Here is a 72,089-nt window from a genome sequence, read left to right on the forward strand (position 1 = left end):
TACCCATTAACAAACAACAAGTTTATTACACAAGTCGATATAACATTAACATGAATAAAACATCGTTACATTTACATATACAGGTGCCAAAAGCACATGTCGATATAACATTTAGGTACGTGAAGAAAACATAGTTACATATACAAACACATGAGCCAATACCTGGGTAAACGTAATGTTATTGAATACTGTAATAATCTATATTATATGTAGGTACGTCAAAAGTCCATCTCCAGTAAAAGTCCTGATTGACTAAAATCAAAGCTAGGCCCAAACCGTTTGATCTAGAAAAGTGAATTATTAGAAATCGGCTGTTTATATAACGTAAGCAACCACTAAGAAATGGATTTTTTAGATCAGATCCTAAGGGGTTAGTAAATTGTGTATGAAGATATTACGCTACACAATCTGTCAGCCAGTTCGCAAACTTAATTACACCATTACGCATTTTTTTATTTTGCGGGTACCTATGCACAAGTTTTGAATCTAAAGAGGGATGATAACAGAGTGTTGCCAACGGGTGCGGGCATGCCACATAAAAAAGCAGTTTTGTATTCAATCATAAAGATGTCGTTATTTTTTTTGAATAAAGGGCGTTCTAAGGGACTGTCCCCTCCCCCTGAGTCGGACCACGCTAAACTCTGCATGGCATTGGCAATGCAATCTATGGCAATGTCATATTTCTATTGAAAATATGAAGTTTATAATGACACTTCTCACTTTGTTATATTTAAGTCAGTTTATAATAACACTACTCACATTGTTTTATTCTAGTTATATTACTGTCAAATTTATATTTAAATAAAATGGATGTTTATAATGACTTGGGAAATGTGATAATGATTTGAGAAAAAGATGATGTTGTTCATCTCAAGACTTATGAACGACTCATACGAGATACACTCAATAGATGTGCGATACTCTGAGGGCCGACCCGTCTTCTTCCCTCATCAACAATTTACGTACTATTGTTACACTAAATACCTAATATATCGTGCACATTAAACTTCTGCTAGAAAATAGAAGTATTACCTACCTATTTGGATGCGGTAAATGCGCTTCAGCTTCACGCTCATAATAATTACTTCATTACCTAACTAAAGCTCACGATATCCATCCACGTCGTTAATAACCGTAAATACGCGCCTGATTGCGAAGCTAAGCTAATTTAGTAACGTAATGAAATTCGAGTTCACCATACGCCGATCGATCCTATCACTTTCACGTTACCTACATATTAGAAATAGATACCTATGGTAAACACTAACTCGAGGGCCACGGAACGCACAGACTAAGCACCCTAGACACTGATGCCAACCGCCATCAATTGCATTAACCAGAGTCTAGTAAATTGTCATACATAGTTTCTGAAAGTAAATAGTAACCCGTCGTGATCGTGATATTTGCCGTAAATTTTTGAGAAAAATCTTATTTATCAGACTGTGGGGAAGTGAGCTGGATATTTTATGTCTTAATATCAGCCTACGGTGGTTAAAAGGTTACGCATGAAAACTTTAGGATCCAATTTATCTAATACCCAGCACCTTGCGTGTCGAGAAAAGTACGGATTAGACGCACTACTACTCTGTATACCTACTTAATTCAGTTAGCGAGACCTAGCATTTAGAAAGTGGTTTTTGGTAATTAAGCCTCGACCATCAACTTTATTAGGTTTTTTGTAGGTAAGTGGACCATTTGTATTTTTATTTTATTTCTAGTTTTAACTTTAGTTTTAATTTTATATTACTCTAGAATTATACATTTATTCAATAAAATCTTATGTATCTTTATAAAATGTTTTATCAAAGATTTATTAGTACGATTTGAGCAATAATAATCATGTCTCTAGGAAGTTTGCATTTTTACCGTTGAGAGATATGAGCACGATATCTACGCTGAATAGATCTGCTGAAGATATTTTGTGCACAGACAATAAAACAATAATATAGTGCAATGTAGGCGCAATAAGTCCTGTAACCTTTGGGAATCAGAACATTTTCATATAATCTGAAAAAGACTGTTTTCTTCGAAATCAAACTGACTTTATAAATTTGGAGGACGTGCCCCTGGCTCTTAGGTTAAACGGATGGATCTATTATACCATAGGTGTCGTCGATTTTATACCAGGCACTGATCATAACAGTGATGAACACTACAGAGCTCAATGCTATAAAATTAAAAAATGGCAGTGTTACAACGATCTTAACAGCCGTATTAAAAAAATCCCGAAAAAAATAATAGCACAATGTATCCCGGAATAGAAAAAAAAATGAGGACATTTACAACTAATTCGAAAGCTAAATATGGGAGCAAACGAAAAAGCTGGCATTCACCAAGATTATAAAATACAGAAGATTATAAAACACCTAGGTAAATACTATATAAAACCTTATTCGTCGTCGACAATTGCATACGGATAAAATAATAATTGTTGTTCATCATTCGAGTCGACACAGACGTTGAGGTCGTTTCCAAGCTCGACAACTCATTGATCTCGTTTGTAGCAGATAAATGTTTTGATGTTTTTGAAGAGGCAGGGAAAAAATTCTCAGAAGATTAGAGAAGCACTCAAAAAAGAATTATTAAGAGGAAGAAAAGAGACGACGAGTCGAGCGAGGGAGAAGTGTTGTTACAAGCACTTGACCATTTCAGGATTAATACTTTCGTTCCTGTATGTCTTATGAATTTGGAAAATGTCAGGTTCAGGAAAACTGAAATTGTATATAAATGTAAATAACGCCTGTCTATAACTGTAAATATAGTGATGGAATATTAAGGTCGCTTCCACCTTTTACTTATATAAATGTGTTAATTCTGTAAATATAGTTTTTAGTTTTCGTATCAGGCTTGCTAGAACAAAATTGTTTAATTCAGGGCAATGAGTAATAGGGTCTTATTTTTCCGGCCGACTAAACTTTCGATGTAAAAAATATGCGACCAATTGTTGGACGAGCTAAAGCGGCAGAAGACTTCATAATAGGTAATATGACGCTGTATGACGCAGTAATCGAACATTTCGCATATTGTCTAAAACGAATACATTGTCTGAAGCGCATGTTCGACTTCACGCCAAAAGTCTTCAGCAAACGTACCCGAAAGATCTTGCGGAATATTTACAAGACGAATGTGTTCTCTTAAAATATTTTTTGAAATCGAATGAACAAAATATGAGCTTTATATGAGAGCTAAATCTCTATATAAAATAAAAGACTTAATAGAAGCATTTCCATACACAAATTGCACTACGCAACTTTTTATGCACTGCATTGACAAACTGCAGTACTGAAAGATCATTTTCAGCGCTAAAAAGAATAAAAATTACCTGCGCTCAAAGATTAGCGAAGAACGCTTAAACAGTTTAGCCATTTTGAACATTGCCGAAGTTACACCAAAATTAAGTACCTAACGATATTATTATTGATGAATTTGTGAACAATTATGTACCTACACCGGAAAAAAATGCAGACATCAAAAAATAATTACAATATTCGTATTTTTTTGAAGTGAAACTTCTTTAGCGGCGCTGGGCACTTTTTGAGGTGGGGAAGAAATGATAAACTCGAGACAGCGATCACGTGATCGTAACGTTTAGATGGCCACTCATTTAGATGGCATTTAAATCAATAAAGAAAAACTCAATGACATTACATGAAAAAGGTTCTAATCTTGTACGGGTTGAAATACGAGGACCTCACAGTTACATTCTAACTTTATATCACTCAAATATAATTCAATAAAGCTACATTTTGATGAAATAGCTAATAAAAGTGAACTCTAGTAATGGTGAATAAAACTCAAAATATCATGACCAAATATATTTAGATGCGAGGTCTGCAAGGTAACTTTACAATTTCTATTCGAATTTTAAACAATTAACGCTACAAATTTTAAACAAGCTCACTGACCAGCAATTTAGAAACTAAAGTTTTTCAATAGAAAGGAGGATGGGTCAATTATGTATACATAGTGCTGCAGTCATTTTGGACAAGTCATTGAGTTTTCACTTCTATCGGCACTCCCGGAGTGCAACCCGTTGTTTTTTTTATTTTCCTTGCTTCCTCGCTTTTTCCTTGACTTATTTATTTTATTTTGTTTTTAGTACCTATTTGTTGTTATAGCGGCAACAGAAATACATCATCTAGTAAAATTCAACTGACTAGCCATCACGGTTCATGCGTTTAAAGTGTTCCATTCCAAACCCAAATGTGTGTGTAACATTCCAAGCGCCTAAAGCAAAAATGTAGAATAATGTTACCTAAATGTAGAATAACCTACTTAGTGCTAGTGTTTGTACAGATACACCAGAAATTTGGTCCTAACTAATTCAAGGGCTCGGTAAGATGAATAAAAATCACTGGTAACCTGCCCGAACCCGGCTAAGTTGTACCCAGACCCTCATCAACATTTCCTTTCTTTATGGAAGTGACGGACAAACGAACAAAGGTCTTTTTTACTAACTGTCAGTGCAATGTACGGATGTTAAGCGTATGTAGTGGTATTTTATACAAATTCGCTTAAGATATTTTCTTTATCAAAAACAAAATTTCTGCACGAAAGTAGAAAGGCTAGAGTAGGCAAATCAGGTAAATGTATTTCTAGTTTACACCAAGGCACTTTGCGTATTTGTGGGACTAAGAAAAGAATCGTGAATCAGTAGGTCAACAACTTTAATATACTGAGGCATACAGAAATGATTAGTTCATTAAAAACACTATCCCCCTAATGAGAGCTCCACTGGACGGTCGGCGCCCTCTTAAGTTTTTCTAACAATAAGGTTTAATTATCGCAATAAACAAAAAGTCTGCAATTATTGTGAGCTATGAAATAACGAACATCAATTGACAGTAGGTATCGTTAAAAGAGGAAATATTTATTTTTAATAAGATAAGATTTTTTATTCCATAACAATTTTACAAGAATTTCAGTTTGCCTGCGAATTGGGGCCAAAATATGCTCCGCCCATACCAGTGCTTGCGGCAAGGACGTGGACCAGCTGGGTCGACATGGCCTCTCTTGCATCAAAAGCGCCAGCCGTTTATATCGCCACGGCACCATTAATGATTTGGTTCGGCGGTCGCTTGTTTCTGTGCCTGCTACTTTAGAACCCTCAGGCATGGCGAGAGACGATGATAGGCGACCGCACGGAGCGACACTGGTGCCGTGGAGACTGGGTAGGCCTTTGGTGTGGGACGCTACATGCGTAGACACCTTTGAGCAGTCCCACATCCAGGCTACCCGGGCACAGGCTGGCGCTGCTGCCGACCAGGCCCAACTACTCAAGCGCCGCAAATACTCATCTTTACTGCAAGATTATGAGTTTGCGGCGCTTGCAGTGGAAACAATGGGTCCTTGGCCGGCGGACATGAAAACTTTCATGGGGGACCTGACGACACGGCTGGTCGACGCCTCGGGAGACCGTAGGGCTGGCGCTTACCTCTCCCAGCGCCTACCGCTGGCAATACAGAGAGGTAACGCAGCCAGCGTTATGGGCTCAATGCCGCAGGCGGAGATTTTAGTAGGGGTAGGTATTCTTTTTATAACTTCTTTTTATTTTCATCTATTTTATTAGTATATTTTAGTCTTTAGTCTGACAATTCTGATGAGAGAGAAAATGTTCCTCAGCAAATAAACGTGAATATTGTCGGAATTCCTCAAGAACCCGTTCCTGAAGCGGTGAATGTTAACCCCGAAGCTTCCAATAAAAACTCGGCCAATGATGATGCAATATTTCTTATTTATCTATTCTTAATTAGTTTTTAATATTTATAATCCTAGTTCTTTATGTCTTTTGATTTGGTTTGGTTTTTTGTAGGTTTTTAGGTTTTTTGTTTAAGTAGGTTTATTTTAATTTTAGTTTAGATATTAAATTTTTAATTCATAGTTAGTTTTAATGTTTTTTTATTATTACCAATTATTGTGAATTAATTATTTAATATTATTATGATTTAATAAATGTATATTTTACAATCATGTCGGACATATCACTACTACGAGTATATGAGAAAATGTAACACAGTTGCAATAAATCCTTATCTCAGGATAAATAAATATACTACCTATATAATATTAGCATAGACAGTATAATGCGTAGTGAAACGACCTTAACCCCCTCTACTTACCTAGACGCTCATGGCCCAATATTCTAATGATTACCCCATCTAAATTCAAAATACAATAATTAAATTTTATAGATATATTAGGAGCGAAGAACACGCCGACAAAGAATTGTACTACATGTCCCGCTTGGTGAGTCTGGCAATTCAGATGAGGAACAAAATGTTCCCCAGCAAATAAACGTGAATATTGTCGGAATTCCTCAAGAACCCGTTCCTGAAGCGGTGAATGTTAACTCCGAAGCTCCCAGTGAAAACCCGGCCGATGATGATGCAATATTTCTTATTTATCTATTCTTAATATAGTAGTAGTGTAGTTTTTAATGTTTATAATTCTAGTTCTTCATGTCTTTTGAATTGATTTTTTTTAGATTGAAGCTCTGTTAAGAGATTTGGAAGGTGACTTCATAGTCCCTGATCCTCTCCAGGATCACAACTATGCATTTAATCCTAATGAGGTAATATTTTATTAATTATTTTTCCCTTTGACCTCTCTCTTTGTCCTCTTTAATATATTTTAATCTTACTTTACTAATTACTTACTACTTAATACTTTAATACTAATAATAATTGTTCTAGTGACAACTTTTCATTTTTTGTACTTTATAAATTTGGAAAGAAAGTTAAAGAATTTTCCCTTTTCAATTTGTTTTTTATTTGTTGATCAAGCTAAAAAATAATAATCTTCTATCTATTGTTTTTACTGTAACTACTTTCGAGTTATATGTATATTATATTATTTTCTAATAAAACCCTTTTTTATTAACTTTTTACTTTTATAACTTTTCTAAATAAGCCACAATTTTCCAAAAACTATGTTAATATGATCTAAATGTTCTTCTTGCCTGTGAGATTTTTAAATGCTAACTAAAACTACTTTCTAGTTATATGTATATTATATTATTTTCTAATAAAACCCTTTTTTTTATTAACTTTTTACTTTTATAACTTATTTAAATAAGCCATAATTTTCCCAAAACTAATATATTAATATGGTCTAAATGTTGTTCTTGCCTGTGAGATTTTTAAATGCAATTTCGTCCGAGAAAACGACGACGAAGACGACACAATCGACTTGCAAGACGAAGAGAACTACGACGCTGATAATGTGTTCGAATGCGTACAAGATGATGCGGGGCGGAACAGACTTGAAAGGATCAATTGTTTTAGGATTTAAGATTTTTAATATCAATGGGTTATATCAATGAGTTATAGCATGGCTAGCATCTGCATAACCGACTAGGCCTTTCATCTTGTCCGTCTTTTTGTACTTGAGTCCTTGACTCTTTATACCGTTTAGGTATCTAAGCACTCGCTTCACTGCGAACTAGTGCTCGTCAGTATAGCACATGTTAAATTGGCTTAGATAAGACACAATATTATTATGTGCTATGTCCGGCCTCGTGCAGACCGCCAGATACATAAGTGACCCTATGAGATTCTGATATGGTACGCCCTCATCAGTTTTGTGTTTCTCCTGGCTTTTCAAGCTTTTGTCCAGCAGGCATTGTTGCGAACATCGGTTGAAACTCTGGGGTAAGGCCTTGAAGAAGTAAAAAACTGATCTATATAGGCTTCTGTGACAACTCCAACAAAAAAACCGGGCAAGTGCGAGTCGGACTCGCGCACGAAGTGTTCCGTACCATAATGCAAAAAAAAAAACAAAAAAAAGCAAAAAGATAACGGTCACCCATCCAAGTACTGACCCCTCCCGACATTGCTTAACTTTGGTCAAAAATCACGTTTGTTGTATGGGAGCCCCATTGAAATCTTTATTTTATTCTGTTTTTAGTATTTGTTGTTATAGCGGCAACAGAAATACATCATCTGTGAAAATTTCAACTGTCTAGCTATCACGGTTCGTGAGATACAGCTTGGTGACGGACGGACGGACGGACAGACGGACGGACGGACGGACGGACAGCGAAATCTTAGTAATAGGGTCCCGTTTTACCCTTTGGGTACGGAACCCTAAAAAGAACAGACAGTTAAGGCAAGAGATGTGGTATTCTTCGAAAATGAAAAACATTATCAGCGTTTGGAAACAGATAAGCATCCGGAGGAGATACTTAATATGTCTGAAGTAGGTGTCAAGGCACCCCATCAGAACATCGTTGAACCTGAGAAAAGGCTATCAACGTCACATGAGTGTGATGAAATAGAAATTCCTCTTGGAGTGGAAAATGAGGTTCCTAGAGTTCAAGGCGGGATACCTAGAGAGGATGTCGAGGTTCCTAGAGTTCAAGACGGAATACCTAGAGAGGATGTCGAAATTCAATCAATCGCAGCTGTGTGCTCAATAGTAATAATTTGGGGCACGGCCGTGCCAAGACGAGACAACGGGCAAAAGGCAGTGCATATCTTTTCTCGGCACTTTTTGAACCCTCGTAGTGTCGGCCTGGATAATGCTAAAGAGCTGAAATTTTTAGTATATCATGTCGTTAGTAAACTTATCAAAAACACCAGTTTGCGTTGACACTACATTTCTACTCCCCAGCAGCGTACATCCATAAAACTTATGGACAAACAAACCCCTTTGTTACCGTTTAGTAACTAAAACTTGGTAACCAACTTCGAAACGGGAAAAAAATGCCCGCCTATCCTTGTTTCTATTCTATACGTGTAGGATAAACATAATCTTCACACCTCTTTAGAACCAGATACCGCACCAAATGAGCCGCAAATCATCGACAATAAAATACAATACCTATGTAATAATGTCATGTCTTATCTGACTGACATTGTCAGAGTTATTAAATATCTCATCGTATTTCGGTTTTAAGAGCTATAAATTTTATACATTATTTATCTTGAAATGGGTACATAGTGTTAATAATGGTAGAACCTGGTCCCTCAAGTCTAGGGGTACTAAAGATTTTTATTTTATTAAGAGTAGCCGTGGCGGCGAATTCCTGATAAGAGCTGGTCGCAGAAACTACTTTATGCGTGAAAATCAATGTGGGACTTTAGTCTGGCAGTGTACCAAAAAACGCTGCAAAGGACAGGTAATAACCAATGCTGAAAAAAAGGAAATTGTACGAGTGACTGCCCACGCATGTATTAATAGATGAAAAACTGATTTCTTTAAAAAACAAGGCAAAAGATGACTACAGAGCAATACCTGAAAAGGATTATACTCGTACTACTCATTTGCGTATCATTGTAAACCAAAAAACAAGTAACATACCAAATGTTATTTCATATTTTAAAAGAAGAAGAAGATTTTGATACCAAAACAGTAAAAGTAGATTTTGAGTAAGCGGCAATAAACGCCGTCAAAAAAGTTAATCCGAGAGCAACATTAACTGGCTGCTTTTTTCACCTAAGTAAAGCTATTTGGACCGAAGATTATGGAATAACAAACAGTCGTGAAGGGACAAACTACGTTGAACAATGCATCGCCTTGGCTCATTTTCCAGAAACGAAAATCCACGAAGGATGGTTGAGTGTCCAGAGCCAGGCACCGATGGTGAATAGGTAATATTGATTAAATGGGCCAATAAAATGGGTTAGTATAGTACGGGGTCTAATTATAAATTCGTCTATGAAGCTGCCCGTCTAATTCGTAAATAGGTCTATTTCGCATTTCGTCTAAAAAGCAACTGATTTGCTTATTTTTTAGTAGCAACTCGTCTATGTAAGTAGCAGGTTGGCTAAGTAAAAATAAGGACATGAATAAAACAAAATGTTTATTTAATACCACAACAAAACAAAACAAAACAAAATGTATCTATTCTTGCATATATGCCAATCTGTAGCATCACTCAAGGAGAGGCTTAGAAAATTGTGGCTTTCCGATACTTAGATAATTCTGTTTTTCCCGATTAAGTACCTATTTCTTTCATTTCCTTTACTTTTCTGGTTCGAATTAATATCTATATATCTATTTATATTATACGTTGAGTATTTATTTATTTTTATTTATACCTATATATATTATATGTATATGTACTCTTGTATTGTTATATTTCTATTTATGTATATTTGGAGTAATGTGTATTCAAAACGTGCATTTTATTTATTTTAGGGATTGTACACTTTTGCTTTTGTTTGTCATTCATCGTTACTTCTGTTCTACTCATTTCCTCAAAGGTTAACTGGAAGAGATCCCTTTCAGGGATAAGTTCGCCTTTGTTGTATTTAATTGACTCTGTAACTGTGTTTCTCGTGTTTATATTTCTATGTACAATAAAGTAAATACATACATACATACATACATATGCAGTCACTGTACTGCATTACATTCCCTAGGTGCGGGAACTAAAATGGTCTGCTGGTACTGCAGCCACTATACGAGTAGGTACTCAAATAATTTTAAAAACGCAAGGCTCTTATTATAAACAATACTTTAACAGTGTGTTACATAACTATGATAAGAAACTTAAAGTACAATTGATTTAAGTAATGATAAAGTTATTCGAGTTTGGGCACCCAGCAGTACCTAACTTATATTTTTCACATTTCAGGGTTCAAAAAGGAACCATCCAATCTAGACGAGTTCCGCGATTTATCGTCCAAACACTCTCGAGTAATGAGATAACAGAGATTTATTTGTTTGTAATTTCGCTCAGCTGCTGCGTTAATGTAGATTAGAATTAGGAGAAATGGGTCAGTTTATTTGTAAGTGCCTGTGTTTTCCTCTTTACTTCTTTTTAGCCGTGTTAATTGCACTAAGAAATAAGAGAGGTTACCTGATAAGAGGACCTGTTAACCCCCGGAATTCGGTTCCTTTTGTAATATAAATTGTGGTTTAAAATAAGGGAAGCAGCGCTGGTACAACTGTTCACAATAGTACATTGTGTACCAAGGGCGGTAAGTTAAGGATTACGAACTAGAGGCTGTTACAAGCCCGACGCGGAAGGCGGAGGGCTTTAATGACTCGAGTTTGTAATCCTTTTGCCGGCCGATGCCGACAATGTTTCGAGGAAATAAATAAACTCATAAGGCAGACAAAAATATATTTTATAAATTTAAAAGTTATGGTACAGTTACTGTTGTTACTTAGATTGATCACCATTTTTTTTTCAGGTAATTTGATTGATTGATATGAATCTTGTTCAATTCCATCTTGATAAGCACTGGACATTTGTTATTTATTTTCAATAACATTAGGAGTAAGAGGATTCCTAGACTAAAACTACATTATAACTAGACTTTGTTATTTGATTTGGCATCAACATCAACGGCGAATACATCACTCACCTTCGGTTTGCCGACGATATCGTAGTCATGCTCATGGCAAAGTCGATGGAGGAACTCAGCATGATGCTCGATGACCTCAACCGAGTTTCACAATGGGTGGGCTTGAAAATTAACATGGACAAGACGAAACTTATGTCAAATGCCAATGTTGTGCCCATCCCAGTCTCTGTTAGGAACTCGGTACTCGAAGTTGTTGACTCTTACATCTACCTAGGACAAGTAGTCCAATTAGGTAGGTCCAACTTCGAGAAGGAGGTCAACCGCCGAATCCAACTCAGTTGGGCAGCGTTCGGGAAACTACGTAATGTCTTTTCGTCCGACATACATCAGTGCCTCAAGACGAAAGTCTTTAATCAATGTGTGTTACCAGTGATGACTTACGGCTCCGAAACGTGGTCTTTCACTATTGGCCTCATCTCAAAATTCAAAGTCGCTCAACGAGCTATGGAGAGGGCTATGCTCGGAGTTTTTCTGCGTGATCGAATCAGAAATGAGGAGATCCGTAGACGAACTAAAGTCACCGACATAGCCCACCGGATTAGCAAGCTGAAGTGGCAATGGGCAGGCCACATTGCGCGCAGAGAAGATGGCCGATGGGGTCGAAAAGTGCTCGAGTGGAGACCACGGACTAGCAAACGCAGCGTAGGACGTCCACCCACAAGATGGACGGACGACCTTGTTAAGGCCGCCGGAAGACGGTCCAAGGGGGAGGCCTATGTTCAGCAGTGGACGTCTTATGGCTGAGATGATGATAATGATGATGATTATTTGATTTTAGGCTTCTTGGAAACAGGTTTTTTCATATTCAACAGTGGATGATGTTGATGCTATATTAGCGACTCTCGACTTCAAAGATCTAGTTATTGTGGGGGATAGACTTTGCAGAGATTTAAAACGCAGTTAAACCAATACTATAAATTTATTCAGACCTTTTATGAGTACTGTTATTGATCGACTGACAAATCTAAAGGTAAACAAACATTTCATGGAACCGTTGCTATCCAAAATCAAATTTGACTGAGTTCACCTACAGCCAGTACTGTGGAACCTTAAAGTAGGCGCAACTGCAAATATCACATTATCATAATATTTCAATACGCCCCTTTAATGTGCATATTCTAAATAAATGGTAACACAATAAAACATACAAACAAATTAAAGTGATATCAAAGAACAACTATTACAAAAGTAAACAATTAACAAGCAATGCCCAAACCACGCATACACTTGTAGTGCTTTTCTCTAGGCAAAGCCTTCGTTAATATGTCGGCAAGCATTGAGTCGGTCGGTAAGTACTTTAACTCAATACTCTTATTGTCCTTTAATACACTTCGTACAAAGTGGTACCTTATGTCAATGTGTTTACTCCGAGAATGGAACATTGGATCGTTCGCAAGACAAATCGCCCCCTGATTATCTACATGTAAAGATAATGGTGCAAACTTACGTAACCCAATTTCAGTAAGCAAGCTGTTTAAGTAAACTGCTTCCTTCATTGACGAGGCCAAGCTTACGTATTCCGATTCACAGGATGAGGTGCTGACACATTTCTGCTTCTGTGACTTCCACGACACGCATCCACCTCCTAACATGAAAACATAACCGGAATAAGAACGCCTGTCTATCAAACACCCTCCCCAATCAGCATCCGAGTAACCATGCAATGATTTACCTGTCTTTTTGTAAACAAGTCCATATTGTTTAGTATGCTTTAGGTATCGCAGCACGCGCTTTGCAGCGTTCCAGCATTCCTCATTAGGGCAATCCAAGAATTGACTCAATACAGCCACCGTATTCGTAATGTCGGGTCTCGTTCCCGTAGAGAGGTACATCAAAGAACCTATAATTTCACGATATGGATACTGTTCACTTTCACTGCACTTACTCACAGGTTTTTCTAACTTTTGTTTAAATTCCATAGGCGTAGATATCGTTTTACCTGTATGCATATTAAATTTAATTAATAAATCGTCAATATATTTTTCTTGTGACAATTTCATTCCTTTGTCACATCTGTCAAACTCTATGCCTAACATATATTTCGCAATGCCATAATCTTTCAATTCGAACTTAGTGGCCAGTTCCTTTTTGAAATCTTGTATGCATTCACCTCTTTGCGAAGCGACGAGAATGTCATCTACGTAAACTAATACAAAGAGTTTAGTTTGCGAATCTATATTTTTAAAATAAAGGCACGGCTCATTCAAAGATGCTTGCATTCCCATGCACTTCAGCTGCTCGTCCAGTCTGATGTTCCACTGACGACCAGCTTGTTTAAGCCCGTACAGCGACCTCTTGAGCCTGCACACACTGCCTCCAGACCTCAGGTCGCATAACATCTTGCTAGCCTTTTCATGCAAAACTGAACCTGGCTGCTCCAATCGTGTTAGATCTTGCAAACACTCATCTAGGAGATCTGGAACCTTCATATATATCTCCTCTTCTAATAATCCATTTAAATATGCCGTATTGATGTCCAACTGATGAATTTCAAGATCTAGTTCCACTGCAAGTGCGACTAATAATCTTACCGAGTCAAGCCTAGCGACTGGCGCAAAGGTTTTCTGGTAATCGACGCCGTAACGTTGGCTAAAACCTTTCGCAACTAGTCTGGCTTTTTTCTTCTCAGTTTTGTCGACATTCAACTTCGTTGTCAATATGTAGCGGCAACCAACAACATTTCGACCCATAGGTTTCTTGACAACATCGAAAGTATCGTTCTTGATTAAACTTTTAACTTCTGAAATTATTGCATCTTTCCATCCTTTTCGCTCATTACCGGATAAGGCCTCCTTCAGAGTTATTTCAGCGACTCCAACGAAATCCTCACAGTCTGCATACTCGTCATTGATGAGTGAGTCTACTGATGAGTTATCAGTCGATTCTACGCCTCCTTCCAAGGGAACTTGTGGTTCCAATGGAACCTGTGGCTCTACGTCAACCATGTTGTATATCTTCCGTGGACGTCCAACATGACCTCGTTCCAGTCGCGGTCGCCCTGGACCTCTCTTAACTATCCTCCCCCCATCAACATGAACGTCGTCTTGATGATGATCATGTTGATATGGTTCGGTGACAGTGTCTGGATCGTCTGTCATTTGGCGGGCTTCGACGGAAACATCATCTCCTCCCTCGGGCTCTGGATCACGATCACTCGATGAGTCGATGCACTCATCCTCGTGATTGAAGATATGTATGACCGGATTTCCACTAGTTTGAGTCGGATGGAATTCTACATCTACCGATAAAGGTTGATTTTGAATATTTACCGATCTTCCCTTATCGATTTCAAAGGGGTCAATCTTCAGGTTCACGTTCTCTATATCTTCACTTTTTGTTTCGTGAAATTTCACATCTCTTGACATGATAACTTGTCGTTGTTTCGGCATCCATACTCTGTAACCCTTGCGATCTCTAGGATAGCCTACAAAGATTCCTTCCAGACTTCTTGGTGCGAACTTGTCCTTCCCGGTTGACTTATCCAAGACGTGTACCTTAGACCCAAACTTATGTAAGTAGTCTAACTTGACAGGTCGCTCAAACCATTTCTCAAAAGGTATCTCACCTTCAAGACTTCTGGTCGGACAACGGTTTCTAACGTGGCAAGCCGTTGCTACAGCATCTGCCCAGAAACCCGGAGAAAGTCCTGATGAAATCAGCATACATCTTGCCATTTCTACCAAAGTTCTGTTCTTCCTTTCAGCTACCGAGTTCTGCTGAGGTACTCCAGGAATTGTCAATTGTCTTGCTATTCCTTCTTTCTTCAGGAACTCGTCGAAATCTCGATTACAGTATTCGCCTCCGTTATCTGTGTGGAGATAAGTTATTTTACGTCCGAATAGGTTCTCTACGTGATTTTTATATACCTTGAATGTAGTGAAGACTTCACTTTTCTTGCTAAGAAAATACACTTCACACCATCTCGTATGATCGTCGATAAAGGTGACGAAATATTTCGCTCCATTTATTGACGTATGCTGCATGGGTCCTACGACGTCAGAATGAATGATTCTTAACTTTTCATCGCATGGCCCACTCGACCTAGAAAAGGGTAACCTACTCATTTTTCCTTTCGCACAAATATCACAATCGTACAACTCAGTTACATCTGTCATCTTTAAGTTCATGCCAGATTTGTTTAAGACTCGGACAAGATCTTTCGCATTTAAGTGACCTAAACGCTCATGCCACGACCATACGTCAGCCTTTCGCTCAGAAATCGCTGACACTCCTTCACAATGTTCCTCAACGTAATAAAGATTACCTTTACGATTCGCGACAAGTTTAGTGTTACCATAGCTATCTTGAACGCTAGCTATGTTTTTCTTGAACGTAACGCTATACCCTTGATCAGTAATTTTAGCTACTGAAATTAGGTTACATCGCAAATCCGGAACAAATAGAGTATTAGGCAGTTGCACTTCAGTTTTAGAATCATTATCGCATGAAGAAAATCTTACTGTCCCCTTACCTTGTACGTTTGTGCTCGAATTCGTCGCTAAATTTAGCTTACCGGACAACGGTAGTAATGTAGTACCAAATTTATCCGCATCGTTGCACAAATGTGACGTACACCCACTGTCGACGATCCAATCTCCATTCTCGTTGCAAACAGCATTAACATCTGAAACACAATTGAATGTTACAAAATTGGAATCAACATTTTGTAAGTCACTTGAGTTCGACACATACTTTGCACTATCTATACGTTGTTCTTTCTTCTTTTGTGTACACTCGGAAGCTTTATGTCCATGCTGGTGACATTTGAAACATTTGTACTTAAATTTCGAATTAGTCGGCTCATCACATGCGTGTTGACGTTGCTCTGTACCACTCTTTGGCTTAGAAGACCTCTTTCCTTTCACAAGAAGTGCCTTATCTACACTTTCTTTTCGATTTCTGGAATGTTCCTCTTCTAATATCTTAATTTTCAATGCGTCTGGTTTTGGCAACTCATCTCGAGATTCTATGGCACATCTGAAATTATCAAAATTGGACGGCAAACTATACAAGAGCATTATAGACGTCAAGTCATCATTCATTTTAATATCCATGTCCGCTAATTGGCTTATTACATCGAAAAATCTCATGACATGTTCTCTCAAGTCACCATCTTCATCCAATTTACGCAGTAACAACTCTTTCAACAGCGTAGCCTTTTTCGCAGGTCCCTTGGAAGCATGAATGTTCTTTAACTTTAGCCATACCTCGCGCGAAGTCGTGCATCCTCTCACATGTCGCAATTCGCTTGGTGTTATGGATAAAATTAGGTCGGACTTAGCTTTAGAATCTGCTATTTCCCATTTAGCTGCTTCGGCTGCTTCAGTTGGTTTATCTGGTTTCTCGATACTTCCATTAACGTATCCCCATCCGTCGTTTTTTATTAACACTGCTTCTACTTGGATCTTCCATGTTTCGTAGTTTTTATCGTTGAGTTGATCAATCCTAACAGTAGTACTACTCATTTCGCTGAAAAATTATTTCTAATACGGTTAACACTATTCTCGATCACTGATCGTGCATAGGCACCATAACCACTGTGGGGGATAGACTTTGCAGAGATTTAAAACGCAGTTAAACCAATACTATAAATTTATTCAGACCTTTTATGAGTACTGTTATTGATCGACTGACAAATCTAAAGGTAAACAAACATTTCATGGAACCGTTGCTATCCAAAATCAAATTTGACTGAGTTCACCTACAGCCAGTACTGTGGAACCTTAAAGTAGGCGCAACTGCAAATATCACATTATCATAATATTTCAATAGTTATTTGTTCAGATATTTGCTTTTTGTTGTTTGTTGAGTCTTCTATATATCCTTCAGCAACATTACTTGACTCCCAACCCCCATGTCTCTTCAAGGTCAAAAGGTCTATTCCGGCGTCTGCAAGTAATGTTGCTGAAGTTCTGCGAAAAGAGTGGCTGGTATAGGATAAGGAAGATTGTGCTATCTCTTTAGGCATGTTACCAACTTTATTTTTACCGATGACTCGTGCTGTACTTTTGCCATTTCTATATTGTGAAAAAAAAACGAGTACCTACTGGTAGCTTTTGGAGAGTGTAGGTTTCTATATTTGCTTAATCCCCTGAAACTATAAACGATCTATAGGCACCGTATTTAATGTAATTACATAACACATTTATTGATAAGTTAATATTAATAGACTCAATCATCTTAAAAATGTACAGTGTATGTCACTGAAAATTAGTAGGTACCTGTAGTATTTACAAACATTAGGTACTCAATATTACTATTATGTATTAACTATGTTTTAAATCAAGTGAATTAAATTGTTGATAATTGAATAAATCTTCGAGAGCTTCATTCCGCAGAATAAAGATAATATTTTGAACTTAAGAAAACTATTTAAGTATAGGCAATAAGAATTTTTTATTGTAACTTATAGTAATCACACTAAAAACAACAGTTTTGCTTTAGAAAATGGATGCAAACGGAAATCACTTTTTGGAAAGTCAGTAGCTTGGGGTATACCGTACCTACCAAGTTGTCTGATCTGTCTATCCGTAGATTAGGGTTGCCATAAGTGTGGGAGATCAGACCGGGACATTTAAAGAAAACCGGCCAAGTGCGAGTCGGACTCGCCTTCCAAAGGTTCCGTACACTACACAATTTTCAACAATGTATATTTTGATGTGAAACGTGAGTGAAATGTTTAAAAAAGACCCGTAAGGGACGATCAAAAACTAAGTAATAAGTCCGACGCACGCTTGACTGCATACTTCTAATAGGTTTTTCTGTCATCTATAGGTAAGGAACTATTTAGTATTTTTTTTTTAGTAGTTTCGGAGATAAAGAGGGGAAGTGGTCATTTTTTGTCTATTTACTTAAATTACTTCTAAACTATTAATCTTAAAATTATTAATAAAATATATTTGAGATTCCCACAGCTCTATCACTTGATATGTATAACACCACATAGTTTGCAAAACTTTGTTTATTAACTGTCTCATTTACCCCCCAATAAGTGCCCCCTATGTTTATTAAATTCATTTTATTTACGTTACATGTCCGTCTTCGGGTTATAGATTGACATAATATATGTGTACCAAATTTCAACTTAACTGTCACAAATAATGTAGGTACCTAAATGAAAACGCGAGCGAAGCGAGCGCGAAATTTTTTCGAGATAATAGTAGGTAGATTTTTAGGATTTCGTACTTCAAAAGGAAAAAAACGGAGCCCATATAGGATCACTTTGTTGCCCGTCCGGCCGTCTGTCTGTCTCAATGCCCCCTACTAAATAACTATGATTTATAAACCGGGACAATTTGCTTATGGGCTGGGACACCGGGACATCATGCTTCAAACCAGGACATGTCCCGGCGTACCGGGACGTATGGCAACCCTACCGTAGATGTATGTATCTGAGGAAAGATCTGACGGTGACTGTCAATAGATCCGTAGAAAATCGTTCCTAAATATTACGAGTATTTGAAACAAATAGTTACGAGGACGGATTTTAGAAGACATACCTAAAAGTACGGTTTTTCCTTAATAAGTTTAAAAGAAAAGCGCCACGACGCATCAGCTGTTCTAATCGGTGTGCAAATATTTATTATCACTCTAAGAATTTACTTCGTGTTAAGCTTGGTGCACACAGTCATCTTATACAGAATTGTGTATGACTGTCTCATATTATTATAAAGCGAGACAAGCAAATTTGAAATGATAGCCCTGAAAAACACAAAACTGTGTTTTATAATTTTACCTACTCTAAACCTTAGAAACCTAATAACAACTTTAGAAACCTACATTACTATGATCCATTTTTCGGGATACACATAAAAGTATATTTGTTCCAAATCAATAAATTAGTGCAAGTTATCTAGGTAATTTGGGTATACCTCCATAAAAACTACGTTCCCCGTCGTGTTCAGTAGTTGCTACAAGCATACCTCATAAGTATAAATATCAACTCTAGGATGTTTTAAAAAGTAAAGTTGATTTTGATGCAAGAGTGCATTTTTTTGTACGGGTCCCGACATGTCTTTTAAACATACTGTACCAAACGAGTTCTTTTAATATATTTAAGAAAACATCCCGATAAAACTAAAATTGGCAACATAAGTATAAAAATCCTATAAACCAGGTATAAAAAAATCTGTGAAAAAAACAGTGCCTTGCTTGTGTAGTAAGCGTTAGCCTTTGTTTTTATTCCTTTTACAATCGATATCTCTGGAGCACGGCAGCTGTGCCGTCTAAACGCGATGCGGTGACTAACAGTACTTTTTGTTCTTTTGGACACGTCCCACAGCCGAGAGTATTTTAGGAATGGCTGTTGACCCTTCAGCAGAACATTGCTAATGCCTTATTTGAATTCCCTTTGTAGTGTAATCCAAATACTACACCTAGCAAATGGTACAAACTACAAAGCAGTATCTGCTTTAAACAAACTGATTCTTAGGTAGGTACTTCTAGTAAATAGGTAGTATAGGTACCTAATAGTGCTGACTTGCATATAGTTGACGGAATATATTTTGCACCGATTCAATAATCATATTTCCAGCCTTAAAACTATATCAAAAATCATATTTTATATGCTTTAAAACTATTGTAACAGATTTTCGCAAATGTCACAATCTTAAAACTTTTGAAAATGCTGTAAGTATGCCACTTGAATGGAAAAGAGCAAAAGTGGGTAGATAACATTGCCCACCCATTTTGTACAAAAATTCAAGTAGTTAATAACACCAATACGTTTGAAGTAGGTAGGTACTTTATCTGAAGTGATCCTTGTTTCAGCGACATACGAAATCGACGTGGTCAATGTCAATAACACATCAGTCAATAATAAGAATGCGTCTGAACGTGTATGACACTGTCACGTTATTCGTTGTTCAGCATTATTTTTATAAGTCGCCAGGAACTTGGCAAAAAGTTTTATGTTTGCAACTTTGCAAGTTTGCATTACCAAATCAATTAACAACGTTATTTCATACAATTATGTAAAAGCGGGCGGAGCGGCGGAAAGCGCAAAAATTTTGAAACGTAATTTATTACGAGGGCTGTTTGATAAGTACCCGTCTATGAAAAAAATAATCAGTTGTTTTTATACAAAAACAACTGATTATGATAGAACCCGCATGAGTTTCTGCGTCGTTTCGTGACCGTAGATGAAACGCGGGTTCACCACTACAACCCGGAAATGAAAGAGCAGTCGTTTTTGTATATGATTTTATACAAAAACGACTGCTCTTTCATTTCCGGGATGTAGTGGTGAACCCGCGTTTCATCTACGGTCACGAAACGACGCAGAAACTCCTGCGGGTTACGTTTGAACACGGCCAAACACTGCTCCGAGATAGTCAGTCGGTTCCATTTTTGCTCCTCCGTGAGTAAACGCGTATCGCGAGGTGGGTACCTCGCCGATACTTTCTTCATACCCAATTTTTCTTCTAATATGTTTTGTACCCGCTCGATTGAAAGCATGAACCATTTCTCGAAGTTTAATTCGGCGGTCGGCTAAAACGATATTTTCAATTTTCTTAACCATATCGTCTGTAAGTAGTCACCTCAATTGGGCGGCCTGGGCGATCCTCATCAAATACAGTTGTTTTCCCCCGCTTAAACTCGTTAAATCAGTATCTGACGGTTGTCATAGAAGGAGCACATTCATGGTAAACCGCTTGCATTCTTACTTTTATTTCATTACATGTTTTTCCTTCCAAAATTAAGAATCTAATTACTGTTCTTTCTCCATTTTAACAATTTTAAGTTCTCGTGTTCACTGAATCGCTGTCAAATGAGAAAACAAAAAAAACAAAAGAATGCTGTTTTTTTTATTTTCGCACCTCTAAATAATGGCTTAACACAGTGGAATACATATTAATTTCGGAAAGTGATATTAATGCATTTAGAAAACGGGTACTTATCAAACAGCCTTATCGTATATAAATATAAAAGCCTCGGTAGAGAGTACCTACCTTTTGGCGTTGAAACTCTAGGTCAATGGGGTCAAGGACAAGCTTTTTGCAGGAGGATATTGAATTACTGGCAATACAAAAAGAAAAATCATAACTGATTAAAAAGTTTTTTAGATAAAGATATTTAACTAAATATGTTCCGATCTTTTGAATAAAGGCTTTAGATATTTTTACCGGTGAAAAATAAGTATACGGCCCGCCTGATGGTAAGTAGTCACCGTAACCTATGGACGCCTGCAACTCTAGAGTTGTGTTAAAAATTAGACTTGTGCTATTATTTCTGGATGCATCTTCAGAAATTATTCCGAAACCACTCGTTCATTTGAAGGTTTTTTGATCCCTTTTGGCCTTTCGGGGCCCAAACAATATATTATTATCTTCCCACGCATCTGGCACACATGATATAAACTTCATGCCTCTTTCTAGCATCTGGACAATTTTGAACGGCTTCTTAAAAACAATACACATATGTGTCCAGGAATTGAGGACATTTAACCATTCGATAGCTATTAATATACGGAGAGCAAAATGAAAAACGCCGGCATTCACATCAAGCATTTACCTAATGATAACTGGAAACCAAAATAATAAACTTACAAATAGACAAAAGGTATAAAAATATATAAATAATATATAAATCTTCATTGGTCCTCGACAATTATGATGTATAATGATGTAAAACGTTTACGTAGGTATGATATTATTGAGTAGTTAATCATCTATTCTCAATATATAATTTAAATAATGAGATTGGCACTTTTTTTATAAACAGCACAGATTGCGAACTAAGTTGAAACACCCTAGGGACCTAAGTACGTCAGACTCTAGACGCGGAACGGCGCAAACTAAAGCCCTTGCTACACGGTCGCCGACAAGCCCCCAGACCGCGTGGCCTTGGTCTGTCCCGAACCGTGTAGACAGTTGTTTCCAACAAAATTTCGTTTGACCTCCGGATGCCCTTGGCATGCGAGCGCGCGCCAGCGACCGCGGACTGAGCGGCCGGTTCGGAACCGTGTAGCCGCCCGTCGCCGACCGCACTAGGCCATTTCGCTTGGAGGACGCGCCGTGGGCGCTCGTGTCGTTACTCGCCATGGCTACTCCGCAGCGGGAACGCGAAGTAATCGCTGAAGTATAAGAAATATACCGTGACCTACCCTGTTTATGGGATCTTTCGTCCCATTTATATGCAGATAAAAGTGTAAAGAAAAATGCCTGGGAGATATGTCTATTGTACTTAAGAGTGCTAAAACCACGCCAACTTTTTGTAATTTCGATAGGCTAGAGGCCATTTTGTGCGCGTGTAGTTCGTCCGCAAGTTCTGAACACACTGTGGTCTGCGACCGTCTAGCCAGACAACTCAGACAGACCCACATACCAAGGACAGACCAAGGTCAGACGGTTAGAAGGCTTGTCGGCTCCTCTACAAGATGGGCCAGCGCTGACCACTCCAAGGGACGCCGCCATGCGGTAGAATGAGATAGCAAAATCACTTGCTCCCTCTAACGCATAAATGCGGCCCTTGGATTGGCGCCGTTGGCCCATTGTGTAAGAGGAGCCATGATGTTGTGTAGCCTTATATAATCTTTTTAACTCGTGGGGTAAGCACATAAAACAAAATACTATGACATTTTTTCATTTTATTAATTACAATAATGGCACTCGACAGATGGTTAATAATATTCATCTTCTATGCTCATTCCCACATTAGGTGGGGTCGGCTCCATATTTTTCTGCGCCATGACATTCTGTCTAGGGTTGTTGGATTAGGAAGTTCCTCCTTCTTTAATAGGCTGGTCATGCTGGTCCATCACGTCATTGGGGGCCGGCCTCTACCTCTTTCTTTTTCCTCTTAACCACATATTCGTCATCCCTACGCATGATATGGGCGTACCACCACAGCTTGATGAGCACTGAGGCGAAGACTTACCTCAAAACATGAACGTCAAAACTTCGTTATCTGTCGCTCTATATCTCTTGCAAATTGGATAATATATATATTATAAATGAGTACGATAAGTATTGTAAATGAGATTTACATACTCGACGCTAGATTCGAAGCGGCGTATTCAGCTACGAATGTTGAATACTTACTTAAGTATACCGGTTCAGATCAGACTCGGCCTCAAGCGTTGGAAGCGTTGGTTTTTTTTTCAAAGTATAACCTCTATGTTAGTGTTTTATCAAAAGGAACCATACCTGTCTTGGCAAGACTCTGTCATAAGTGATATTCATTGTTAAATTTGTCAAGAGCCATCAATTGCCAAATTAATCACACAACACTCTCCTAATAGGCATCGACAGATTTAGCGCTGTTGGCCATGGTGATATTGGTGTACAGATACGTAATAGGTTTACAGAAACTGCATGATTTATAAATTGGTACTGGCCATCAGCATCAAATTAGCAATATTAGTAGTAGTGTCACTTTAAGGTACACAATGGGTTGACATAGAATTTGCAGAAAATGCTGAGACGCAAAGCCGAACTTATTCGTTTAAAGTACCTCTTCTTAACCATAGAGTAGATGAGTGGAATTTAAAAACTGGACTGGAGAAAAGACGGTTCAGGAATTAGGTGTACGGGTTTGTTTTCTAGACTTGAATTTTTAACTCATATCACACACAAAGAACGCGAATGTATGGGAGCATTTAATCTTAATATTATTGATAATTCGAGAGGGGCAGAAATGTACCAGTGTTTTTTATTTATTTAAATATCGATACGAAGCTTCTTTTTCTATTTAGAAACACACACACAATAAACGGACTCCTCCCCCTCCCAAATGTGATATTTACCTACTCGAGTCATTTTGATAAACTTTTTAAATTACATTTCATAATAGTTCAGTTAACATAAATTAAAAAGTTAACTAAATACAGCGTTATTTGCCCTTAGTAGTATAGTAACGTTAGTTAACTTCTTGCCATCCGGATGTTTACCATAAGCACATGCTATAGTTTGAGCCCAAAATATCCTTGCGCTGGAATACGACACGGTGTCCGATGATTTATGACAAAAGCTGATACCTAGTGTATTGTATCGGTGGAGGTAGTTGATATATTTTTATTAAGTAACTTAGGATTTTAATACAATATAATAATAATACCGGGTGTGGCCTGTAACATGAGCAAATAATTAAAACATAGATTGTACTCCTCAAACGGTGACACTTTTGTTCAACAACTTTTAAAAATTATGAAGTATTTAGACTCCCTATTTTTCATACAAAATAAATATTATCTTCAATGGACGCCATCGCCACGCCATATCATTGTGATTGACGTTGCTTGTCAAGCCTTAAACATAACAAAATTCGCAATACATTGCGTCTTTGAATAACCTTTAAAGTGTTTTAAAAATCAAACTACAAGTTATTTTCAAAAGTCGCTGAACAAATGTTGATCAGTATGAGGAGTACAGCCTACAGTTACATTTTTTGCTCATATTACAGGCCACACCCGGTATAATTCTACATTTTATAACTAAGAAGAGAAGACTCGAGTCTCGACTCTTCTCTTCGAGATAACTAAGAGAAGACTCGACTCTCGCGTCTCGTCTCGTCTGTTCTCTTCTCTACTCTTCTTTTCTCTTCGAAATATATCTAAATACTATACTCGAGACTCTAGAAGAGAAGAGAAGAGACGACACGAGACTCTTGACTCTCGACACTCGACTCTCGACTAACCGTGAATCATTAAATTCATTCTTCCTTTGGTTTTCTTTTCCAGGAAACTATTGATTTATTGTAGAAAAAGTAAATATGCTTCCGCTAATTTCGCACTATCCGCGTTGAAATTTCTTTTTCGTGATGAAAATATCTTACAAATGTTATCCCCCTCTGCACCGCATTCTGTAGTATTTTGGTATTAGAGTCGCGCAGGGACAGTTTGGACGCGATCCAGTCGAGCGCTGAGCTCACCCGCGAGCGCGCTAACAACAATACAAATTATCGGAAACTGATAATCGTTTCCAGCTAATAACTAAAATTATACAAAGAAACTGTGTTGTGTGTGTGTGATAAAAAACGTTGAATATATCGGACTCAAGTGTATTTGTATATTACTTTAGGAACTTGTCTGTGATACTATTTTTATTTGTATATTTTTAACTTAACTCTAGCCTGTTTAATCATAATACATGTAACTAGAAGCATTTATTAATTCCACAAGACAAAATAATATAGTTTCTACTATATACAAACAAATAAAAAAAAACTAGCTTCCTACTATTTTAAGCACATCGTAAACTGTGCAAACTGAAGCACATAAACAAGATGGCTTCTAACCGGCACGCGACTTCACTTATAAATCACAATACGTTTATTTGTGTTCTCATCTCCCTCTTGCTTCCATCTGCGCCAGAGAGTGCGGCGAGGACGTTTGATGATAACCGGCGAGTGCCCAATGAAGACGGAGGACGAAGACTGACACGAGAATACGATCTGAGACAAGGTGCACTCAGAGGGTTAATTGTAAAACCGAGTCGGCAATACGACTTGCAAAGCGTTGAAATGTTTTTGGGTATACCTTACGCTGCACCACCTGTGGGCAACTTCCGTTTTATGCCTCCTGGTAAGAAAATATATAATTAATATTAGAATTAATTTTTTTTAATAATTACACAGTTTGGTCGACATAGTGAAAGATTGGTGTCGTAGCCGAAAGGGCCACGTCACCACCAAATTAAAATTCATATTTTCGCCTTTATGTTTTGAATTTAATTTTAAATATAATTTTCAGCCAGTGCACCGTCATGGTCCGGTGTAAAGATGGCAACACGATTTGCTCCTGTGTGTCCACAGTCGCTTCCTGCAAAAAAAAAAGATGATCCACAGTCCTTGGGTCGGCAGCGGTACATGGAGCGACTGGAGCCGTTTTTAGCACATGAGTCAGAAGACTGTCTATACCTTAATATCTACGTTCCTTATAGAGGTACGTAAATTATAATCATCTATCTATGCTAGCATTGTACAGGCATTATGACACGGCTCACTGGGGCACTAGTCTATGAAAGCGACTGTCATCCGCCTTCCAACCTAGGTGGGAAACTAAGCTTTATTGGGATTAATGCGAAGTCCTCACGATGATCAAAGGGCAGTAGGTACGTCGTAGTGTACCTGGTACACTACGAAAATACATTACAATAACTACATGTTCTTACGTGTGAGATATCTATATGAGTTTAACCCTTAAATGAATAGTGATGGCTGCAGCCTACACAACAAAAAACCGGGCAAGTGCGAGTCGGACTCGCGCACGAAGGGTTCCGTACCATAAAGCAAAAAAAAACGGAAAAAATGCAGAAAGAAAACGGTCACCCATCCAAGTACTGACCACGCCCGACGTTGCTTAACTTTGGTCAGAAATCAAGATTTGCTGTATGGGAGCCCCACTTAAATCTTTATTTTATTCTGTTTTTAGTATTTGTTGTTATAGCGGCAACAGAAATACATCATCTGTGAAAATTTCAACTGTCTAGCTATCACGTTTCGTGAGATAGAGCCTGGTGACAGACGGACGGACGGACGGACGGACGGACGGACAGCGAAGTCTTAGTAATAGGGTGCCGTTTTGCCCTTTGGGTACGGAACCCTAAAAACATATTTTATGCATATCAGATGAAATCGATTTCGTCCTGTACAATTATTTTGATCGTAAATTAAGACACTTGCCGATGTTTTAAATATTCAAATTTGCGCCGTACATATATAGTTTTAAAAAACCGGGCAAGTGCGAGTCGGACTCGCGCACGAAGGGTTCCGTACCATAATGCAAAAAATAAAACAAAAAAAGCAAAAAAAAACGGTCACCCATCCAAGTACTGACCACTCCCGACGTTGCTTAACTTTGGTCAAAAATCACGTTTGTTGTATGGGAGCCCCATTTAAATCTTTATTTTATTCTGTTTTTACTATTTGTTTTTATAGCGGCAATAGAAATACATCATCTGTGAAAATTTCAACTGTCTAGCTATCACGGTTCGTGAGATACAGCCTGGTGACAGACAGACGGACGGACGGACGGACAGCGAAGTCTTAGTAATAGGGTCCCGTTTTACCCTTTGGGTACGGAACCCTAAAAAAATACATTTGTTTTAAAACGAAATGGCGGAAAACTTGAAAACATTGATTATTTTTAGTATGTAATTTAGGCGGTCTATTCGGGGCTTACAATCATTTTATGTTTACAATTGATTATAGGTATATACTCGTAACAAATAGTGTGAATTTGTAATGGTAGTAAGATTTTTCATAATTATATAGCTTTTACCGATACTTGTATATTTATACCTACATAAATTATAAATATTATAATTTACCTTAGGTATGTGAATTCTAACACTGATTTACCAGTGAAAATCGTTTTTTTATTTATTGTTCCCACAATCAGTAAACAATTACGTAGTTAACACATACATGTAAGGGTTAGGGCAAAATACGAGTATTCACCCCATATACGTGTCCATTGACCCCATTTTCACGTAAAATTGCTTGTTTATAGTTTTTTGCAATATTATTTATTGTTTAGGTACTTCAGAAACTATATTACCGGATTAGCTAACTTTAACTAAGTTAATGTCACTACATTTACCGCTGGAACAAAATTCAAACAGGCTTCATTTCTTACCTCGGCGAGGCCTTACTTTAGAGTCAAAAAAATCGAACTTTTAGGCAGTTTGATTAACTTCTTTTGGTATCAATGTAGAGAATAAATAGTCCACTATATACGTATTCCAAAAAATCTAATTTTAAAGATGCACGTTTTTAAATAAAACAACTTGAAAGAAATAGTTCAAAATGTCTCTATTCACCCCGCGATTTCTGTTGACCCCGTTTTACGGTACTTAATTTTTTTTGAACTCTAGTTTGCTTTTACGACTTTTGTGTAAGTATCATAGAAAGATACAAAAGCCTTCAATATATTCGTATGTGTTCCAACACGCACATGGTCGTTTTATTTATTGTAAATATTAACCGATATAAAGTTCCAGGTATTAATCATAAACGAAGTGGGTTAGTAAAAATAAACTTTGACTAGTAATATATTTTAGCATTGCGTAAATACTTATTTGTACAAAATAAATATTATTTTGTCCTTCCTATAATAAAACAGCATACCAAACACAACCCAATTTTAATGCGTAAACACAAGTCCATCCTTCAATTTAGAGAATCTATTTTAGTAGACTAAACGTGTTCAAAATAGTTCACATGCTGCGTGCGTGATGCTTGGACTAATGAGGTTCTGGCATCAAAAAAATAAGATCAATTTTATTTATATTACCAAATAGGTGTTAAACTTTTGATGAATATAGCTTATGATGAATATAATATATCGAGGTATTATTATGATTAAAACACGTAGGTACCTAATAGCAAATACTTATTTTTAATAAATAACTATACTCGTTTTAATTATTTCCGTGTTGCTACATCCTTTGCACCCTAAAATAGGTAGGTGCTTTTCTCATAACTTTAACATTTTGCTGGGTTGGTACTAGATAATAGAGGGCGGTCCATAAATAAATAGGGAAGTGGTACAAATCTGAAGAATGTTTTGCCATCGTATTTTATCGAAAAGTCTCAATTACCGATCGTGCCGCCGCTAATTGAGAGTTCAATATAAATTCGTATTTATATTGACGTTTTCCGATTAAATACGATGGCAAAGCATTATTCACGATATCTTTATCTACTTATTGTAATCCAATTCGAAACAGACAACTTTTTTAAGTAGCTCCAGCGGAGAAATATCTTCAGTGATTACTTGGACCAAATACTTTTCATATTACGTTTTATCGAAAAGAATTTCCTTGTTACGTCTAAATTTTCTTTGACGAATAAAAATAAACTATTTCGTATAATGTAATCCTAATGGATTGCCTCTTTTTTGAGTCTATAGATGAATTCTAACAATGTTAGCTGGATTTGAAATTTAGACAAGTCTTCTGTGCCACCCTTTAAGTAAAAGGCTTTGAGTTCAAAACTATTACTAATGGAGGAAAACTACTTGAATTAGTGTTTATTCCGTGAATTACATATTTGGAGTGTTAGGAACAGTTAAATTATTCAAAATTACGTTGCTATACAAACAACTAGTCAATGCGTAATCCATGATATAAAACATGTAGTTTACATAGGTTCCAACACCACCCCTTAAACTGACAATTTGTGTTCAACTGTTCATATAGTCAATATCAAATACAAAGTATCGATTTAATCCCTCGAGCACCTGTTCGGCTGGTAGCAAAGGCAGGTTATCAGTCGGGTTATGCTCCGTAGCGCCATCTATCGACAAAAATCACTAATTTCCGTGATCTTGTACCTATTTAAGTTTATCCATATTATCATAAAGCAGCAGTTTTCACAAATCTGTATCAAGAAATTTAAAGAAATAAATGTATTACTATTATATGTTTTTATACAATACAATTATTTGTTGTTTAAATTTTGGTGACAGATCAATTCTTTTGGGTCATAAAAACGACAATTGTTTGGCGATTGATTACATTTTGTTATTGCTTTGCGAATTGTTAGTTTATTTGAATGCTTAAGCGAAATATTAATTAAGATGTATAAAAATAACTCCCAATCGTGCACGTACCTACTATACATTCCGAAGTCAATATATTATTTATTACTATACACAATATTTTTTTCACAATATTTTATTATACAATACATATTATTTATTACTTAAAGAATATTAAATACACAATGTTAATACCATACCCAAATCGCCGCGAACACCAGATAAAATATATAGACATGTTTATGGCACTCATGCACGAAATAAATATATGCAACGCTCTTTAGAATTAAGTTCTTTGAACTAATTGCGTTTCCTGGACCATGCCTGAATTACACCTTACGATTACAGTGGCTAGTCAGTGCTCTCGACCGAGCGCTGGCAGTGTCTCTAAATAAATAGTGGAGTGCTCGCTCGGCCGAAAAAATACCCCGTCTCCATACATTTTACTAGACCAAGTGCCCCAGCCAGAGAAAACCGCCTAGGGGTTGGTCTGTGGCCCCCGCGCGCCCGCACTAACTCGCAACTGACTCGCCGCGCCGGGTCTAATGGCTCCTCTACACGGTGGCCCAGCGCTAGACCAGCGAGATGGCCATGCGATGGTTATGACTCCTCTGGTGTTATGGCTTAAAGTTTTACACATGGCTTGAGAACGATAACCTGCTGTCATCGACGATGACAGCAGTCATCTCAATAATAAATGCGAGATTTAAGTTTTAAGATTATAAATTGTATGGGATGACAAATGTCATCCTACCCTTTGAAAAATATTATTGTTAAATAGTAAGTGCATAGTTATATAGAGTATTAACTGGGTGTCTTTGTTCAAAATTATATTATTAATGATTTCAACAAAAGTGTCTGAAAAGAACCGGAAACGCATCAAAGACAAAAAGCGCTCCGCCGTTTCGTTGATTAGAACCGGATGTCGGCGCCGGCGCGCCTGTTTGCTCATTTCCGTTTGCGTTATTCATAGATTTTTTTATCATAAACGTACAAGAGAGCTTAAAACACTTAAAAGCACCAAATAATATTTAAAATGTAGGTACAGAAAGCATACAATTTCTCCATATTTCGATGTTTTCTTTTAAACGCCGTTAATTTCGGGTGGCTAAATACATTTAAGGAAACTGAATAGCATAGATATAAGTTATGATAATTTTATTTTTATTGTTTGCATCCTTCAATATGGACAGATAACTAATTATACAGGTTCCCGATTCTACAGATTCTTCTAATCTACAGATTCCCAATTTAACAGATAGCCAATTATACAGGTTCCCAATTCTACAAATTCTTAATTCCACAGTTTCTCATCTCTACAGTATCCCAATTCCACAAATTCCAAAACTTTGCTCAAATTCTTAAACTTTCTAAATTTTGTATTGATATTCCTAAATCTTCTTTCAAAATTGTAAAGAATCTCATATATGTAGCCTGAGTAATCCGTATAGTCATGGAACAATTCTGTTCTCTTCGTTTTCCACAAAGTTGCCATGACAACTATAAACTTGATAAAATGGTTTTGACTTCCTTAAATGTCCCATCGCAGAATTGTGAGTTGACTTTTTTGATGCTCACACTGTCTCAACTGCTAAAGGTGTTGCAAACACTAATATTTTGTCGGATTTGGTACCATCGTAAATTAAGAAACCTTCCGCTAAAATTATAGGTACTTCTACGTCGTCAATATTTTGGAATTTTGATTTTGACACATCAAGATATCGATATTTTGTTCGATATAATGTACTTTTGCACGCCGAAAACTCTGGGGTGAAAAGGTTACTCCTGCCGCATTCAGATTGATTTAATAATTCGCGTAGTTTTAATAATAAATAATATATATATATTGGAGTAAAATTTAAAATCGTAGACATGTTTTCAGATATGACAGTGCTAATCGTGCGGTGTTACACATACATAGATACATTATTGTCTGCTGAGGTGTTGACAATCTGTAGAATTGGGAATTTGTAGGACTGGAAATCTGTTTCACTGGGAATCTGTAGAATTGGGAGTTTGCGGAAATGGGAGTCTGTATAATTAAGAAAATGTAGAATTGAGATTCTGTAAAATTCAAATTACCTATGTAGAATTGCGGAGGTGTAGAATTGTGTAATTGTGTATATGTACTTAATTACCAGTTTAATATACATTCAAACTACATCTGTACTTCCCGATGCAAAATCTTTGAAGTAATAATAAGTAGGTACTTATACAAGTCAAGAATAAGTAGGTACAAGTACGCGTAAGCTGCCTCTTTAGTATTGATCGTTTTTAGAGTGAGTTTTAAGCCATCTTTAGGATAATTTGTGTCACTTTCACCACTAATATACACAATAGCGCCATCTCCGGCAGCACGAGCTAATTATTACAAAGGTTTAAAACTAGAGTTCCCTTTGTGAAGCTTGAGAAGTACGTTGTTAGTAATCTCGTCGAATTGTACTAGATGGCGCCTCAACGTCAAAATCTTATACTAGGGAAATTGCGTAGGCTTACATTGTCATCTTTTCCACGCTAGTTAGATGGCGCTTGTTGTATAGTAGTTTCTTTGATATTTTCGTATTGAAAAGAGTTTTTTGAAGTTTGCCTACGAATCTAACGATGTCTGCAAACATTATTAAAAGTAAACCAAATGTTGTGTACAGTTTAAAAACATCCACGGTCAATAACTCTTTGCAGTTAGTATTGATAGCGACATCTATATAACTATTATTAGTGACTGATTAAGTCGCTCCTCCTCACGCAGTCCTACAGTATTGATGTGTCTGATCGTAGATGGCGACACAAATAAGATGTTTTTATAATATAAAAGTACTTATATAGCTACAATAAAAAATATCTTCAAAATATACATGAATAAATGTGAGAATGGCAAGTTCTTACGTTTACGTAGAATTGGAAGTTAATCATTTCTAAACATTATAAGAGCTACACGGTAACGCTCATTTCGAGCACCCTGCACAAGTATACTCCATTACCAAGTCTTCGCTTGTATTGGCTTGTAACGTAAACCTTTATACTTATAGGGATACGCGAAAATACTGATAGCAACGTCAAGCACGCGGCGCTCTCCGCGATGGGCATGGTTCGGCACATCAATTACACTCTGTTTTAAATCTCGAATTGTAATGTAACGCGTAACATTACATCTTTAAATACATCGAAATATTACAAGTCAGCCTCGGCTTTAAGACTCTTAACTTATATTGCGGTCGTAAATAAATAAACCTAAATACATTTGAAAAGCAAAAAGCCCATACGCTAAGCAGCTACTGTATGATTAAGTGACATTGAAAAATATTACTTCCTGGGGATAATTTTGCTATTAATCCCGCTAAAACTGTGAAATACCGCCTTTTTATTAGCGAAAAAAAAAATGGTTGTAGTTGTAGTTCGTCAACCTGTAGAGACGAACATCTTATACCTATATCTATCTTGGGTATCTTTCGCTAACGGTCGGTCAAAAAATTAAGTAGGTACCTACTATAGTAATTACCTACTTACGACAGAGGCCGTGAAGTAAGGGGTCGCCGGGCGAATAGAATAACTAGACGGCCGACCGTAGTAGTGAGGGCGGATGGTTATGACTGTTATGAGGCAGCTACCCCTTTACGCCGCGTTAGATAACTATGTATTAGTATTTAAAAAACTCCATGAAATCACAGTTTTATTTATAGCAAAACTAAAAGTAAACTACATATATAAACACGTATATTTTACATGTGTATTTTATTAGGTAGGTACCCGTATATTTTTATTTAAGTAGGTACCTTTGATTTTTCGCCTTGTATCCGTCTGACTGTCGTGTCGTTATCGCCACCTAGCTAACTATCAATTTGTATTTTCTTCAACCAGGACTATCATCGCTTTCCGAATTAACCTCAAAAAGGATAATGCTTTAATGAAATTCATATAAGAGAAAGATAAATGTAGTTTTTAGTGTTCCGTACCCAGGATAAAAACGGGACCCTATTACTAAAACTCCGCTGTCCGTCCGTCTGTCTGTCTGTCCGTCCGTCCGTCCGTCTGACTGCCACCAGGCTGTATATCATGAAACTGTGACAGCTAGGCAGTTGAAATTTTCACAAATGATGTATTTATTGGGGCTCCCATACAACAAACGTGATTTTATTTTGTCGTTTTTTGCGTGATGGTACGGAACCCTTCGTGCGCGAGTCTGACGCGTACTTGGTCGGTTTTTGCATAAAATTATTACACGTTTTACTTACAGGCAAATACCATGAAGAAATTATACGGAAACTACACTATGTTTATAAGGGCAGACTTCAAGCAAAGCCTGAAAAAGTGAAATTTTCATATAATAGATATGCAGATAGAAAAAATCACGATCACATGTGTCATTTTCATTTAAATTCAATTGTATATCGCAACCTGCATATGCAGTAATATAATTTAAGTATATAATAGCATTAATAGCTGATATAGCAGAGGGATTTGACTAGCAAAATTTTAAACGAAAGTTAATTCACAATTGGATGGTGTTTAACAAAAATGTGTCAACCCACATACATTTTTCAATAAATTGTCAACTGTAAGCGTATTCTTTTTTTGAGATGATATCTTATTGCAAAATGAATGTGGGTTGACACATTATTGCGTATCAGCACCCAGTTAATGAGGTAAAACGTTAAAATCGGCATAGCATACTTAATGGATGCAGGATTATGAAATACTTTTAACACACATTCACATTCTTGTACAAGTACTTAGAACATATCTTTTATTAGTACATTACTACAGAGGCCGGGACGAAAGGGGTTGCCGGCCGAAGACATATAGACGGCCGAGCGAAGCGAGGCCGGATAGCTCTGAGCGCGGGCAACCCCATTTCCCGCCGAGGTATGTATAGTGCTTTTCTCAAACATGCAATGAAATAAATAAAATAAAAAATCCACGAAACCCAAGTTTTATTTATAGAAAAAACTAAAAGTAAACTACACCCAAAATATAACCAACACGTACCTATATCATTATCACACGAGTTTTACACGAGTTGTGTATTTTTACTACCCGTATATTTTCATGTATCTTTGATTTTTTCGCCTTGTATCCGTCTGAGTGTCGTTTTCGTCACATAAGTTTACATAGCCTTTCATGTTGATATCATGTTTCACATCATTGCTACTACTACTACATCGTTGCTTTATGCATGGAGTAAATAAGTATAATTTCCACAGTGTTGACGAATTTGTAGTTACATTCATTTAAAATATGCCACAAAACTGTTTCTAATAAACTGTAAGCCATTTTTCTTAGTTTCTCAAATAATAAAATTGCCATAAGCAACCATATACATACTTCGTCTTTGACTTGGCGGCAGAGGCAGCAAGTTATTTAAAATCAATTCTGCTTACGCTGCCAATTCCAACACCTACGATTACAATTAATATTAATTTCATTATTTCGTCGGAACTCATATTAAAGTCAAAAAATCAACAACGCACCATAAATCCAATAAAACAGAATGAATATTTTTCAACTTTACCTCCATAACAATTTAAAAAATATAACTACGCGTGTTTGAGTAGACCGTTTTACCGCTAACGTTTAGATGAAATATTTTTAATGGTTTTATTTGTGTAGTTAAATTTAAAATTATAAAATTATAGAATGTATTAGGTATTTATTAAGTTCATGTTGATTTTATACAAATAAAACTGCAAATTATAGCAAACATTGTTTTTTGTTTTTTTTTTTATAGGCGTAGTGGCAGTGTCATTACGAACCATAAAGCAAATACTGCCTCTAGTTTTTTTTAATGGATGAATGCCACGATGCTGTGTCACAAATATCTGTGAAATGAAAATTAAAAAAGAGGACTTTGCCGGCCTAGGCCTGCAAGATGTGTATGAAATTCCATTAACGACCTTTTGTCCTAGCCGCACCTGAAACGTCATACTTCGCAGCCTATTATAAGGAACATAACATCAATATTTCATTGCATGTTTGAGAAAAATAAATTAAGCTAAAAGTCTGAGGTTTGGTAATCCGGTAATGTTCAAAGAATACTTTTTATACCTATGTAATCCCCTTTAATCATTTCATTTCATTAAACCACCTATGGGTAAAAAGAAAAGAAATTATGGCAGCGTAATGCCATTACGCTGATGTATTTTATACTCTATTTTATTGGCCATAAAGTTTAAAATGGCACGTACAAAATAGAGAAACGTCCGTACCTTCGGAGAGGGCTAGGCCTAACCTTTACACCGTACTGATCAAAGGATTTTTGCCGAAAGAAATCGTTTGCCGGTGTTCTACCTGTTATATACATATTAGTGATGTACCGACTATTGATTTTGCCGACTGGCCGACTAGCCGACTAATCGGCGCTCGGATGGCCGATTAGTCGGCTATTCGGCCAGATCATTAGCTTGGTCTAAGTTCGGTTCAGATGCATTAATAAACTATCCTTTTACCTCTTTCGTCGCGCTATTAATCATATAAATAGTAACGCTATAAAAGAAAATAAATAAAAAAATCCTAAGGCTAATATGTATTTCATATGACGACCGTACAATCGGACATAAGAAAGCGACCACACGGTCAATAATTCGAACAAAAGTTTTCCATCCCTAATACATATATATATGATTTTAAGTGAAAATTATGTTAGTTTAAATCAATGTTAAGTTAATATATATTGGTAAGCACGAATTCATTTACAGGCACTTTTTTGTTTTTGCTAAAACTAGTGCCAAAAGTTGTCATTAAAACTAGTACCAATGTTAGCTTGTTGATCTCGCGAAATATCACAAAATATGGACTTACTATAGTTACGATGCCTACAGTAGGTACATATGGACTAAAGTTACCTGATTTTATGGTACCTACATGAGCCTCTTAGGTACCATAAAATCAGGTAACTTAAGTCCACACGCAGCACCGTAGCTTCGTCCAACAAACGTTACGCAGCTACTAATGACGAATGTTTTTATTAAAGTAAAATATGTACAGTATGTGTATGTAAAGTATTTATAAAATTATGTTGAGTATATAATATAATACATAGTTGTACTTAAGGACTACAGCTCCCTGACTTTACGGTACCTAATCTGTGATACTAACATAATTTTTGAACCTCTGCTCGCATATGTGCTATTTATACTAACTTAAATGCATTTTCTCATTGCAGAACAAAAACCAAAAAAGTTTCCTGTATTAGTATTCATCCATGGCGATTCCTTTGAATGGAGTACTGGAAATGCATACGACGGTAGAATCTTGGCTTCGTATGGAAATATCATGGTTATAACTTTAAATTATCGTTTGGGTATTTTAGGTGAGTTTCAATTATGTCACTAATCACATGGCATTTTTATGGAGGCAATCACACCGATTAACAATATTAACATAAAATTCGCAACTATACAAAATACTTCAAGATAAAATACAATAAAAGGTGAATCGTTCAATATTCAACCTTTGTAATTAGTTGTGTTTGCTCAGAGCAAAAAAAGGTCAACCACGGCGTTGCATGAACAAGAGATTTCCTTTAGCAGCATTGGTCCTTAGGACCCAAGGATGGATTTAAGAAGTAGAATCACCCAGATTTTTGATGCAGGTGGGGGGGGGGGGGGGTTTAAGCATCTGCGACGTTTGAGGTTAATATTTTTTTAAATTTAGGTTCTAATTCAAGTTTAGTATCATTTTCAACCAAATCAAAGATGTAGACATAGATTTGATCGAAATCGGTTCAGCGTTTATTGATTTCCCATACAAATCCTACACCTTACCTTTCATTTTTAAGGTTTTTTTTGGAATAAAAACTATCCTATGTTCTATGTTCTTCCCCGGCACTCAAACTATCTCTATACCAAATTTTAACTAAATTGGTTTAGCAGTTTAAGCGTGAAGAGGAATTAAAAAAAAAGTATTTTTTTCATATTTTATGTACTTTTACTTCGGAATTATGTCATTATGATATCAGAAATGAATTCGGCACCCCCGATTTATACGGAAACGATACCAAACTTCACCTAGTAGCTTAAATGATACAGATATCAAGATCAATTGAGAGCCCCCCCCCCTAAAAATTTACAACAAAAATCTCGGTGGCTCCACTTCTTGAATCCATCCCTGGGTCCTAAGGACCAATCCTGCCAAAGGAAATCTCTTGTTCATGCAACGCCGTAGCTAAGGTCCACTTGCACCATTCTACAAACCCGGGGTTAACCAGTTAAACCTGGAGCTATCATGCTTACCAGTACAATTTGACACTAGTTTAACCGCTTAACCCCGGGTTAGTGGGATGGTGCAAGTGTGTCTAAATGTTTTACCTCTAAATATAATACGGGCTTACGAGCCGCTTACTAAAATATTTATAAGAAAATCGAATATAACTTTTTACATCGTCTGCGTAGACCAAGCATTTTAAACTCCAGCTCCAGGCCGCGTAGCCAAGAAGCCAATAGCTTACGCTCCGTAGCGATCGAATCGCAACTGTCACTGTCGCGCTAATACGGAAGCGTGATAGAGAGACATAATGCTTTTCGTTGTCGAAGCGATAGCGATTGTAACCTTGGCTAGGCCGGCAGTTCCGAAAGACCGTGTCAATGAAGTGACGCATGAGTCACAACCCAGGTTTAAGGGTGAGGTAACGCTTTTTTAGCCACGATATGGTCAGGACGCGTCAAATGAATCACGTCACTTTGTTTACGGTGGGTCAACGTTTTTTGAACATGGATGTGACCGAATAAAGATTCGGTAAAGACCAGTACGGTTACCATCAGTTTCTCACTGACATAAACGCCGTCGAGGACGTAATTTACTTTCTATACATCTCGCTCGCACTCGCATATTAGTACAAACGGGATGTATAGAAAGTAAATTACGTTCTCGACGGCGTTTATGTCAGTGACAAACTGATGGTAACCGTACAGGGGGGCGATTTTTGAAATTCGTTCGCTCGATGTCGTCACTCGAAAATCGGTGGAAAACGGCGAAATGCAATTTTTTTAAATACGAGTGAGATAGAAATTTGGAATTCAGTGGTATTGACCACTCGTTTTCAATTCTATTAGTAGAATTTAGATGCCTAGTAGTGGAGATGTTATTGAAATAAATGCACGAACTCGAGCGGTCGAATTTCAAAAATCGGCCCCAAGATCTTGGTATTTTACAACTTGTTATGTCTTGTTTCAGGTTTTTTGAAGCCAAGCATGACTGAATTTGTATACAATAATAATGGTCTTCTTGATCAACTGGCTGCATTACAATGGATCAAGGACAATATTGAAGATCTCAACGGGGATCCTAGCTCCGTCACATTGATGGGTCACGGGACCGGAGCTGCATGCGTTAGTTTTCTAATGCTGTCGCCTATATCTAATGGTACATCGGTTGACAAGATTTAGCCTTAAACCACCTAAGAACTATCACACTGTCCCTTTGACATCATTAATAAAACTTAACTACTTAATTGTTTTATCGTTTACAATTTTATTTCACTTTTTACAATTTTAACGACTTAAATGCCAATACCTACCTACCATTTTAGCATAATTTGTAGCAAGTATAACTCTAAAAAATAAATTTGTGACGATGACGCTATACCTAATGTGGATAATACTTTATGAGTTTGTGACAAACCAGATAGGTACAGAGTTTATTAGAGTAACCAATCTTCAATTTCCAGTTCGTAACAAAAAGTGCCTGCATAGTATATTGTATACAATCAGAATTGATACTATTGTTAAATTATTTATTAAGACCTCTAATATACATTTTGGTGTACTCCGGTTAATCTGAATACATAATGTCGGGTATTTACGCAATTCACTCATGATTCCATTATTATGGTCCATTCTCGGAATAATCCTACATTCTGAAGTACCTACAAGGATTTACCAGAATACACATTACCAATTTAATTAATACGTCACAATACCACACACATTAATTTGATTTACAGGACTATTTCATCGGGCTATTCTCATGTCTGGGTCTGCGTTATCCGACTGGGCATTGACAAAAGACCCCACGCAATATACCTTACAAGTAGCTCAAAGTCTAGGATGTAATCCAACATCTAAATATTTAATGACTTGTTTGCAGAATAAGCCGTAAGTAATATTTTTGGTTTCAAATCTGTGTCATATTTATAAACATAGATACGTGTACTACGAGAGCAGCCTTTTAAATTTTGTCGTTACCTTCCACAAAAGTAGACACCGCAATACATTGGCTATGTGCAAATTCTTTTTTCACCTCAGCAGCTCGAACAAGGTACTTTGCTTCTTAAAAACGGTGAGCAAAATGCGATTTTGCTCACTGAGTGAGACAAAATGACATTCAAGTGACCAACATGCGGGATCTAATACAAGTTCGAAATACTTGGGTTCTATTATCTCTGTCCCTTTCACACTGTTAGCAAAAAACAGACAAATAAAAGTTAATACGACATTCAACGGTATATTGAGGGTTTATAATAGACCCCCGAAAACTTCAGACCGCATCGTTCCAAAATACGAACGAGTATGAATTTTTAATAATTAATTAATAAAAATAAAGTTAAAGATTTGATAAAAACTGATAAAATACTATACCTATTTTAGGTATTTTATTGTATAATTAAAATAATGAACTCAAAAAATACACAGATTATCACGCAAAATTAATTATTTTACTTTTAAGAATTTCTACCATAGTTTACAAATAGTACGTATCCGCAATTCGGAGTATTCGGCCCGTATCTTACAAAGTTTTTTGTTAAAGGTTGAACACCCCAAAACGTGGGCATATAAAGTAGTCAATAAAACATAATCAAGTACAATATTGAAAAAACTTTTTATTAGATTAGCTTACATGACTATCATAGATCTATGATCATACAAATGTGTATTTAATTATGGCTTGAATACGCCATTGCCCTCACATTGCGTCGAATGCTGCTCATCAATGCTTGCACGGCATTGTTAGGGTACTTTTTACCAGCCCAACTCCATGTTTTTTGCAAATCAGCCACAGAATTGATTTGCCCGCCCTTCTTTTTTAATATCCCTTTCATTATGGACCAATATTGCTCGACAGGCCTAAGTTCAGGGCAATTAGGAGGATTGCTGTTTTTAGGTACCACAGCAACACCATTCTGTTTGTACCAGTCTAACACAGCTTTGGCATAGTGGCAGCTTGCTAAATCGGGCCAAAACAATGGAACTTGCGAAGTATGATTTTTCAGAAAGGGTAATAGTCGCTTCTCCAAACATTCTTTCTTGTAAATTTCGCTGTTTACAGTGCCCGTAGTGATAAATGATCGACTTTTTTTACCGCAGCTGCAAATAGCTTGCCAGAGCAAGTACTTCTTTGGAAACTTGGACCTCTTTTTTAACTTACAGTCCTCAGGAGCGTCTTTGCGACTCGTACTAGTATAAAACTCCTGGCCTGGTATCTGTTTGAAGTCAGCTTTTATATACGTTTCGTCGTCCAACACGATGCATTTAAATTTTGTTAAGAAATTGTCGTATAGCTTTCTTGCCCTTCGTTTGGCCGTCAAATTTTGCTGAGCATTGCGGTCTGGTGCAGCTTGAGCTTTGTAAGACCTTAATCCAGCTCTCTTCTTTACTTTTTGCACAAAAGATTGTGACATTTGCACTTTTTTGGCGACATCGCGTGATGAGATCTTCGGATTTGTCTTAAAAAGCTGTAAAACCTTGGCTTCTTTTTTTTTATGTCTTACGCCTTGTTTTCCGCCAGAACCTGACTTCCGATCTATAGTCAATCGTTCTCGGAACTTTTTTATAACAGAACAAACAGTGGATTGCGGGTATTTCAATAACTTTGCTAGTCCTCTGTAGCTTAGAAGGGGATTTTCTGCGTGTTTGAGCAAAATCGTTTCACGCTGCTGAAGTTCAAGGCTCGCCATCGTGAAAACGAATGATCGAAGTGACATGCTGTCATAATATTTTTTATTCATCATACTATGGAGTTTATAAATATATTACTAAAAAGTTTATATAATATGGAAAAATTAAATTATACGTATAAATAAATGCCCAAGTTTTGGAGTGTTCAACCTTTATTAAAACCAAAAATATTACTTTGCTAATCCGCGAAAACAAAAACAAAAATGTAAAAATGTTTTGCTTTTCGCAGATTAGCAAAGTAATATACAGATTTTGATGATTGAGAGCATTTGCCACATAATCAGTAGGTATTATGTGCGTGTATCTACACACATAATCCCACACATTAATTTCCCTCTAAATATATTTGACAAATAAATATTAGGTACAGGGACATTCTTACACAAATTGCCTTAGCCCCACGGTAAGCTCTTAAAGTAATCTCTCTTAAATTATCTTTGGAAGTACTTTAATACATAGAAACCATCCATTTCTCGGACAAGTCGGGAACTAATATCTGGGCTCATCAGTCATCACACAAATAAATGCCCTTACCAGGATTCAAGCCCATTTTTGTAAAAAACTAGTGTCATGTCAAACTAATTTAAAATTCGAATATAAATGAATGAATAAAAACAATTCCTTCGGGTATGCTTCGGACTGTGGATGTGGAACTATGGTATTTAGGATTTCAACGCGGTTGCTATAAATCTCAAATAATATTTTTGACTACCTACCTGCCGCACAGGCCTAACTTATGTCCTCTTTATCTTCTTCTCGGCACCAAACAACAGAAGAGGCGGTTGACGCATACAAAACCGCCATTTTGTGCCAAACTCTGGATTAGAATAAGTGTTTTCATATCTGGCTCGGCAATACAATAAAGTGCCTAAATTCAATATCACGGTGAGTTCTTCGGTGAATTTTAGATACAACAAAACTTAAAAGGCACCTCTCATGCAGTTGTTTGTAATTCGTCATTTTCCGGGTTCCGTGCGGTCGCTAACCTAACCCTATTAAGGTAACCTCTGCCCACCCTCTGCCTTAGCCCAACCTTAAAAGCTCAGAATCCTAGTTTCATACGGCCAATCATTCAAAGTTGAGGCCGTGATACAATCGATAGGTACATGCGTACGATGCGCGTGTTTTCGCCCAGCAACACGCGAACTCTCTATTCCCGCAAAGGTCGGAATATCTTCACAATAACATCATTCAGTGTTGCTGCGATATCTATGAAACAAAAAATATTTTAGCGAATTCACGTTAAATAAACTTAGATCACGAGGTCCGTAGATTTACGCTAACAGGAGAATATGCAAGGTGTGTACCCTCACAAGTAAAAGGTTGAAAAAATTTAACGCTACTTTATAACAGACCTTACCCACTTTCAAAGTCAGTTAAGAAGTAGCCTATATCATCCGTACATCCCATACAACAGAAGGGTCGGTAATATTGTCGCTACCGTGTAACATACGACACGAACAATACATGATTTATTCTATAGGTACAAGGTAATATAGACAGCAAAAATATTTTCGACATATACGGTTTTACCTCAATAGTATTTTGTGCAACTTGTACATAATAAGGTTTTTTAAAATTCAAGAGCCGATAGCCGAGCACATAATACTATTTCCGAGACAGCAGCAACCACCTAAGAAGCCTAAGCGTAAGGGTGAGTGAGATGGAAGTGTGTGCCCGGGAACGAGGATATCATATTTTTTAATACTTACAAAAACTCGGGATTCCAATTTATATGGTCCCCCGAGAGAGGCCACAAGATTGTTAATTAAAATTATGGCAGCCTTATTATTAACCAAAAAAAAGTGCTACGACTTTTTTTAAACTCTGATTTTAAATACTAAATTGCACCTTAATTAAAGGGGTGGCTAAAGGCCGAATAGGGAAATCGACCCGGCGACATGTGTGTGTATTGTAGGCTTAAAGTGCAGTAGGCTCAAAAAATACGTTTTTGAAAAGTAGTAACTTAATACGTATCCCAAAAACAGAATTAGTAACTGGCTTCGGCGATTCGAATTCTGAGTTTTTGACTTTCGCTCGATGGATATAAATCAGGAACCTTTATTGAACCTTTATTGAACTTTAAAAAAATAATATAGGTATAATGGATATTGCACAAAAACTAAAATAAAAAAATTAAGATATGATATGAAAATTATTTCTAAAAGTTAGAAAAGTATGCTGAAGACCTTGAAGGGAATTTTTTTTATTATTATAATTTTAATAAAAAAAAACACTAAATCTGGGGTCCCCGCATCCATCTCGCTCACGCTTACGCTCAATGAAATTGAGAGAATTCACAAAACTACTGGGCTTTAAACGGGCTGTTCACATAAATCCTAAATGCGCCTTTTTACAAACTGCTTTATTTTATATTATAATTTGGCTTTTGATAGTTTTTAGGGTTCCGTACCCAAACGGTAACAACGGGACCCTATTACTAAGACTCCACTGTCCGTCTGTCCGTTCGTCTGTCACCAAGCTTCATCTCATGAATCATGATAGCTAATAGACAGTTGAAATTTTAACGAATGATGTATTTCTGTTGCCGCTATAACAACAAATACTAATAACAGAATATAATAAATATTTAAGTAGGGCTCTTAGACAACAAACGTGATTTTTTTGCCGTTTTTTGTGTAATGATACGGAACCCTTCGTGCGCGATTTGCACTTGGCCGGTTTTTTTTATAGAGCGATTGATATAAACATCGTTATTAATTAATGTGATATGTTTACTTGTACCAAACGAATGTTTTCAAATAAACGGTATTTATATCTGCTTTCAGATTAGGAGAAATAAAAAAAATTCAAATCCTGGCGAGGGAATTTGAAACTCCGCTTGGGCCAGTCGTGGCTGGTTCGTTCATACCCGACAAGCCGTCCAAAATCATGGCTTCTTATCCTAATCTCTTGAGCAAGTAAGTTTAACACGTCGCTATAGTGTCGCTATAGTTTTACACGTACCTATATATAGGTACCTAACGTTTGATTAATCTATTCGAAGCAATAAAGCACGTCAGTTCTCTTGACTCATATTTTATAATTTTAGTAAGAAACTTTACTGTATAGTATTCACAGATTACTTATGCAGCACGCTTAACAATCAAGTGTAAAGAAATAGTAGGTACTGTTTCGTTTTTAATATCATTCATCACCTCATTTCATTCTCACTTTTTTTGTTGTCGTTTGGGGAAAAAAAAGTTAATAAACAAGTGAAGAAGAAGTGTGTCAGTTGAAAGAAAACGTGCGGTGCGGACGATTTTTTAAGTTGCGGAACTATAATATTATTAATATTATTTGCGGAAAGATATTACGGATTCCTGCACCACGGCATCGGGGTAACAGAAGAACAACTTGCCCAAGAATGTCCTGCAGCAGGACCGTCAGGCAGACGACGAGGCCGCAAGCGACGCCACGGTGACGACAACAACGAACCTAATCCCAAACGGGCCAAATTGACAGAATAAGGCAACGACCCACCAGCGCAGCGTTTAGATAGGTCAAAATCCACGCCAAACCGGCTGGAAGGCCTAATTTAACATTTGGTCTTCGAGCTGGATTTGTAAAAATTCGGGCTCACTTTGTCGGCGCCTCGGCAAATCTCACCCGTTTCTTTCATTTTGTCATTGCGGTTTCATTTCATACAAATTTTGGGGGAATTATTTATTTTGAAAGTCATCTTGAGGAGTACGAAGCGTACAACAAGAAATATTATTTTATAAAACAACGCCAATTAGGGTTGACTTATTTGAACGCTTCAGCTAACGCGGAAAATAGCTGTCGCAGCGGTAACGGTAATGACTAATGACAATCCGAAAACCGCGCGGAATAGGGCAGTTCTCCCTAAAGTCAAACTTCCTACCTTTGCGGGACAGGTGGAAGAGTTTGTTCCTTTTATAGAATTGTTCCAATCTTTGGTGGGCAATGATACCACCTTATCGGATACTGAAAAAATGTATTATTTAGCGGGGTCGCTTTTAGGTGAACCAAAATCCTTGATCCAGCATTTGTCGGTCACAGGAGACAATTATTCGGTTGCGATTGATTTGTTAAATGCACGGTATAACAACAAAAGGTTGTTGGCGGATCGTTTGTTGCACAATTTGTTAAGTGCACCTCATGTCACCACTAAAGGGACAAGTGGTTTAAAAATGTAAAAATGTTTTTAAATACTTTGATTGAAAACACAAAGGCCTTGGAAAAGATGCAGTTTCCTGTTGATTCATGGTGCTATTTGCTATTTTATATTAATTTTCAAAAGTTAGACGGCAACTTGAAGAAACATTTTGAGGACAAGCACGCCGATAAAGAGTTACCCACATTCTCGGACCTTATAAAGTTTTTGGAAACCGAAATACGGATTTTGGAATCCAGTGCGGACCCACAAGCCAGTACGTCAGCGGGAAGGCGTAGTGGAAGTGGACAGAGCCATGCGGTAAAGGCTCATGCGGCATTCGAGGGTGCGGGTTCGGCGTCGGCGTGTCGACTGTGCGGAAAAAGCGGACACGCCAAACCGGCTGGAAGGCCTAATTTAACAAGTACATTGTGCAACATGGGGCGTAAGTCTATAAACCGCTCCGGCAAGCCGTCTCAATTTAACTATACTCTCGTTTGCAATATTATTACGCCCCGAGTTACTCACAATGTTTTTCATCACACTTGCGATAAAAAAAATTAAGTATAGAGACAAAAATCTGGTAATTATGGCACTAGAAACTTCATAACTCCCGGGGGAAAACGCTTTTTCTATAACTCCCGCTTTAACTAACGCTTAATTTAATTAACGCTTTCTATAACTAACGCTTTTTCTATAATTCCACGTTTACTGAGCGAGTGTGATGAAAAATTATTTTTTTTTAAATCATCTTTACATTGAAGCTCAAGGTACCTACCTAATTTATTATATTCATATCGCATTTAACGTGACCCGTTTTTATTGCTATGAAGGTAAAGGGTGAACACTATTAAATTGTCGCAGGTCGAACATGCTGCAGAAGAGAAAATAAAAATCCAAAGTGCTTAAAACTCCTTATAAGGACTGTATCGTTTATTATAAATACAGATAAAACCTGGTCTAACTGTTGACGTGTGTATTATTTTGTATTACTATGTTCTTAAGGTATAATCTGGGGGTATTTTTAAGACATATCTGATATAAGAATGTTTTACATTTATTTTATTTTAGGGACTTTATGATGATTTTAATACCTTCTAGCAAATGTAATTCGGACAAGCCTATCGAGCTTAATTTGAGACTATTTCACCGATTCCTTAGTACGATTTAAAGAAACAAAAGGTTAATATGCTGCCAAAATATGCCATCTAAGTGTCCTTTTCATGATTGCTCAATTGAACATCCACAGAATAAATGTGGTGTATTTTATCTTTACATGAAAACGACTTTTTATGCAACATTTTGGATTCCCGTCAATTTCTGACGCCAGGGAAATGACGGAAACAGCTAAAAGAATCTACCGAAATCCAAAGCCTAACGGACATTCATGGCGTTGAACCATGGCTAGAACAGGTCGATAGAAACGCTCCATGATGGTTATATTGTATACCAAAGTCGGGGTTGTCGTAAGTAACATGCCATATTTTCAAAAAGGCCACCAAGCACAGATCCAAAACTTTTTTTCCAACTAAAAGAAATGATTAGACTATGCCCAGATGTTTCGCTTTACGAATCATATGTAATTGCTGTTTACATAGTACGATTTTTTTTGTTTAATACTTATCTTGTTCGCAAACCGTAAATTTTCTTGTAGTATTTGTCCGAAATCGTTGTAGTTACTCGGGAGGATTGGGTAAATATTGTCCAAACCATATGCTTTACGTGATCTCCCAGGACGAAATGTTACTTATTATTAAAGCACTAATTAAACTATATGTGTAATTTTTTAATAAAAACATAATACCAGAAAAAACGGCTAAGTAAAGTTGTATTTATAATAAACGATACAGTCCTTAGGTACATAATATACTCGTATGTCCTGGCTGGCTGACTGCCTAATCATCAACGCAGGGTCGAAACTAAAAAAGTTATGACAAATTGTATATACTTAACGTAAAATGAATAAAAAATATATTATGGCTATTTTAACGAACGATGAGAAAATTCCAGGACTTTGCTTTTGATGTGATTCATCGAACTTTGCACGGAAACATCGGTTAACAATTTTGTGCATTTAACCCATTTTCGTAGAAAATCTGGCAATGAAGTGGCAGGTTAGCAAGTTTTACGCAGTCTTGTTTTTGTATTAGCCTAATATTTTTCGATCGGGCAAAGGTCAGGGAAGATTGGTGGGTTACTCTCCTTAGGCACTACCTCGACTGAGTTCGCCTTAATACCATTCCAAAGTTCGAAACGAATTATGACACGTGTACCTAATTTATAATTTAATGATAACGTGGTATTATTGATTTCTAGGTATCAACTATTAAGCGGAGTTACAGAATATGAAACCTATCACGACTTCGGGGCTATCGAACTTGAACATGGTATTTTAGAGACTCAGCGTGACGAGTTCATTACTAAATATATTAAGTTGATATTTGAAGGTGCCGACGACGTACCCTTAAAAGATATATTGAAACAGTAAGTGCGATTTAATTATTTTACGAGTATAATACCGCTCCGATATATCTGATGACGACCCTTAAATGCATAAAGTTTTATTATTGTTCGAAAAATATATACCCAACGTAGGTAAATGAATATTTATGAGTATTGCTTACGGCGTGGCCGAAGGACGATTTACGCCCAACATTTTGATTTCATAAAAAGTATATATTTTTAAATATATAAATTTAAAAAGAAAGTAGAGTCAAACCAATAAAAGTCTGCATCGGTTTTGATAGCCCACGCAGTGCAAGTATTATTTTAGGGCCCCCCCACATCTGGCGTCTTTCGAGCGTCGGCGTCGGTCCAGCGCTATGGAAAATGTCGTCGCTGCGCAGTTGCGTCGACGCTGCGTCGACGTTGCGTCGACGTCAGCCATAGAATTGTAGACGCCGACGCTCGAAAGACGCCAGATGTGGCGGGGCCCTAAATAACACTGACACTGCGAGGGCTATCAAAATCGCTGCACACTTTTCGTGGCTTAGCTTCTTAAAATTTTCCTTTAACATTGACTATAGAAATATAGTTTTAAAAAATATATGTGATAGGCCACCTCTTTGTTTCACATTTGTCTATTGCAAAACTTATCTAGTGATCTATATATGTACTTATATTATCACTACTTTTTCAGATATGCCCCTTCAAAGCTAGATCCTCAAAGATGGAGCGTCGAAACGAACCGTGACGTAATCCTCAATCTATTCAGCGATGCCAGGACTCTGTCACCCCTAATTAGTTTTGCTAATTATCATTCTAAAGCTAATGCGCAATCGTACTTCTATGTGTTCGGGCATAACTCAATTAGCACACATTACGCTGCCGTGAGTACCTGTATTAATATTTTTGATTCGATGAAAGAAGCCAATTGAGCTTAAATCGTATTCTCATTTTTATCTTTTTAATCGGGTACGGGAACGGCGTGCTGTACCTACTTACTCGCTGGAACAAATTAAGTACCGTAAAATGGGGTGAGTTCGGTGAAATTTGACTTTCAAACCTCGATAAAATTTTATTTTTACATGTGAAAACTGAATGGTGTATATAATAAGTGGTTCGGACGTTTGTATTTTATTGTGGGTAGTTCCATTTCATAACTTTGACGACAAAGAGGAAAACCCACCTCACCCCGTAGTGCCTCGTATTTGGGGTGAGAGGGTTTTTCATACATTAGCTGAGTTTGGAAGATTGTTGGATCGATTTTTTTAATTATGCATATTACTATAGCCCCATTTTAAATTGGAATACATTACTTTTGTAGCAGTAGCCTTAAAATCCCTTATCACCTCCCTCTCAAACCTTCTCTCCCCATTCATAACCCAACACTCCCCGCGAAACCTTCTCACCCCGTTTTACGGTACCTAACGTTTAACGCAACTTCACCCGAGGCCAAATATTGCAGAGATTGGTAGGTAAAACTTTGCCTTGGTTCCGACTTCGCACAATGTTGAACAGTAAAGACATATTCCCGGCTTCTACAGGCTGATATTCTCCAGTTCTTTTAAAACTTTTACATTTCAAAAGGTGTGTCAACCTGTCCACGAACTGTTATTTAAGTACAGTCGCCATCAGATATATCGGAGCGGTCAAGGTGCTCACAAATATCTGAACACGCCTCTATTGTCAAGGCGTTAGAGTGCGTGTTCAGATATTGTGAACACCTTGGCCGCTCCGATATATCTGATGGCGACTGTACAAGGAGGAACTAACCTCATTTGATTGCCTTTAGGCCTCTACGTGTCCATATTATTCCCAATTTCTCACTTCTCACCAGTAACCGTAAGCTTGGCAATAAAACTACTGCCGAAATACTTTGCTAGTTAAATGTTTGCTTGAGCCTAGAAAAGAAACGTACTACCACCAATGAGATGTATTTGCCCAGTATTATAAAAGTACCGGTTCGGAGTACAATAGGTTCCCCAAATTACATAATATAGGTAGTCTACATAATGGCTCCTCTACACGATGGGCCAACGCCGGCCACTCCAAGGGACGCAGCCATGCGGTAGAATGAGATAGCAATATCACTTGCTCCCTCTAACGCATAAATGCGTCCCTTGGAGTGGCCGGCGCTAGGCCATCGTGTAGAGGAGCCATAAGACCAATAAAATAAAACTGACCCAAGTGTGAGTTTTTTGTTTGTTTGTTTTTTATTAACATACAATATATACAGGGTGATTCAGGAGACGTGAGCAGGACTAACACTGCGCATTTCGTAAATTATAAGTAACTGTTTCCTATCAGTATTAGTGAGGTTAACGTTAATTTTCTAGTCGTGTTGAAAAAAAAAGTTATTAATTTATTTACGACATGGATGGTCACCCTAACATTAGAATACTAAACTACCGATATTCTGTGTCAAATTGAATGTCATCACTGTCATCACGGTCTGGTTACTTTTGAAAACTCGTATGTCACTCTAGTATGACATTTTATTTTCTTCGTAAAAGAGGTTTTATGTTTATTAATTAGGTCTTGTAGGGTGACCATGATTGTAGAGAATTAAATTTGCCCTCACCGAAAAGTTGAAAAATAGGAAAAAGTGTGGTTGTTTCACCTAAATACGACGATGATCGATCAATTATCAGTTACTGAGTGTGCAGGATTAGTCCTGCTCACGTCTCATGAATCACCCTGTATATACAGTGGTACTACTAAACGAAATTAAAAACTAGCTTAAATCTAAAATAGGCCCCTGAGGCATTGTACCAAGGATGCTGGCGGAATTTCCCCCCTATATCGCAATATAATATATATAATTGTATGTAATACATACATAGTTATAACAAAAGTAAACAAAAGAAAAAATATTTAAATATATACAAAAGACATATGTAGGTATAATATACATATTAATTATGATTTTTAACCTAGTAACGGCTTACAAAGTACATCTATGTTCCAAATTTTTGAGATAATTGGTTGTGACATACAATCACAGACAGACGGACATGACGAAGTTATTCCGTTTTTGCCATTTGGCTGTGGGGCCATAAAGGGCTCATTTTTGTATGGAGACTGCCATACAATAAATAGTGATCAGTTTGAATTGCTCTGGAGTGTATTGGGCTTCCATAAACATTAATTACATAGGTATATATAACGTTATATTATATTGCAGCTAAATAAAAGTGTCCATGGAGAAGAATTGCCTTATGTATTGGGTGCACCTCTGGGTGGTGCTAACACTCATTTTCATTCCGAATACACGCCGAAAGAAAAACTGCTGAGTGAAGCTATAATGAGATTATGGACTAATTTTGTAAAAATCGGGTAAGCATAATTTTTACAAATAGACTTGCATAAGTTGCATAAAAGCTATTTCGATTATATAAACTTATCTTTATACGTATAATTTTTCAGGACACCCAATACGCAGAGTGTAAACGAATATTTTACTTTAGACCGCAGGCAATGGGATCAATATAACGTTGAATGGCCAGAGTACAACGAGGAACATAAATCTTATTTAAAATTAGGTAAACATTTACCCCTTTATTCATAAACGTTTACTAAAGTCGACAAGCCGATAATAGTCTTTATCCCTTTCCGACGTATTGGTATGATGGAAAGGGACAAACGATGATTATCAGCTTGTCAACTTTAGGAGACGTTTATGAATAAGAGGGGTATTATTTAAGTCCTAGCACGTGTAACCTAACCTAAACTAACCATACCTATTATCTAACTAACATTTATTATGTACCTAACTATGTCTAATATGTACCTATAACAAAAATATCTACTCGTATGGTCTAACGCTGAATTGCGAAGACTTTTATTTATTCTCTTACTGAAATACATATTTGGATCTTTTACTCCGTTGTTTGTCAATTTAAAATAATCAAGGAATATTTCAGATCAATTATGGATTAGATAATCAATAAAAAATATTTTTATTTCAGACATTCCGCCTTTAGTAAGCAGTTTTTACAGATCCCGCTATACTAAGTTTTGGATTGATACCTTGCCTAATAATATGACGAAATTTGTCCGAGACCCTTTATACGAGTTTACGCCTATGCCGACAACGCAAAAGCCAAAAGTAGTTAACAGAGCACAAGGTACTTTATACATTTTTTTTTCAGATAGGTATCCAGGTTGAGTATCGCTTTTACAACCCTCAACAGTACTAAGTACATTTTTTTTGAAATGGTTAAGATTAGCGACAGAGAATGGGTTCAATATATTTTTTTTGATGAATACGTTTCCTTATGATTTCATAAATGACGATACTTTTTCCTTAATTGTTGGATAATACAAGACTACATATGTACTAAATATTAATGTATGTAAAATAAAATTCTGACACAGTTTTCACTATATATAATGTTTAAAATAATCTTACTGTTACAATCTAATAAGTTTCACGGGTAACCAAACGTTAATGATTACTCCGAAACCATTAATTTTCGCTGAACATAATTAATTATTATGTATGATCAGCGAAAATTAATCATTATATAGAGGCAAATCGGTAGCTTTAATGGTCTCTATCAATAGCCTTTGTTTGATAAATATTAAATGGGACATCCTGTATATTTACATGGGTACGTATGATTGTTTTTTATTTTTTACAGATCCTATAAGAAGAATTTGGACGCCGACTATCATTGATACGCCTCGTGTTAATTCACCAATGTATGGTAGAGTAAAACCTTACTCTCCGCCAGTTTATTCGCCAAACACTGACGCTATTTACCATGAAATACAATCAATAAAATCACCGTCTAGACCTATTTCACCGAAAATAATAGAGAAAAGTACAGTTTATTCTTCAACCTCAAAGCCTAAAAATATAAACGATGTTCAAGTGAAAACGTCCACATCAACAATTACTCTTATTGTGTCATTGGGACTCCTTTTTCTAGCTGTAAATGTTGGAATTTGCGCCGTCTTATGTTTTAAGAAGAGGAATATCAATTTACGAGAAAACATGGCACAGCTTAACCGTCGAACCCGTGCAAATGTTGGCGAGGTTGACATAATCGGTCAAAAAAATTCAAAAGATGATAAGAATGCTCTTCAAACGCTAAAAACTGGTTGTAGCGTTATAAAATCAATGAGTCTTAGTAAAATGAGAGGCAATCAGAATGTAAAAAATAAACAAGAATTGTGTAAAACGCCTAAATCAGACGATTCAGGTGGTTTCCGAGAACGATTTCAACTCAGGAGACATCTTTCAACTAGTACTTTAGATGCACATACTAAAGTAAGGGACTGGATAGCAAATGAAGTAATGCATAGATGCTCACCTAATATAATGCGAAAATCTAATACTGCACTTAACGTCAACAATCCATCTGCTCCTCCAAATATATTTACAAGATCAGAAGAATTACTACCAAATGCTAAAATTCCTAAAACATTACACATAACTGATTTTGGACGAAAAGAATCTATACTACATAACGCCAATTGTCAAAAAAACACCTCAGCTTCTAAATTTAGTTCATCATCATCTATTTCCAGTCATAAAAAATCAATCAATTCTAGTATTAAAGAAGCAGGTAAATCAACGGATTCTTTAAAAAGCAAGGGAACCGAAAGCTCTGCCTCTAAAAAGGTTTCCGTAGCAATAGATGCAACACCAACGGCTCGGACAAATTCTATACTTCAACAAGAACCTATAGAGCTAAAAAAGTCACTCAAAATAACTGACCAAAAACATTCCGAAAATGGAAATAAAATAAAATTCACTAACGAAGTAACATTGTCTATAGAAAAAGATGAGATTCCTTTAAAAATATCTCATAAACATTCCAGTTCAGATCCAGTCACAGACATGAAGTACGACAATATTCTTAAAAACACAATTAAGCCAGATAAGGGATTAGAAGATATATTGCCACCTGTTACGTTCCGAAATGATATTAATGTTACGTCTGCTAGTGACAGGGTAGAAGTAGAGCCCTTATCAACATCAGAAGCTCTGCTGACAATTAAGAGAAGGAATTTTCCTAAAGTTTTGCCAGATTTACCTCAACTGCAAAAAAGGTTTTCTTTGCAGCCTACAGCTCTGCAAACATTTCGTCAGTATGAAAAAAGTATAGAAAGTGATTCAGATTCCCTTAAGATTCCTCCACAACCACCACCAAGAACAACAACTTTGGATCGGCGTCTCGCGTATAAATATTCTAAACCATTGTCTTCTTTTGAATCATCCGACGCAGGCAGAAATGTGAAATATAATAATTCTATAATTAACTATGAGAATATAGATGAATTTTCAACGCGAAAAGCGGGTACTTATAAAGGCGGAGATTCTATTGTAACTTCTCAAAACAGAGAATATCCAAAAGTAATAATATCGTCTGATGATGCAATCAATGTATCCGTGTCTGATTTTATACAAGCATCGCCGAGTTTAACAAGTATGTCCAGTAATGTACCAAGAGTGAGATTACCTGACAATTTTCATACTTGTAACGACTACTCAGTAGCATCATTTTCTTCAGTTTGTTCTGACGATGACATGGATATTTTAGAATGTGATTTCACCGAAGACTTAGGTGAAGATAAACTCATTCAAGAGTTAGTGGGAGGGGTAGACTCACCTACTAATTCCGAGGACATGTTAGATTCGAAAGGTCCAGCAACAATATATGAGAAAAAAATGGAAATAGTTCCAGTGAAAGTAAATACTACCTATACGGTTCCAACATCTAAAGAAAATTACGTGTGCATAACAGATTTACAACTACCAAGTGACTCATGTGTTGAAAAAACAGCTCAAATCAAACCTAACTACGGTATTAATAAATTACAACAAAGAAGTGAAAGTATTCATAGACCTCCAGAAAAAGCGGTAAAAGTGAAACAAAGGGGTTTTATACGATCCTCTACGATATTAAACCGAAGTTTAAAAAGTGCAATAAGTAATGATAAAAGTGATCAAAACAAACTAGAACATTCAAATTCCGGTTCATCTAACGATACAGAAGCTAGTACTGGTACTGTGAAGAAAATGGAAATCACAAAAAAGAGTAAATAAAATAATATTTCTTTTAAAATTCTACAAATTTTAATATTAGTCAAACTGCCTCTTTAATTTCAGATATAAATCATTTAAGGGTTACTTGCACCATCCCACTAACTCGGGGTTAAGCGGTTAAACAGTTAACCAAGTGTAAAATAGTACTGGTAACCATGGTAATTCAAGGTTTAACGGTTTAACCTCGGGTTAGTGGAACGGTGCAAATGGCGCTAACAGTACCGTCTTTACCACAAGGGCACACGGGGCCCCTGCCCAGGGCCTCCATCCATCCTCATGGGGCCCCGAAGGACAGACAGTAACAATATTTTTGATTACCCATAATAAATAGAAGATTATAGTAGAAAAAATGTTAGTTTAATTCGCTTTCTTTACTTTCCAAAAGGGCCCCAAATTCTTATGTGCCCAAGGGCCCCAGCATAGTTTACGACGGCCCTGCGCTAGTAAACCAAACCTGTGATCTTGTGGGCTCTAGTAACCCGAAGGACTTTAACCACTTATTCCCAACGGCTTGAAGAGTAAAAAAAACTTTAATCAACATATGTCTCAATTTTGCATTTTTATTTACTGCCCTTTTGAACAAAACACCTTAATAGCGAGAGGGAGGCAGATTTGTATGGACACTGGCCCTGGAACCAATAAGAACGAGTGACGTAATACAACTACGTACATAGTCACTTAGTATACCAAATAGCCTAGTTCATTTTAGATTCCATCAACTCTCAATGGTCCTTACACCTGCCTATGACTCGAACAAGAACAGGGGCAGTATCCGCTCGGTGTATCCCTTACATTTCATTAAAGTGTCAAAAGGACCTCTGCGTGTTGACTTTGGTTCCGCGAACGCCTCGCAAATATCTGAAAGACCATTGTTCCGTGATGGGAAATAAATAGGTACATTTCGCGAAACATGCCAATTATATACTTTGACACTTAGTATTATTCGTATACATATGTGTGGATTAATAAATATTACTCTTAAAATAATAAATTTATTTTACTGTTTTTTATTCTATTAGATATACCATTTAATTGAGGAACAGATGGCGCCGCTATAAGGAAATGTTACAACAGTTTAACGGAGAGGCGGTACAGCAGGTAAGTTAAAGTTGCAAACCAATTATGCTGCCAATTTTCAAAATCCCATTACCCCTATACGTTTATAGAAAAACTACGAATTCTTTTGGCTCATAAATTAGACTTATCAGATGTGATACGACACGTGGATACCCACTAAAGATTACCCTGGAAAGTTACAATTTTCTACTACTTACAAGCACTATTTTAACACATTCATTACCACTAAGTGCTACGGGTTACGCTCGTAGCGCGTAGCCACGGGTTCGCCGTATGTAGCGCGTAGTCGCTACGAACAGTGTACCCGACAGTCGGGTTCTTGGTGTTGAATGTGTGCTAGCTAGCTGAGTTCAAATATTCATTATAAGGCACTGGTCCCACCGCGAGCTAGTAAGCTATGAGCTATCGGCTATAAACACGAACAAAAGATAAGCACTCCCGTGTAAATAAAAGAGACACGGCGATATTTATAGTTACTCGCCCAGCGGTGAGCTATAAATATCGCCGTGTCTCTTTTATTTACACGGGAGTGCTTATCTTTTGTTCGTGTTTATAGCCGATAGCTCATAGCTTACTAGCTCGCGGTGGGACCAGTGCCTTAGAGTTAGATCTATACTTCATTTTTCGATAACCTATTTGTAAGTCTACCACATTCAATTGAAATAGGTGTACATTTTCCCCATCGAATTCCGAGAAAAGGTGGCGAGATATGCACGACAAAATAAAAAAGGATTCTAAATATATTTATTTCAGAAATGAATATTATGGTTCCTCTACAGCTACACGATGACCCATCATATTGGCCCACTATGGTGGGCCAACGTGTAGAGGGTAGAGTCAGGCCGTGAAAAGTCGGCAGCGATTTTGATAGCCCTCGCAGTGCGTCTATTTAAAACTTCTATGAAATTAAGACGTATTTATAAATAACACTTGCACTGCGTAGGGTATCAAAATCTCTGTAGACTTTGTAACTCTAGTGGTGTCGGATGGCTTATGACGCGGCGAATGGCGATGGGATGGCCGCGGTGTCGGTTTTAAGTCCGCACATCAAAGGTGGGCCAGCGATGGCGGTACGCATCTACACGTGGCCCAATCCACAGTTCGTGCTCGGACGCGGTCGAGCGTGGACGTTTGTGCTCAGTATCAATTTACGGTTTTTTTTAATTAAAAGTGACGAGTACGTGGCCTCATTATGGAAGTAAAGAAGGAATAGGAAAGGGTATAGCTGAATAGCCTTTGAAAAATTGCCCCCAGCGTTTTCGGTTCGAAACTATGACCAAACAAAGGCTTTTCAAGTGGTAATACTCTGCACAAGTTTCATCCCTCTGTTACCCCCTGGGGGTGAATCCCTCTGTTACCCCCTGGGGGTGAAAAACACCCGTTTAACCCCAAAACTGTTTTATTTATTTTTTCCTAAACTATGAAAGTGACGAATTACAAATTTTGTACAAATATTAATGAGACAAAAGCTATAATATATTAAAAAATATGACCCTTCCTAACCATTTAAATTCTTGTAAAATCGTTATAAAATTTTCATCGACATATCCCAGAAGGAACATTGCGAAATTAAAATGAATGTACTATTTAGTAGGCACTACTCATTCATCATCCTGGCGTCAATCCCGGCTGTGCCCCCGCGCGGGGCGCGAGGACCCGGGGTCCGCCTTCCGACTCCTTCGTGACCACTTTGCCCGATCTTCGGCATCCCTGGTAGTGAGTCCGTTGGCACGCATGTCCTCCTTGACGACATCAAGCCATCGCTTCTTGGGCCGGCCTCTTCTTCCCGTACCGGGAGGAGGCGGCATGGCCAGGCATTTGTTACCCACGTAACTTGCCGGTCTGCGCGAGACGTGGCCATACCAACGAAGGCGACACTCTTGCAGTTTGTCTGCGATGTCACGGACGCCAAGACTACCCCGAATGTGGGCGTTTCGGACGCGATCCTTGCGTGAAACTCCGCACATCCACCGTAGCATCTTCATTTCCGTGACACGCAGTTCCTGCTTGTGCCGCTCTAGTAAACGCCAAGTCTCGCTGCCGTACAGAAGGGCAGGTCTAATGATGGTCTTATAGACCTGTCCCTTCAACTTAATCGGCATTTTGGGGTCACAAATAACCTCTAGGCTAGCTAACCTATAGGCACTACTCATTATATTATGCTTAGTACGCAACGTCTCGCTCCTGCAGCCAAAATATGCAGATGGGTCGATTAATATTGAATTTTCCAGAGAAAACGATATTCTTAGAATACATATAGTCACGTCATATAAATAAAAAGACATACCCTATTTTCATACGTTATGTGCCCAATAAAAACAACTACCGAGGTATCAGCGATCACTTCTGTACTTGCCCCAATGGAAACCGAACTGCAGGTTGCTGTTCGCATATTGCTTCAGTAATATAAAACCAGCCGAAATTCTGACTGACATATTTGATGATTACTTAGATAATTTGACAATTATTAAGTATTAACGAAGACAGCGATGACGGTTGATTGAATAATTATTTTTTACTTACTTAATTTATGAATACACATTAAAATTATGTTACTAGTAAAGAAATAATTGTTTTATAAGTACAAATGAGTTTGGTTTATACTTATTTATCCCCACCTTTTTGAAATCGAACACAAGCAGCGGTCCGGTCGCAGGCAATTGTTTATTAATAATGCAAGGCTAGTGTAGGAGTTAAATGAACAGTAGGCACCAAAGAGCCAATTCATATTAATTTCGCAATGTTCCTTCTGGGCTAGGAAGATGAAAATTTGGAATGATGTAGAATATAAGTTGGTTTGAAACAACAGTGATACTTGTTATACAAAATGTTTTTTTTACAAGAATTTAAATTGTTACGAGGGTTATATATTTTTTAATATTTAGCTTTTAGTCTCATTAATATTTCTACAAAATTTGAAATTTGACACTTTCATAGTTTAAGAAAAAATAAATAAAACAGTTTTGGGGTTAATTGGGTGTTTCTCACCCCCAGGAGGTAACAGGGGGATGAAACGTTGTGCAGGATATTACCTCTTCAAAAAGCATCGTTTGATTATAGTTTCGACCCAAAAACGCTGGGGGCAATTTTTCAAAGGCTGCTATACCCTTTACCATGTGGCGTATAGATAAATTTCTGCAACGGCTAATGCTTCCACGTCCATCTTGGAAACCGGATAGATCACAACTGAATGTCACCATCGTGTAATTGAGTTCCTACCATCGCATGGCCATCTGGCCTAGCGCTGGGCCATCGTGTAGAGGAGCCAATACAGGAGAGGCAGTACAGTGATCCCCACACTAGGCTGAGCCTGTAACATGGGATCTTAGCGAAATACAGAGTACCGAAATGTTGCGGCTATTATTTCACCAGAATATATTAAATCGTTAACGTACTCCTTTAAAAAAAAGGGATTCCACGTTCGGCATGGTTTGCTACCTTTAAAAAGAGGCATAGATTATCGGTTTAGTAACCATACGCGGTAAAATATGCGGGGATAAAAGGCTGTGGATCCATTTATTGTCTACACATATTTTTATAATATTATGGTTAAACTGAAAATACAAAAATTACATATATTAGGTACCTACCTACAAACCATCTGCCATCTGGAACTTAGGTGAAACCAGTTTTTCCAAGGACACAAGAAAAACAAAACTGATTTGTTTTTAAGGACATGCGGCGAACAGAGTATTTTTTCTCCAGGTCAAAGTAATAGGTACTACAGTCCTACTCGATGCCAATACTAACGGCGATAAGCTATCAACTAAATATTATAGGTGTGTTTATTTATATAGGGTGGAATTATAGGGTGTCTCCAGATGCTTGCCCCAGAACAACTTAAATACACTGCCAAACAGAATGGATGGAGACGGTGGTATTCGAAAGATAGTTTAAACAAGTGTTGTTCTACCTGCCGTAAGACGCTGAAGAGCCATATTAGAAGTGTGTAGATAAAGCAGTGTATGTAACTGTACATAATTAGGCATTAAAACACTCGTGTGATTCTATTATGAACCCATATAAAATACACCCACACACTTCAATGCCTTTCATTATGTAGCAGTCACATTAAACTACTATTAAAGTATCAAAACTTAGGCCTTAACCTATACAATATACAACTAAGCTCACAATAGAGTATTTTTCAAAAGCGGTTCAATCAATCCCCTTGTTTCCTAATGGTTACACCGCTATTCAAAAATGTAATTAAATATGATATGGTTTAAAAATCATATCATTATATGTTCACGCGGTAGACAACAATAGTCAAGAAAACATCGTCAGATTTTATATGATTCTTGTTTGCCTACTCGCTATCAGCTTCAACTTACGCCAAGATCGTTTAAGTCGGTATTAAACTCCGTTATCAAAGGATGCAAGTTTGTAACTGTAATTTTAAAGTCATAATCTTCAATGGAAGAGCTTTGTTTCATGATAACTCATGCCAATTAGGACTGCCATTTTGTACTAAAATGGCATGAACTCCAAAAACTTGTGTCGTTACAAATTTGAGTTCCGCTGGATTTGTGGGAGTTTTCCGTCATTCCTTTATGAGTGATAACGTGAACACAACATTGGCTTCTACACAAAATCGTATTTACGTGATGGTTGGTGGATGGACCTACCGTGGTGGTTCCTCCCTAAGCACCACCACACGCGATGTAGGTATCATGTCTTGCCCTAGCTCATAGTATTATTTTTATTTTTTTCCCCTCGCCTTTTTCTCATGCCATCGCCATTTGCTAAGTTAACTTAGATTTAGATATCAGTAAATTTAATAAAAAGACTTTAATAAAAATATTTATATGTTGTAAGACTTGTATTATATTTTGACATCTTATGAATGAATGAAAACATTTATTTTCAGGCAACTATTGGCCCATAGATAAATACCTTAAAACTAGCATACATATGATTACAAAATATATCTTAAAACTAAAACTAAAAACACAAATAAATATAAATTATATATAAATAGGGATGAACTGAAAACCAGCTCTGTGACAATTAGTCTGTAACACAGCAAATGCTAAGTCCATCCCTATGGTCACACTATTGTTTATTTATAACATAAGTATGAGTATATTAGACTTAAGAAATGATGTTAATTTAATTGTTGCTAGTTCAACATGTCTTTTTGTTTGTTTTGCTTTTATCGTCTTTGTATTTTATCGCTTGTGTGTGTGCTGCATTAAATAATTTATTAACAGTATATTCTCAGTAAAATACAAAGGTGCTTCAGATGTTGAAAAGAATACGCAATCGAAAAAACAAAAGAAACTACTTTTACGGGTGTCTGAAATTGTTAAAATTAGACTCCATATTCCAACCTCAAGGCAGTACGATTACGGCGAAGGTTTCAGTTCAGCATCTGAAGCTTGGCTTTACATGTAGTAAAGCACCATCAGTCGTTTAAATCAACGGATTGTACCAACGTATTGATGAACACATTATTTCCTGATTCTCACACGGCGCAAAGTATTTCATGTGTAAGAACAAAGGCTGAAGTCATAAAAAGAATTCAAGCGTCCTTAGAGAACATAAACTACATAGGTGTATCAACAAATGCGAGTAATCATGGGGCTGAAAAAATATTTCCCATTCATATCCAATTCTTCGATTGGCAAGAAGGAATTACTACAAAGGTGATGGACGTACCTACTAAACACACGAAATGAAACAGCTCAGACCATAACCGACTTAATAAGAATAACCTTGCAGAAATATGATTTGTTGGAAATATGTGTATCGTATAGGTACAGCTGATAACGCAAATGTTAATTAGTAAAGTAAGTAGTTTAAACAGCTCAGACCATAACCAACTTAATAAGAATAACCTTGCAGAAATATGATTTGTTGGAAATATGTGTATCGTATAGGTACAGCTGATAACGCAAATGTTAACTTTGGCGGCGTGAATCGTCAACCTGGACAAAATGTGTGGACCAATCGAAAAAGAAATCGTTGGAGTTGGTTGCCCGGCACATATACTACACAATTGCATGAAACATTGCACCAATATTCTTTTAGTCGAAAATTTAGTAATGAAACTCTTCAATCATTTCTCTGTTGTACACACAGTGTAACTGTGCGCACCGAAGCATTAAAAGACATTTGCGAGTACATAGACGTAAATAATTCAAAATTGTTGTATCACAGCAAGACGAAGTGGCTGGAGTCTATTTCCAGCTGTAGAAAGGATATTAAAAATGATAAACCCTCAAAATAATATTTAACAACAATTTCTACACCTAATAAAAAACCATGCTGTGCGAACCTATATCGAACATCAAGCAAGAGAGATTCTTCTGAAGGTGGATGTCTCCAACGCATTCAATTCAGTAGACAGGGACGCCTTGTTGAACTAAATCAAAGATTTTATCATATAATCGGAGATTTTGGCAGTGTTATAATTCCCCTTCTAAATTGTTATATCAATCTAACGTCTTGGCTTCATCCGTAGGTTGTCAACAAGACGACCCCGCTCGGCCCAGCAATTTTCAGCCTCGCCATCCAGCCCATAATAAAAAACCTAAAGTCAATATTGAATTTATGGTACCTTGATGACGGGACCCTTGGGTTGGGGGTGAAGCGTTTTCAGTTCTCGGTGATTTAGAAAAAGTAAAAACAGACCTCAGTATTATATATTGGCTTATCCCTTAACTTCTCAAAATTAACTTATTAACTTCTTAAGAGCCCAAACAAAGAACGAACAATAGAACAGTTTGAACAACTAGCTCCTGGAATCAAAATTATTAAAAAAGAAACGCTTCACCTCCCATCTTGTCCGATCTTGGGCAGATCTTTTGAAAATTTTACAGATCCAAAAATTCAAATTTTTAAGGCATCCTCACATCGTCTGATCAAAATTAATATACATTCGGCATATTGTATCATAAAACATTGTCTATTCGTCCCAAAATTCACATACGAGTACGAGTAAAAGGATGCTGGGCTATCACTAAGCCAAAGCAGTTCATAGAAATGCCAAAAAGCTTGGTATTACAAAAAAGCAACATGACAAAAGAATAGTTGCTTTAACAACAATGCTACCATTTTTACCGGCTGATTTAATAACGGGAGGATGGGACTACATCTTAGATGATATTTACGATTCGGATGATGACGAAATGTTGGAATTTAAAGAATACTTCGAGGGGCAATGGTTGACACCTATACAGTTTAAAGAAAAATGGTCAGTATACCGGGAACTTGTCAGAACTAATAATTACCTAGAAGGTTGGCATAGCAAAAATAAACGCTCTCGTAGGCATAAGGAAACGACCAAGCATGTTAAAGCTATTGTCTATTTAAAAAAAAGATGCCGAATATTACATGATTAAGATGAAAGGTGGGCGTCGAGAGAAACGAAAGAGAACTACTTTGAAACGGCAAAAATTTGTTGAGAAAACATATGAAATGTTTGAAGTTACTGATATGAATGTTGGATTTTTCCTGGAGCGATTGGCCTGGAAAGGGTTATTTCTTCATTAATTGGGAAGAATGACAATATCTATTATGTCAATTCGCCACAGAGATACTAATATGTTTATGTTATGTACTGTTGTGGTCTCTTTCACACGTAGAGCTCAAAATAGGATACCATAGCCAAAATAATTGTTAATTTCGAAACTGTTTAATTTTACCACCAATGTAACCACCTATATTTACAAATAAACATTAGTTACTTAAGTACCGTATTCCGGAGTGTGTTACTATTATTTAGATTTAGATTTGTCTTTGGCATACTGCACCAGAATGGGTTACAGTACATACGGTGCTACTTTACGAGTACAGTCAGCATCAAATATATTGTAACAGTCAAAGTGATCAAATAGTTCGTTACACCATATATTTTGTATGGTGTGACGAACTATTTGGCTACTCTTGCTGTTACAATATATTTGATGCTGACTGTACCACCTACCTAACCACCTCGCACAATATGGCTATAGGTTGAAAAATCAACCTGTAGGGATATCGCCACTTGTATGAATTGTCTATTATTCGCACTTTTATCGTAAATAAAATAACTAATACAATACATTGATTACTTAACTATAAGTAGATAACACTTTCGACATATGAACAGAACACAAAAATCAACCACGAAAGTATCGGTCGAACCACCAGGAAGAATAAAATTTGTGTAATCGTATTAAGAGGATTTTACAAAGTCTCGTGGCTCGATCGATCGAACTAGATGAACTTTTAAAATCCCGTTAGTGCGATAGACTACAAGACTTCAACAAGTGCTTATCTTCCGATCAATCGAGCCAACTAGAAAAAAAAATATTCGTAGACCGATTGATCCGAAAAATACTGTTGGAACACAACTTTTATTTACCACCTAAATGCAGAATGTGTGAGCAACACTTCGAAGAGGAAAAGGGAATATCTGCGAAAGAATTCAGATAGCATTCACGAGTTTAACCAGGAGTATGTTGAAGACATTGTGTGCATTTTTAGAGTTATTTTGCAATCTCTGAACTCTGCAGTACAATCTATGGTAAACATATATCAAATATGTAGCTGTGGGCATTAAATGGATTTCACCACCATTTCTTTTAATAAATTGTTTTTTGGAAGTGATCAACTGCCGATAGTCTACGGACGAGCGACAGTAAAATTCTTCGTCTAACTCAACAGCTTTATTTTACTTCTCACAGTATTTGTAGGAAAGCAACAATTGGAAATTAGAAAAAAAACAATAACTCAAACCAAACAACAATATTGAGCTAACAGCATTTCAATATTAAATATAACGGTTAGGCAGAATCTTAGGAACCATTCATTGACGTGACAGATCATTGACACACAAGACAGCACAGGCCTGCGCGATATCGCGCATCAGCCAGTGCTCGCCACATGGCTCCCCTCCAGAGACCGTCACTACGGGCGAGTGTAAGTGTAATCACGGAACCTTACCATACGGCCAGAACGGGTTTGGATAATTTTTCTATTTACATTCTCAGTGTCATATTTATCTTGGTTCTTTAGGATGAGTGCCGTCTTCCAATATATAAGGTGCTAACAAATTAGTCACGTATATTTTTACAGCTGATAGAACATCATTGGTTTTGTTATGTTTTTTTTACTGGAGTCAGTTATGTAACGCTGCCATACATGACCCAAAAATTTTTTATTAAGCTATGAGCTTCATCACATCTGATATTTGAGTAATTCTAAGCATTTCTAGCCTGGGAGGCAAAAAGAAGCGTGCGTCTAGTTGGGGAGGGTGGGGTCATCTTTAAAAAAAATCTATTCTGATCCTGGTGGCTACTAGGGCAAGTTTGGTATCATTTTCGTATAAACCAAAGACGTAGAATTCATTACTGATATTTGTTTTTTTCAGTTTCATAGTAATTTTACAAGAAAAACGTAAAAAGGTGAAAATTTTGGTTGAAGATTTTTGCTACCTGGTGCCGAAACTACAAAAGATAGAAAGTTGAAATTTACACACTAGATTACATTTATAAAGTGTACAAGAGATAAGAAGCGATTTTGAGAAATTCAACCCCTAAGGGGGTTAAAATGGGGATGAAAGTTTGTATGGGGTTCAAGTTTTATTTTAAACTAGGAATTTGAAACTTCGTAAAACGATATATTATTAAAATACAAGAAAACTAATTTCAGCGTTTCTGAAAATTCATCCCCTAAGGTGGTGAAAAGAAGGTTGAAAGTTTGTATGGATATCAAAAAAAATTTCGAACGCGGGACTTGAATCTTTGTATTTAAGGATATTATTAAAAGACAGGAAAAGTAATTTCAGCGTTTTGTAAAATTCATCCCCTATCAGGGTTAAAAAGGGGTTGAAAGTTTGAATCCATTACAAATCCGAGTAGACGCACATTTCTTATTGCTTCCCAGGCTTGAAATGCTTAGAATTACTCAAGGAACATATGTGATGAAGCTCATAGCTTAATAAAAATTTTTTGGGTCAACTTTATAACTGCTTCCGCTACTTATTTGGAGAAAACTAGGAAACAAATTTGCTACGTTAAAACACCCTGTAAAATGAGATAATTAAATGAGACCTCTTTAGACATTCTAGAACCTATTTAAACTATCATTCAAGTGGCATCTTAAAGTTTATAAATAAAATACTTGAATGTCAATGTCATGCAATTTGCTCTCTGATTGTATCGGTTGCAAAGAAATTTAATTAATTGCCGCTATGCTTTACCGCTACACATATAACCAGTACTTAAACATGGTAACATGTTATCGCGACTCAAACTACAGTGCGGCGGGAGCTTCAAGACTTTATGCACAAATACTTTCAACATGATGGTGCCCCAGTCCATTACGATCGTAACGTAAGAAGGTACTTAACGGAACGATTCCAATTACAATGGATTGGCCGGGGTGGGGTTCAAGCAGGTGCAGTGAACTGGCGAGCCCGCTCACCAGATTTAACACCGCTTGATTTCCACGTATGGGGACGAGCCAAAGACTTGGTTTATGGAAACGATGGGCACACGATCAGAACGTCAGAAGAGTTACAAACATGGATTACCGACGTCTTTGAGGTTATGAAAAGGGAAAGAGAGATCTTAATGCGTGTTAATGAAAATATCCGAAAGCGAGCGCTATTGTGCACTGAAAACCAGGGTCACCATTTTAAACAATTTTTATAAACATTTTATGGTAATAAAAGTTTTCTTATGTCCGTGCTTGCTTTTTAAATTACTTAGACTTGATAATTAGGTAGGTTAGCATTCGTTAAATATCTAACCTAATTATTATTAATTGGGACAGTTTTTTTGTTCCATGCGGGCAGAGCCGTGGGCAGACGCTAGTAGGTATTTAATAACCTACAGTTTTCCCGCCGAATCATAATGACATTTAAGAAAAACAACTTTTGACGTGACATGTTATTTAAAAAAATATATAATTTTTTTTGTTCGGTAAATGAAAACAAGAAAATGATATACAAAGGTTCCTTAATTACAGTTAAAAGTTAATCGTTATAATGTAATGTATTATCTCTTAAAATGTCCGTAACTAATTTGTTAGCACCTTATAATATATGCTGGCTTAAGGCGGTCAGTCATGACCGTGACGGGTTTGCCTTTTATCATGAGCTTGAAAACTTTCTCGGTTCTTTCTATTACCGGATGCGGGACTGTGTACGCTGGCTGCAGAGCACCGCGCAGAGCGTCTTCTCGCAGAAATACGTGACTGGCTGTGGCTAGATCTTTGAATACGAAAATTGGTGGATTACAGTGTCGTGAGGCATGCTTGGGTTGAAGCTTTTCAGTCGCTGACCGAAGACGAGCAATGTAGTCCGTCAAGACGGTAGTACTGGGTGTGCACGGGTGAAAGAATTCACCGGGTAATCTTAGTGTCTCTCCATAGACTATCTCTGCCGATGAAGTTTGTAAGTCCTCTTTGAATGCGCTCCTTATTCCCAACAGAACGAGAGGAAGTGACTCGATCCAATTATCTGATGAATGACAGGTGATGACGGCCTTGAGTTGCCTGTGGAAGCGTTCGACAAGGCCGTTACAGGCTGGATGGTATGCTGTAGTTTTTTCTTTTTTTGCTCGCCACAGTTTTAAAACTTGAAAACTTCCCTTTCATTATTTAACTATCCTAATAGTATACTTATACGAGTATAGATAAATTTAGTACTTACGAAAATGTACTTAATAAAATCCACTTATTATAGGCATAGTTAAATCTGGTACTATAAGCAAATTTAATTCTATAGTTGTAGTTTGAAACTGAATAGGTAATATTGTCAAGAATTTAACATCTTTACTCTGGTGGTCAGCTGCGGTTTTAATTTGGAAAGGCTAAAGCGGCATTCTTGGTAGTTCTGAATATCTTCCATTGAATTCATTCCAGAATACTTCTGACATACTTACAAGTTATTTAGAATGTGCATTTTTTAATAGAGGTCCCTAGCATTCAGACTAGTATGTCTGAAAATGCTAGGGACTTCTATTATCTAGTATCGATCACACAGTCGAATGAAAGCGCTTTTCTACCCTAAATACCGCAGTACATTTTGTACAGAGACTGACTGAATGAAATACACACATTCGTACAGAAAATACAATGTAAAAAAATTATGCACTACATTGGTACTAGTACTGAACTAGTCCTGTTCTTAGTAATAGGTACCTAGTAATAGCACGTGCTTTTCTAACACTTAAGTTTCATAGTTATACTAGTATATTTAGTCCATTTTACTTAGTCTCAATTTTAGATCTTAGTCGATAACAGTGTCTATTAAGTCACGCGTCACGCATTTTCCTCGCATATAAAATAAACCGAATAGGCAATAAAGTTGCCGCTTCTGAGTTAATTAAGAGGAGCATGTCACTGTGAACGACTTGAATTAAAATATATTAGCCCGAGCTTATAGCCTATTTTGGGATTAAGCTCTTAAAGAAAGGGAGAGATTAATGTTGACGTGAGTAGGGTGACATATTTCAAAGTAACTTTTTATTAAATGAACAGTCCAAATCCAAATACAACTAATAATATAAATATAATTAGCTAATACATACCATAATTCACCTATAGATTTTGATAAAATATATGCTCATTAATATTATATTAAAATTATATTCCTCATACTGTAGATTTGTTGTTGTTTTACGGGAGTACACTGAAAATATAATTAATAAAACTGAGCACGTTACCTCTTTTTTGTCTTCTGATGGTAAAATAAAAATGTTTACTCAAACATGCTATGAAATATTGATTTTATGTTCCTTAAACAAAGCTGCGAAGTATCACGTCTCAGACGCGGCTAGACTAGAGGTTTTTCATACAAAATTGCCGGCCTAGGATATTTCCATTTCACGGACATATGTGACACAGCTTCATGGCATAAATCCATTTAAAAACTATGGGCAGTATTGGCTTTATGGTTCGTAATGATACTCTGCCACTACGTCTATAAAAAAAAATAAACAATAACTGTAGTTTGCGATAATTGGCTCCTAAGCTAATTATAGTAATTATCGATTACTCTTTAATTAACGCACATCCAGGACGCGAACCCTCAATAAACAGCTTTTCTTCAATAATCCAAAATGGCGAAGTGTCATCTGTCAATGTCGACTGGAATAGACGGACGCTTATCCTGAGAAATTGCAGCTATATAACTAGTCGTGCTGAAGGAACATCGGCAGGATGGTGATCGTGTTGCGCCGCACAAACTAAAAATAAAAGGGTTTGTTTTAATAAAGAGATTAGTATGACATAAAATAGTAGAAATTAAATAAAATGGAACTAAAAAATTCCATGCTAAATTGTTGCCATGTTCAAGCATTTTACGTCAAAAATGTGACAGTTACGTAGGAAGTGGCACCCTCAATATTTGTTTACAATTTCTTGTCGGACTATAAAATAAACTTTTTCACCACACCAGCTCGGAAAGGCTTACTTTGCACTTCGAAAACGAATAGCAAAGTTGCATTTTATCCACATGTGAGGCAAAGTAATCGAATGCAATTTTTGCGTTGTTTTCTTATGTTTGCTGGTAGAATTGATTTTTAAATGATGATTTTGGATGATAAATATTTAATAACATTCTTTTGGATTTGATTTGGTTAGATTTTGTTTGATATTTTACATTTAATATTTGCTTCGGGTTGGTGTGGTGACAAATTTTGTGTTTCACTCGGGGGCTTTTTCTTTAGCCCTCGTGCTTTGAAACCCTCGCAACGCTCAAGATTCTATTTATCGAACCACTCGCTACGCTCGTGGTTCAATTTTGGAATCCTTCGCTTGCTCGGGTATCAGTATTAGCACGAGCGATTAAACAACCACTTCGCCCCCTTGTAAAACAAATAACTAATTACAAGTTCGTGTTCACCAGCAAATAATAAAAACTGAAAGAAAAGAGTTGTGAAACGTATGGGAATCAATACGCACCACTTTTCTCTTTCCGCACATACTCTATAAATAAGAAATTGGCTGACTGACGTTCAGGCAATACAAGTACCAAATAACTTGTTAAAATCTACATGGGCGTCAGAGTGACAGGACCATGATTTCTTTATAGTGAGAGTTACTCCAAGTACCAAAACTTTTTTGTACCATTTGATAATTGACAAAAGAAATCTACGTTGCTAAAACTCGAGAAACATTTAAAATTAATGATTAGTCAGCCATTCTGACATCAGGTTGACAGGACCTAGTCCAGTTGTAGGCGTTATACCGAATCCATCTTGGCAATGATTTAGTTCCTTTGTAACTTTCATAACGATTTTCTTATTTTGTTTCGACTGACTTACGAAACAAAGTTACCATCGAGAATAAGAGTGTGTGGCAACGCAAGTCTGGGCTATGACCGCGAAAATCGAAATTCGCAAATTGCGGGGATTTTTCTCTGTCACTCTAATTACGCCTTCGTTGGAGTAAAAGAGAAAGAATTCCGCAATTTGCGAATTTCGGTTTTCGCGGTAGCCGCTCTGATATGCCTTCGCTGATAGAAATACAGAATAAAATAAAACAAGTCGAAACAAAGTTAGTTTAGTTAGACGGACTCTAGACAGAAAGACAAACAAATTGACATACGGGCACGGTAAAAATACAACCCATAAAAACTTTTCTAGTATTGGCCAAGAAATTTATGGCATGCCAATGGAGAAAGCCTTTGCTTAAAATGGGCAAATAATTTTTCACCACAATTTTTCACCACACGTACTAGTAAAAGGTGTTATTACACGTAGGCGACGCGATCCGTACTCCTAAATTTGACAAAGGGCTGTAAGGTATTTTTTCATCATACTTGCTTTGCTAGGCCATGCGGTCCGTAAACACTAAATTTTGACCTGGCTGAAATGTACGTTATATACGTACGAAATTAGGTAGAGCTTACCTATTTATTTCCCTTTGTTCTCACAAGTGTGATCAAAAACATTGTGCGGCGGGCGATACAGGAATTAAGAACTCGTGTTATTTAACCCTCGTCTCCGGTCTTCAATTCACACTTGTCAGATTTACTTTAGTATTATCGTTGATAAAATAGGAAATAAGGATGTAAGGCAGTATTTAATTAAGACTAGTTAATTATTGCTCAAAGTAATGTATTTATTATAGCGACAACTACAAGGTTTAGAATATGAAAAATGGTAGACATTATTTAAGTAATATATTTATATAAGCAGATTGTAAGTAAAAGTATATTGTAGATTTACGGAACAATTAATCGGCTTTATTATCACATCATTCACAAAAATATTATTTTATGCGTAATAAATATTGGTGGCTTAATAGTTAGTACTGGCTACCTTAACGTACACACTTGGCATAGTTTAAAATAGTAATAAAGATCGAGCAATAAGCCACATGATGTATTACACCGTAATCAGTTGGAATATACGTTACATAGTAACTATTAAAAACTCATCAAAGGGTTATATTCACATTAAAGATTGTAACGTACATACCATCAGACTATAACACAAAGAAAACATACAGAAATTTATAACAAGTCATAAAATCACAATTAAATAAAATTGACACTTAACTTCGTTCGTCGTCGTAGCTCTCCAACTGAGAAGTGACCCACAACTGTCAGACACCCGCTTATATTCGATTAGACTTCACCCCTTCTACCACTTCTTGGTGGGAATAACAAATAAGATGTTTCCTGCACATCCGGTTATTATAATAATTCAATTCAACAAATGTATTTGCTGCATTTAGTTTAATTTATTATAGAATAATTAACGCAAACTAATAC

At 36.8% G+C, this 72,089-nt stretch overlaps 1 protein-coding gene across 1 annotated transcript; it reads left to right on the forward strand.

Moving 5' to 3' along the window:
- The first annotated feature begins 25,405 nt into the window (after positions 1–25,405).
- Positions 25,406–55,406, forward strand: LOC134679199 (uncharacterized). Its single transcript, XM_063538076.1, has 12 exons — positions 25,406–25,836; positions 26,005–26,196; positions 36,953–37,099; positions 38,962–39,150; positions 39,731–39,881; positions 44,471–44,602; positions 48,115–48,282; positions 48,938–49,127; positions 51,425–51,576; positions 51,667–51,782; positions 52,209–52,367; positions 52,884–55,406. The coding sequence occupies exons 1-12, from the start codon at positions 25,539–25,541 to the stop codon at positions 55,295–55,297; spliced, it is 4,308 nt and encodes a 1,435-aa protein (XP_063394146.1). The 5' UTR covers positions 25,406–25,538; the 3' UTR covers positions 55,298–55,406.
- The last annotated feature ends 16,683 nt before the right edge of the window (positions 55,407–72,089 follow it).

This window comes from Cydia fagiglandana, chromosome Z (genome assembly GCF_963556715.1).
Source record: "Cydia fagiglandana chromosome Z, ilCydFagi1.1, whole genome shotgun sequence".
Taxonomy (NCBI): domain Eukaryota; kingdom Metazoa; phylum Arthropoda; class Insecta; order Lepidoptera; family Tortricidae; genus Cydia; species Cydia fagiglandana.

Bases quoted from the DNA above. Each gene is read 5' to 3' on its own strand.
- LOC134679199 (XM_063538076.1), top strand. From the start codon at position 25,539: ATGGCTTCTAACCGGCACGCGACTTCACTTATAAATCACAATACGTTT. The intron at 26,197-36,952 runs GTACGTAAATTA...TTCTCATTGCAG, and splicing joins TATCTACGTTCCTTATAGAG to AACAAAAACCAAAAAAGTTT. The intron at 39,882-44,470 runs GTAAGTAATATT...ATCTGCTTTCAG, and splicing joins ACTTGTTTGCAGAATAAGCC to ATTAGGAGAAATAAAAAAAA.